At 36.5% G+C, this 60,948-nt stretch overlaps 2 protein-coding genes and 1 pseudogene across 2 annotated transcripts; 2 read left to right on the top strand and 1 right to left on the bottom strand.

Moving 5' to 3' along the window:
* Positions 1-16,812: 16,812 nt before the first annotated feature.
* LOC125471081 (glucan endo-1,3-beta-glucosidase 8-like) lies at positions 16,813-18,607 on the top strand. Its single transcript, XM_048570964.1, has 2 exons — positions 16,813-17,252; positions 17,363-18,607. Exons 1-2 carry the CDS (start codon positions 16,924-16,926, stop codon positions 18,465-18,467), a joined length of 1,434 nt encoding a protein of 477 aa, XP_048426921.1. The 5' UTR covers positions 16,813-16,923; the 3' UTR covers positions 18,468-18,607.
* A 454-nt stretch (positions 18,608-19,061) lies between these two features.
* On the top strand, positions 19,062-20,859 carry LOC125471065 (annotated as a pseudogene).
* A 31,038-nt stretch (positions 20,860-51,897) lies between these two features.
* On the bottom strand, positions 51,898-56,782 carry LOC125471077 (probable ATP synthase 24 kDa subunit, mitochondrial). Its single transcript, XM_048570952.1, has 7 exons — positions 56,623-56,782; positions 56,220-56,313; positions 55,819-55,963; positions 54,637-54,747; positions 53,065-53,211; positions 52,430-52,552; positions 51,898-52,120 (listed from the first exon to the last, which is right to left on the bottom strand). Exons 1-7 carry the CDS (start codon positions 56,659-56,661, stop codon positions 52,057-52,059), a joined length of 723 nt encoding a protein of 240 aa, XP_048426909.1. The 5' UTR covers positions 56,662-56,782; the 3' UTR covers positions 51,898-52,056.
* Between the last annotated feature and the right edge of the window lie 4,166 nt (positions 56,783-60,948).

A 60,948-nucleotide genomic window follows, 5' to 3' on the forward strand; every position in this document is an offset into this window, starting at 1 on the left:
CTTATATAAAATATTAAAATGGGAAATGGGTTTTCTTTCTTTCTTTTTTTTTTTTGGATGAGGGAATTGGATTTTATTCTTGAAAGAGAGTCACGCGGCTTTTTTTTTATAGATGGTCATGCGTTCATTTTAATTATATTGGGCTCAAATGGACTGTTTTGGCTGATTCACTTTAACAAGAAAACAACCTTCTTCTTCCTTTTCCATCTACAATCTGCACATAGAGTCGCTGCTATATATCTCCTCTCTGCCACAACTCCAGGCCTTCGGGTAGTCCTAGAAGGTCCTCGTAGCTACTTTCCAAACTTCTAGAGGGTCCTGGGACCACCCCGGTCCTTGAATGGATCCACCTCTAATCGTTTGCAAATCTTTACCGAACTAGCACCTGACCTTTCATTTCAACGAGAGCAGAGGGGCTAAACTAGGGCTCCTAGGTATGTTTTCCGGCGAAGGGAGGGGCAGCCGCCACTCCTCGCACTCATGTAGCTTCACCACTGACAGTTAGTTACTTCAACAATGTAAGAACATCCTGGTGAGTGTTTATATAGGGTTCAAAAAGTAGTTGGATATAGTTCATTCAGAGCTCTCAAGAATCTTTGGACTTTCTAAGAGAATATCTCCCAATGAGAAACTATTTCTTTTAGGCTACATATAAGGCTATATATATATGGAAAAACATTTAAAATGTCATATAAACTTATATACAATTTTCAATTTGTCACATAAACTAAAATAAAAGGGAAGTAAAATGTTAGAATGATCAAATAACCCTAAACACAAATCATGTACGAAGCACATGTCACTGATGTTCTAAAAAGCGGCCAAAACGGCCTCCTAGGCGCTTGAGGGCGGTCTGCCGCTGTGATTATCCTAGGCACTTTAGGGGCAATTTTGTAAAATGCGAAAAGTGGACAGATTATAATTAATCAGTTCATTTTGGGTATGATTTATGTTTAGTACTTTGCTAAAGTCAACGTGACTTGGTATAGGTATAAGCCTTTTTGGATCGTCAAACGATAAGGCTCATTAAGGGCGAGCACGCTATGGTTACGTGAGTGGGTCTTTTGTTTTTATGTGTGTGTATATATATATATATATATATGTATGTATGTATGTATGTATATGTGATTTTCCCAATAACTATTTTTATATATTATGATGTGACATGCCATGTTTAGCTTTACAAATAGACTTTTCGTACACTTTCTATTTTTAATATTATTTGTGAGCATAAACTGTGGCATGGCATCCTTGCTCTTTACCTGCTCATTATTACATGTTTGCACAGTATCTCTTAGTTATTTGTATTGTCCTGGGCCAAGGACTAGCTTCACGTGAAGTTCACATGCATCGTTTACATTTGCTTTGGATCCTGAGTTAGATGCCAACCTGCCCTTTTGTGTGATGTTTTGGACTCGTATGTGATGCGACTAGCATAGCTCACATGATGTAGTACTAGAATGTAATACCTACACCCAGCCTGTTCCATTGTTTGAATACCTCTGCAATGGACTTGTGTGCCTACATAAATTAATGAGCATTGAATTCTTATGATAACGGTTTGAGATTTAATGATGTGATACTTTGTTGTCATACCCTACATCTTGACTCACTTATGTTGCGGGGTACCTACTACATACAATTATTGTAATATTTTTGGGAAACCATATACTTGTTTTACAGCGAGGGGTTACACTTTTCGAAAAGGTTTCTACAAAACTTTATTTTTAGGCCCACTCACCCTTGTTTTTCGCCCCTCCAAGATTTTAGTGGCAGAAGTTTCATAACGACGAGGATTGTTGGTAAAGTTGTTACGTAGGAGACTTCTCCTTTCGGTATAAATATCATTACTCTTCTTTTACTGCTATTTATTTATTCTCTGACATCACTTGTGTGATATGGGTTCAATCCCCGCTCACATGCGCACTCTAATTTAGTCACTTTTAGATTTTAATTTATTCACATTTTCCACATCACTACACTTTATGGCTTCGTCACCTTTCGGGTGTCGATCAGCACATTGTGATTCGGGTATCCAGGTGGATATTTCGGGTTGAGGTGTGTCAAACAAAATGTAGGAGGATTTTTGGAACAAAAATATGTAAGAAAAAAGAATTAAAAAATGAATAAAAGGAGAGTATAAGTGTATTCGCAAACGAAGGGAGAGTTAGAATTTGGCTCACATGGGTTGCTACTTTTCTCGTGGGACCCATTGTTTTTTTGGGTTAGATGTAGCCCAATTTTATGATACCCAAGAAAGAAAGTTGCTAACCCAAGTGGTGGATCTAGCCTCATTTCCGACTCATTGGAGATGAAATTTTTTACTAAGGCTTTAAATATAGTAGCCAGCCTCATGAAGAATAAAGCCCCCATTGGGGATGCTCTAAGAGTGTCCCAAAGAGAGGTAGCCTGGAAAAATGGTGGATATAGTCAAGGGTGGAGCCAAGAAATTTTTTATGGGTGGATTTGCCAAAAAAATAAAAAAATAAAAAAAATCACTAAAATCAAATGATATTATTTTGCTACATATATTTTGTACTTGTATACTTTAAAATTTGTTTGGCATGAACTCAATAAGCTTCGCAATTGTAAACTGTAAAAATTACAATAAATCATTCAGTTTCGCATGTAAACATAGATAGAAGATAGAAAACTTGATACATGGACTATCTCAATTACATCCACACAACTAGCACAAAACAAAACAAGGAAAGTAGAAGTAAAGGCAATCTTAAAAAAAAAATTGATTGAAAATAATACAAAGCTTACTAAATCAAAGAAGAATAATCTTGGACAAATGACATAACAATTTTCATGGTAATTTTTATATTTTTTATTGTGCTACATAGTCACTGGGCTAGTTTCATTAAAAAAAAATAATTTTTCTTGCACTTTTTTTCTATCAATTATATTAGGTTGTACACTGAATTACATACATATTGCCACAAACCTTCCCTAGGCTACAACCACTGTAGTCTTTGGTGTGGCTCCACCAGTGGATATAGCCTAATTTAGAGCTTTAAGGAATCTTTAAGGCTCTAAAAAAGAATCTCTCTCAATGAAAGGTTCTAAAAAAGAAACTACCCCAATTTATAAATGGCATTGCACTAATTTCATAATACATGAGCTTCCGATCCATTTACTCTCAAAAACCTCTCAACCACCAAATTGTAATGGATCAACCATGAAATGATAACTCTTCATCTGATGGGGATAATGCTACTTTTCTAATGGCAGGGGCTATGTATTAGCACTTCCAAAGATGTTTAGAGGTTGAGCAAGTGCAAAATGAGCAGAAACACGGCAGTACCTCGTCACGCCGACAAAGACTTAATTGAGATTTGGAAGAGAGCCATGTTTGACTTATCATGATTACTTCTCTAACCCTCCATTGTTTCCACCATGTTTGTTTCGAGTCAGGTTCCTCATGAGGCATGAGTTGTTTGACAGGATCATGGAAGGAGTCGTCAATTTCAACAATTATTTCACTCAAATGCGTGACAAAGCAAGAAAGCTTTGATTCTTACCATATGTCAAGATAACAGCAGTATTCTGGATGCTTACATATAGAGCAATGGCCAATTCTGTTGACAAATATATTAAGGTATCAGAGACAACAACTTTAGAGTCTTGCAAAAAGTTCTATCGTGCCATCAACATTGTCTACAGATATTTAAAATTAGGGCAATGCTAGGGAGATCAAATTTCTAAACCAAATTTTATAAACCAACAGATGTAGATCTTGATGATTGATTACCATTTAAGTGTTGATTAACGTGTTTTTTTTCTTATTGGTGACACATTATTTGGTTTGCCAATTCGTTTTAAATTTGTTCTCTCCCTACCATTATCCTTATGATTAAAGTATATTTGTCGTCATATCTGGCTCTAAGAGTAGCCATAGTAGGCGGCCGCCTAGGGCCCCTATTCCAAGAGGCCAATTTCTTTTTTATTTTATGTAATATATATATATATATATATATTGCAAACTTTGTGTCTATTCAAATAAGAAGTTTATAGCCACTTAGTACTATGGTTTAGTTGACACATCCCGACCCGGAATGTCCACTAGGACTCTGAATCGAGTTGTGCTGGCCGACACCTAGAAGGTGACGAAGCCGTAAAGTATAGTGATGTGGAAAATGTAAATAAATTTAAACCTAAAAGTACCCAAAGACAAGAGTGCGCTGTGAGCGAGAATGAACTCATTTCACACGCAACGTTAAAGCATAAGTAAAGTACAATAGTGTGGATAAGGATCATACCCTTAGAGTGAAGGAAGATTTGTGAAAAACATGTTCATTTAAGCAACATCAATAGCATGCAATTAACAATTAAAGACGGAATCATGCTTGTATGCACTTAAAACAAAACATTTACCCATGAAATTCAAAGCCTAGTAGATAGGTGAACCAAGACTCAACTCAAAACAAAGTGAGTTGAGAAATCAATACCTTTGTAGATTCCTCTTTGCATAAGCAAAGGCTAATCACCCAAAGAGAGGGCCTTCATTCCTTGCATCTTAGATCCATGGATTTGGATGGATGAAAAGGTTTCTCCAAGTTCCCAAAATTGACAACCTCTAATGATTCATCACCAAGGCATAATGAAGAAGAAATGAGTGACCTTGGAGGAGTTTGATTGCTAGATGATCCCTCCAAGGTGGCCTAAATTTTAGAGAGAAAGGAGAGCTTGTGTTCTCATCCTTTCCCCAAAAATTACCATATGTAAATTTTAGGCTATAAAGTCCTTTATATAGTCCCTTCAAATAAGTGACCTAATGGACCAAAAGCCCTATTCTTCTAACATGGCAAGCCTATAGGGTTTATTGGGCTTTCAAGCCCTTTGTTTATTCAAGTTGTCATACAACTTGAGTTAATGGGCTTGACATTCAAATCCCATTGGGCCTTGCGGCCCAAAACTAACCCGAGGTCTTTAACGAACTTATTCGTTTGATTAATTAACATATTAATTAATCCTAGCCTTAGATAAACAATTAAACCATTTAATTATTCTTACTCATCTCCATTGTTTCTTCAAACTCTACCTTACTCGGTGAACGATCCATTAGGTTCCTTTTAGCGAGGCAGTGGGCGATTAAAACTCTTTCTAATCGATTATGGATTGAAACTTACTTTCAATTCTCCCGTTAGTGATAATACACTTTTAGGGCTTCCACAAACCATGGTTGACGCCTAGCAGCATGTCATGGTTACCCAAGCTAATCAGAAGAGGTGGAGAACCTATTCAGTTTTAGGATTACAAATGCAATACGGTCTTTCTCTAATACAATACTCTTGACCACATTGTTTGGTTTGATAGTTTATTCATGTCTACTATCCAATGTGAGTCTTGTGCTTATATGATTACCTTGAATGTGATTTGGAACACATTCCTAAATCTCATTCATACTTTGGCCAAAGATTCTTAATCATATCATAGAGTATTCTCCCTCAAACAGTTTGAAGGTTAGAGATCCCTTGTTGCGCATTCACTTGCCTCCATGGCTAAGTGGCTTAACCCCAACGATGCCATGGACACCCTCCTGATGGAGTGACTTTGACATAATCAAAGATTAAGGACCTAACCACAAGACAACTGTGATGCCTCAGGTCAAAAGACTAATTTGCATTATCCCAACCATGAGTTCTCATGTGACATGAATATGAGAACTCTTCGTTGATCGTGTTCAGTGAACTCATTCTTTATTGAGCACCTACGTACTTGTCTTGATGTCACACACACCAATGACTCGAGACTAGTCACTCTTCCTGAGAGAAGACATAGCACGTACTGATCTTAACGGACTGTCAATGCCCAATTGACAATCCTATGATCAGAAACGTTTAGGATGTGTCAACGAAAGAATGGTCTCATGAATCTAACTTCTTTAGATCGCATTCTTCCAATCACATATTCCTTGGACTTATCGTTTAAGCATATAACATTTATATGAGACGGCTCAAACAATAATGTTTGCCCTTAATATTAAACTAGATTAGTTTAACATGTGAAATGTCCATAAAGTATCATCATATGATTGGTTTTAGGGCACATTTCCAACAATCTCCCACTTGCACTAGAGCCAATCAGCTTAGTCATCAGTGATGATACCTCTTCTGTAGTCATTTCATAAATGGCTGAGTAGTAGGCCTAGACAATGGATATCTATATGTTATCCATAGAAGCAACCTTGAGAATAACGACGTCACCATTATACATGATTCTCAATCATGTGGTTCAGTCTCTCATTTGAGTTCAGACCTTGATGAGACCTTGATTCCCTGGCTTGAGCTATCGCCCCATTAGTGTCATACACTTTCTGGTTGGAACCGAATGGAGAGTTCATGAATGAACTTTCCCATCCAAACAACAATGTTGTAAGCTTCTATATGGCAATATATTTTGCATACATGATGGAACACATTAAAGTCATTACTTTTAATGTTTCCACCCAAATATCTCTTTAGTCATAATAAAGAGATATCTCATTATCACTTCATTCATAATGAAGAGATATTCTATGATGGATTAGATTCATAATCTAATACATTTACGCTTCCATTACGTTACTCTAATTCTTCCTCATTCTTGAGGAATCCATCCTTAGTATTTCTTAAATACCTAAGGATTCACTTGACAGTTGCCATGGTTCTGATCCTGGGCTTGCACTGATATCATCTTGTACCGTTCTAGGTACAACTTATATCAATGTTTTCATACAATATGAAATACATAAATCACCTTTCTGCGTATGCATAAAGGATTCTATTTACGCATTATTTCTTTGGGAGTCAAAGGGTACATTCCCTTTGAGAAGAACAACTTCCTAGTCTCACTAGAATTGTCATTCTAATTGAAGTTTATCATCATATGAGAAACTTCCTAGCATCTCATTGTCTATTTTAGGGATTGATATAATCCAATTATATCTTGAAATCTATCATTATAGATTTCCATCCCATGTATATAGACTATGTCTCCCATATACATTCTATCATTATAGAATGTTTAAAGTCATAACTTTAACGATGAAGAATTCCTTTCATTTTCAAAATTAATATATATCATGTATATATATTCAAATTTAGGAATATGATCAACTCCCACTAATCTTTTGTAAACCTAGTAAACAAAAGATTCATTTACATCTTTATGAGAAATCAAACAATTGATCTTTTCTCATAAGACGCTTATAGCTCCCACTAGCTTGCTAAGATCCATGATGGATGGATCTGTACAACTAACCTGTCTTGTGATTTATTGTTTTAGACATATATTATCAAGACTATCTTAATAATGGTTTCGGAAACCCATATTATGTCCAAACCATTCAACTGAGACGGTTTATAAACCTTGGAGCTTGTGGTATAGGAACTAGGTTGTCTTAGAAGTATATATCATATATATATGGGTAATTGATAATGTCCAACGAACTAAATCTTATTCATGTTCATTCTTCTCCTAATGGAGAAATTCATTATCTTACGATGCTACTTTCATTGATATTTTTCAAGGAAATTAATCTAAAGTGTTACTTTTACCTTGGATCAAATCTAAGGAGGTAAATACTTTAGACGTCTTACTCATCTACTTACATTTCTTGAATTCTTTGAAACCTTTTGCAAAGTATTCGGACTTGTGTTTATTCAAAATAAACTATAGTCCAACCGAGAGTGATCTTCAGTGAATGTCATACAACATGAGTAGTATTATGTTGTGGATAAGTGCCACTAACATCTAAGTGAATTAACCTCAACAACTTTGTGATTCTTTCTTCTTTCCAAAAGAATAAAGATTCGAACATTTCGCCTCTATACAATTTTAACAAGAAGGTATTGGATCCGGATCTAACGATCCAAAGCATCCATCTATGACCAACTCATAACTTATGTTTTAGAGGTGTCACAACTCAGTTGGGATTAGTCACTCCCTTGCAACCTTTTGGGTTTTAAGCATCATCGTATTCTAAACAGTTAAACTACCACATCATCTCTACTATAGAGACAACCAATTAAATTACAATAATCTAATTATTGATTAATAAAGAACAATGTTTTGTCAAACAAAACATTCATCCATCTCTACTATAGTGACGGATTTAAGTTCCTTAAAATTGGAATGTAAAGACAATCTTTAGTATTTTCCAATTTCTTTGGTAGTTCATATGAGGAAGTAAGTACAATCCGCTTTCGCAGAGATCTATTTTCGATTCACGTTTGGAATGTGAAGTACTTTCTCTTCTCTCATTAATCTTCTACTTCTTACTAGCACACTTTTACAACAATTGTAAAACATAGTTACTAATACAGAATCATGCATTCAAGTAGAAGAACCAACTGTTATGAACTTTTCAAGAACATTTTACAACACCTTCAAAAGGTGTGTTCTTGACACTTGCAAGACATTTCTTGCAAATACCCCTTCCAATGTCCATCATTTCATAAAGAAAGTTTGTTCCCTTGGAGTTATTTTTGCTTTCTTCATTTGACTTCCCTTTTGATTACAATAGTCATGGTCCCTAAACTCCCACTATCTCTCTTGAAACTCATTTCAAATGTGTTATACACATCAAACGATTTGGAGAGCGTGCGGTTATTGTTCACTATATAGTTTACAATAAACTTAGTGAACCATTAGGATAGGGACACAAAGGTGAAGTCCTTGCCTAGTTTCCGTCTCGTTAAGTGGTTTAACACTTCAACACTCAATGATTCAAAATCATCATAAGTCCATATAAATGGACTATTTTTGTCAACCAACCATTATGTTCTAAACATAATAACAAACTTTCAAGAGTTGTTCAAGGCAACTCTCATTTCTTCATACAACAATTTGTAAGTGAAGAATCATGGCACATAAAGTGTCCATGCCCTTGTGCTTACTTCTCAAGTTCCTTGTTCGTGTAACAAAGAGACAAGCACTAAAGTTTGTGTTGATTAAGGGTTGTTCAAAGCAACTCTTATTTCTTCATACAACAATTTGTATTTGAAGAATTATGACATTTAAAAGTGTTGTCCTTCTCATGTTAGACTTATCTAACATATTCTTCCAATGATACATTATCAATAGGAAGATTGTGAGGATGAGACTACTTAGTTACATCTACAAGCCATTAAAGACAATCTATGGGATTGTAGAACTAAGTCTGGAAATTAAAGCATTCGGCTTTTCTTTGTCAAGTTTTGGATAGCGTTTGCAAATATATTGGTAAACAAATACATAACGAATATAAATTGATTGATTTTAAGCCATTTGATTCGGGTCTTTAAATCAAATAGCACCACCCACTATTTTTGGCAAATTCAATATCCCTCATCGGAATTTGAGAGTTTTATTGAACTCTTAGCGGGGTATGGGAGACTCACCATTACCAAGCCCACCTCAGAATTATATCATTTTGGTTAGCAAAAATAATGATGAGAGAATAACACTTTAGTCATTTACAACTCTTGTAATTACCCATCTAGTTTGGCCTCTAGAGAATGAATGCCTCAGAATTATATCTTGTTGGCACCATTGCACTTAGTTAAGTTATTCCCACCATGCTTAGTTTATGTAGAGGTTCAAGCACAACCTCAGAATTATATCATGTTGGTCATACTCGTTGTCTACACTCACCTCATCATATGCATATAGACTCCTCCTGAATGTAAGCATGCACTTTGTACTCCCCCATTATAGGGTGAAGCCGGTGTACAAGTCACAAACGATTGGAGCCCACCACGGTGGAAGGCCACGAAGAGATATTCAAAGCATCTCTCGCTTATCAACTTAATAATGGTTTGTTGAGGGTTTTAGGTCTCATCACATATAAACATACATTTTAATCCAATTAAAACATTTTGGTCCTATTACAACTATTGGTCCATTTGATTGATTTAGTTGTATATAATACTCCCACTAAGCTTTTAAAACGGTTTTTAAAGCAAGAGTATATGATACTACTAACATAAGGTTTGCATTCATTGATGGACTATATAGTTGCCTTAGGGCCTTAGGATGACTATGAACCTTTGATTCGATTCAACACGAGCCTAGTGTTGAATCTCGGTCTAGGGATGGAGATTGATTTTAGTTACGCGTTTAATCACATTAAGGCGTGTTGTCTTATTGGGCGTTGGACCCAACTACTCCAATTTCATGCATATCAAATAAAACAAGAAAGGAGTACTTCAAAGTAAATAAGAGCTTATGCTCTTTTACAACAATTGATCAAATCAAATTACTTTAAAGTAAAGAAGAGCTTATGCTCTTTTACAACAATTGATCATATCAAATTACAACCAAAATTTAATCTATACATTCCCATGGTTCAAACAAATTTGAAACGGCCTTTCACATAGCTCAATTATCGTAGGCTAAGGTTCATAATCACCCTTTCTTTAATTAATTAACGCTTTAACTAATTAAACTTGAATGCAACATTTTCATTTGGTTTTTGTATCCATAGAATTGATTTAAATGGAGCTAAATGAAATGAAAATCCAATTCTCATTTAAAGAGACAAAACAATTTTTGTTCTCTACCTAATTTGGGCCAAAATGCTATGACCTCAACTTGTTTGGGCCATAGTGCAATTAACCTCAACTTTTGGGCTATTTTGCAAAAACTTAAACTTTTGGGGTCACTTTGTAAAAACACAAAAGTCCACTACTTCATGTAATTACAACTAGAACCCAAAAATTTCCACAAAAAATAAAACTTCATTAAAGGAGCAAAACAATTTGTCCTTTTAGTGATTTTGGACCTTTACTTAAAAACGTAAACTTTTGGGTCAAAATGCAAATACACAAAAGTATCAAAACTTTATATAATTGCACAAAAGCCCCACAAGGACCCTAATTGAGTAGGGTGGCTGATTTTGAAGCAAAGTAATAAAAAAAATTTCAAAGTTTTTGTAAGTGGGGTGTGTGTAATGGAATAAATCATTACACACCAACCCACTAAAATTTCTTTAATTTTTTCAAAATAAATATCTAATATATTTAAACATAAGAAATATTTCAAAACAAAAACTTTATGAAATAAATCAAAACTTTGAATCAAAACACCAAACCTTTTGTTCTTGGCAAGAACATATGAAGAACAATGAAGAACATCCATGAAAACCCATAAGAGCTCCATGAACATTCTTCACCCAAAAACATACCAAAACCACTCAAACTTAAGGGAAATAACATACAACCATACTAGGGTACATAGGGGTTCCAAAAGTCACTTTAAAACACTTTTAACAAGTCAAACAAGAACCCACAATTCCACCCTTTGGATTTGGCCGAATTTCCCAAAAACATGGCACCAAATTTTAGCTCCAAAATTCATGCTCATATGAACTACATCTACAACATTTGAGATGGCAAATTTTCTAACAAAGTTTACATTCAAAAAAGCAAGAATAAAGCTTGTAACAATTACAACATTCAAATCACAAACTATGAACTACAAAACCCAAAAGGATTCACCAACTACTAGACTTAGGCTCTTGATACCACTTGAAGGAAGATTTGTGAAAAACATGTTCATTTAAGCAACATCAATAGCATGCAATTAACAATTAAAGGCGGAATCATGCTTGTATGCACTTAAAACAAAACATTTACCCATGAAATTCAAAGCCTAGTAGATAGGTGAACCAAGACTCAACTCAAAACAAAGTGAGTTGAGAAATCAATACCTTTGTAGATTCCTCTTTGCATAAGCAAAGGCTAATCACCCAAAGAGAGGGCCTTCATTCCTTGCATCTTAGATCCATGGATTTGGATGGATGAAAAGGTTTCTCCAAGTTCCCAAAATTGACAACCTCTAATGATTCATCACCAAGGCATAATGAAGAAGAAATGAGTGACCTTGGAGGAGTTTGATTGCTAGATGATCCCTCCAAGGTGGCCTAAATTTTAGAGAGAAAGGAGAGCTTGTGTTCTCATCCTTTCCCCAAAAATTACCATATGTAAATTTTAGGCTATAAAGTCCTTTATATAGTCCCTTCAAATAAGTGACCTAATGGACCAAAAGCCCTATTCTTCTAACATGGCAAGCCTATAGGGTTTATTGGGCTTTCAAGCCCTTTGTTTATTCAAGTTGTCATACAACTTGAGTTAATGGGCTTGACATTCAAATCCCATTGGGCCTTGCGGCCCAAAACTAACCCGAGGTCTTTAACGAACTTATTCGTTTGATTAATTAACATATTAATTAATCCTAGCCTTAGATAAACAATTAAACCATTTAATTATTCTTACTCATCTCCGTTGTTTCTTCAAACTCTACCTTACTCGGTGAACGATCCATTAGGTTCCTTTTAGCGAGGCAGTGGGCGATTAAAACTCTTTCTAATCGATTGTGAATTGAAACTTACTTTCAATTCTCCCGTTAGTGATAATACACTTTTAGGGCTTCCACAAACCATGGTTGACGCCTAGCAGCATGTCATGGTTACCCAAGCTAATCAGAAGAGGTGGAGAACCTATTCAGTTTTAGGATTACAAATGCAATACGGTCTTTCTCTAATACAATACTCTTGACCACATTGTTTGGTTTGATAGTTTATTCATGTCTACTATCCAATGTGAGTCTTGTGCTTATATGATTACCTTGAATGTGATTTGGAACACATTCCTAAATCTCATTCATACTTTGGCCAAAGATTCGTAATCATATCATAGAGTATTCTCCCTCAAACAGTTTGAAGGTTAGAGATCCCTTGTTGCGCATTCACTTGCCTCCATGGCTAAGTGGCTTAACCCCAACGATGCCATGGACACCCTCCTGATGGAGTGACTTTGACATAATCAAAGATTAAGGACCTAACCACAAGACAACTGTGATGCCTCAGGTCAAAAGACTAATTTGCATTATCCCAACCATGAGTTCTCATGTGACATGAATATGAGAACTCTTCGTTGATCGTGTTCAGTGAACTCATTCTCTATTGAGCACCTATGTACTTGTCTTGATGTCACACACACCAATGACTCGAGACTAGTCACTCTTCCTGAGAGAAGACATAGCACGTACTGATCTTAACGGACTGTCAATGCCCAATTGACAATCCTATGATTAGAAACGTTTAGGATGTGTCAACGAAAGAATGGTCTCATGAATCTAACTTCTTTAGATCGCATTCTTCCAATCACATATTCTTTGGACTTATCGTTTAAGCATATAACATTTATATGAGACGGCTCAAACAATAATGTTTGCCCTTAATATTAAACTAGATTAGTTTAACATGTGAAATGTCCATAAAGTATCATCATATGATTGGTTTTAGGGCACATTTCCAACATAGAGGTAGCCACCTATACTGAGATTCGCCACAAATCCTCGTCGATACGGACTTTCAGCAACTAAAATCTGGAAGGGCGCAAAAACAAGCGTGAGTGGGCCTGAAAATAAAGTTTTTAATAAAAACCTTTTGAAAATGTTATAACCCCTCGCCGTAAAACCCATATGATTTCCCGGAAAATAATAATACATACGTATATAGAAATCTTGCTTGAGAGTAATGAAAACCAAGTACATGCCATGTCAAGTCTCTCAGCAATAAAATAAGTAAGCCAGGTGAAATAAATCAATGTAAAATGATATGCCAGCTGGAGTCACCTAACGTGACCTGTACGGCTGAACCTATAGCTCATTAATCAATTCTTGCACACGAGTCGGAACCACCTAATGTGGTATGTACGACAGGCTGTGTGTAAATAAGTACACTCAAGTGCTACGATCACGTGAAGGCTGTGTGAAGTATCGCAAGTCACCTACGAGTTAGAACCACCTAATGTGGTCTGTACGATAGGCTAGCACCTACCTTGGATCCAAGGTGAGCATGTGGTGCTGGAGGTGATCGATCGCATGAAAGCTAGGCCTTGACCTTGGGCGGAGCACTAACACCGGGGTGCAAGATAATGAGTACCAAATGCATCCAGGCATAACCATATACATCACAACCACTAACATCATAATGTACTCACCTGTAGCTTACATGGGCTCCGCAGCATCATGCAACATTATGCAAAGCTATACTAATGCATAGGCTAAAATGTAAAGCAACCATGACATGGCATTTTAAACGAAATTCCACTTAAAACCATTTCTGGGAAAAATGGAAAAACTTATATACATATATATAGAAAACCAAAAAGCTCACTCACCTGGAGTCCGTGCTACAACTCCTTAGCATAAATATCAAGGCGTCATGAACGATTGCCGCCTAAAACAATTATCAAATCATGTCTTAGAATTCTTATCAATAGAACATATAACTTACATGTCCTAATTGGGAAGATCCGTACATCAGATTCCTGATCCATAAGTTTCTAATATCCTCAAATATTACGTGTTATAACGTATCAACGTTTGGTGACGATCCAACGGTCAGATCGTCGATTCATGCACCTTAATCAAACTAGATTCACAATACTCAAATCACATCATATGGATATCAAATCTGAGATCAGGATATCAATTTAGTGTAAAATAGCATCAGCGGCCCATTGGCTACGTGCCACCGCCGGTGGTGGTCGGTCGCCCTGTCTCGCCGGAAAATTTAACTATTTCTAAAAATTCTCAAACTTCATAGAAATGAAGATCTCAGTGAGTGGAGCAACTTTCATACCTGTGGCTAAGGCCAATTTGGCCGAGAAACACCTCAAATTCCCCTCGATTTGTCAGAAACCCTATAAAGGGTGACTCTTGATTCGTACTCAAATTGACTCCGATGCTCCAACCAATGATTGGACATTGTTTCTAGGCTCAAGGGAGTATATTGGTGGTGGCAATTGAGAGAAATCATTGCAGAAATTGCAGATTACCACTAAGAACACCACAGTGCCGCCGGTGCTCTTGCCATGAAGCCAAGACCAAATCTTGTCCAATTTGTGCAGAAAATCGAAGAGGAATGATTGATGAGAAGTTCCCAAGTATTGGGCCGGTGCAATTCGCCAAAATTTGACGAGAGAAAGCACTGGATTTCATACATTTCCACCGGGTTGGGTACGGGTCAAGGTGAACCCAGCGGTTCTCCTCCTCCTGTTCTCTCTTTTCTCTCGTTTCTCTCTTCACTGATTGGTCACCCTCACATCTCTCCTCTTCTAATTTGCCTCACCTCTCCCTCCTTTTTCTCCTTTATCCTCCATCTCCATCTCCACCGCCCAACTTTCTTCCTTTTAATTTGGGCCACACCTGTGGCCTTCCTGAATTGGCTCCAGAAATCTAGAGCATTCTAGAAAATAATCAATTTACTAAAATGCCCCAGGCTTTAAAGATTAATATCTCCTTCATTATAACTCCAAATTGCATTCTGTTTGTGCCCACACATCCGTAGTGACGAGTACTATGAGGATACGCCTAGAAAATGAACCTTACGTGACACGACATGGCAGTCAACAAAAGTCAACGCTTTGTCTCGAAGGACATCTTTGTAAATTCACTTTTTAAAATTATAAAAATCATAATAATTGGGGACGGGTCGTTACACTAATTGTATTCCTCTTCACTTGTAAGCGAGAGGTCTTAGTTTCGATTCTCGCCAAAGGCGAATTTGAACCACATTATTGCTAGCCCACCCCCTCTCATTTGTGTAGATAATATCGTTTATTCAAAAAAAAAAATATATATATATATATATATAATTTAAAAACTATGAATCTTTGTTTAAGTACAATAGCGTTTAAGTACAATAGCCAATTAGGCTAAGCAGCTAAACCCAATACTTGTAAGATTTATTTGTTTTATTATAATTAATTGAATAAAAACAGCAAACTTGTTTTGTATGTGAAAGTTGAAACGTCAAGCAACTCAAGCATGTTCTTATTTACTTGAAAAACCAACCTATTTAATTTTTTTTTTTTGACACTCCCCAAATTGGTAGCCACTAAACGCTAAACAGCTAAACCCCTTCGGCCTTTGTCGCATTCCCCAAACAAACATCAAATCCTAAACACACTTGTTTACTGTAATCGGTTCCCTTCTCAAATAGACAAAACTCTCAAATTCTCAATCTTAGACTCCTGACTACAAATTTATGCGATTCAATTCAGTTTTTCGATTTGGCAATTTTTTATGCCCACCCCTACTTCTAACAGTGTAGTTGTTGGTGGTCACAATGTTTTCAAGGGATAAAATGTGTGTCAGATAAATAATGTCACTTTGAAAAGTAATGACAATATTATAGGAATTGAAAATATTTATTAAAAGCTCAACTCTGATTTTTATGAAAGAAACTTTTAAAAGCAACCTATAGGCCGCTTTTAAAAGTTGCAGGATATTTTATTTTAATCAAGTACTTTTATTTTTTTAATTTTAAAGTGAAGTTGCTTTTGGTGTAAAAAGACAAATACCAAACGGATCTTAGACTAATACCTAGTTAACCACGACTGTTTTTTACTGTCGATTGCTTATATTTTTGTACTAGTCGCCTAATGATTAAAGAAAGTTTGTTGTAATATGTATGATACAATAATAGTGAAGTATAAAAGAAATAAAACAAATTCTTCCTGTGTTTGCAACTTTCTAAGAAAAACAGCTAAATTTAAGAGCTAGTTTTACGGCAGATCTTATTACATGTAGAGCTGTGAATTGTAGAAAATGTAAAAACCCTAAATTAGAAAAAGAAAATAGTTTGAGAAGAGTTGACACCTTGTATGGCTCTTGTATACCATCCAACTAAAATTGGACTTTTCTATTCGCTTCCATTGGTTGTTTTACAAAAGAGAGGCACAGCCTTTGCCAAAACCCATGTCATGCACGTATGTACCTAACTCTATTGCGGCCATCCGTATATTTAAACTCTTCCTTCAGCCCCAAGAAACTTCCCCGTCCCCCAATTAATAAACCTAGGCCCTGTAGCCTAGATAACACAATAACCCCCTCATTGGCTGGCTATCTTCACAATAGTCCAACATATTGGAGCGTGTGCAAGCCATGGCACGAGCCGTGTTTCTCGTATGGGTCTTGTCGGTAATTTTGGCCACAACCAACCTTGCACAAGGTTTAGGTGTCAACTGGGGTGCAATGGCGTCGCACCAGTTGCCTCCTAAAAATGTTGTTCAGATGCTCAAAGATAATGGGATCAAGAAAGTGAAGCTTTTCGATGCGGAACCTTCGACCTTGAACGCATTGGCCGGGTCAGGTATTCAGGTCATGGTTGGAATCCCCAATGAGAAATTGGAAAAGCTTGCTGATAGTTACTCAGAGGCACAACAATGGGTGAAAGAGAACGTTACCAAATGGCTTGGCAGCGTTAGTATCAGGTTTGGATTAATTTTCTTTTCCTTAATTTGTATATAATTAGGTTGTAATACATTGATATGGTCGGAAGTTTAATTTACATATTTTTGTTGTGTTTAACTTTAATTTGCAGTTATGTGGCTGTTGGTAATGAGCCATACTTGACGAGTTACAACGGTACCTACGTTAAGACTACTTACCCTGCATTGAAAAACATTCAAAAGGCCATACGTGAATCAGGAGCTGGGGACAAAATCAAAGCCACAGTGCCCTTCAATGCTGATGTTTACGAATCGTCATCAAGCAAACCATCAGACGGGCGTTTTCGAAAGGATATTAAGAACAATATGGTCGAGATACTTCGCCACCTTCGCGACAATAAGTCCCCTTTTGTCGTAAACATCTACCCCTTCCTCAGTCTCTACCAGAGCTCCGATTTCCCCAAAGAATTTGCTTTCTTTGAAGGTGGTAGCAAGCCAGTGAGCGACAACAACATTGAGTACAAAAACGTGTTTGATGCAAATTGTGATACGCTGATTAATGCACTGAAGAAAGAAGGTTTTGGTAACATGGAAATCATAATTGGGGAAGCCGGATGGCCTACCGATGGTGACAAGAATGCCAATATAAAAAATGCCAAGAAATTTTATGATGGCCTTCTCAAGAAACTTGGCAAGGAGGAGGGCACCCCTCTTAGGAAGGAAAAACTAGAAGTCTACTTGTTTGGCCTTTTCGACGAAAACCAAAAAAGTATTGCTCCTGGAGACTTCGAACGTCACTGGGGTATTTTCCGATATGATGGGCAGCCAAAGTTCCCTATGGACCTCAGCGGAAAAGGAAACGGAAATCAAATGCTGAAAGCCGTAAAAGGAGTTGAATACTTGGAGAAGCAGTGGTGCGTGTTGAACAGCGACGTTAAGAACATGAGCCAAACCGATGCGGAACTCAACTACGCATGCGCTGGGGCTGATTGCACAAGCTTGGGGACTGGAAGGTCTTGCGATTTGGATCAACATGGCAAAGTCTCTTATGCTTTCAACTCCTACTTCCAAAACAGAGACCAAGATGTTCGAACATGTAACTTTAATGGGATGGCAACCATCACGAAAAACAATCCCTCAGTAGGAGATTGCCTCTTTCCAGTTCAGATTGTCAACACCGGAGCGCCGAGGCATGGTGCAGTTGGTGTGGCTTATGCATTCAGCATCTTTGTAGGACTGTTGTGGATGATGATATGAGCTTCTTCACATTAATATTGATGTAAGCTAGTTAGACATACATGCAATGACTAATACATACATATAAAGGAATTAATTAGCCAGCCAATATAATACAATTAAGATATGAAAATTATTTCTGCAATACAACATTAATATTTTACTAATTACATAAAATTAATAATTAACTGTATATGCATTGTGATTAATCAAGTTTAACTATCCTTGTATGATACTTGTATTAGATAATTATGGTATTCTAGCTAAATTTTGAACTTACCCTAGCTAGTAGCTAGTTTCAAGGCTCGTTTCTCTACAGCCTTGAACACTGGAAATATGTCCGTAGGATGTAGAATGATTTAGACAACGAAAAAAATGATATGAGGAAAGTAGACACTACTAGAAAAGAGCCAGCTAAATTTAGAAATCAGTTGGTTAATTAGCCTGGTAACAAACCTTTTGAGCGCTTCCACTGGTTTAATTAAACTTTTCTTCTTAAACTCCATTAATTCCAGAATTAAAGAGTGCTCACAATTCAAAAGAAGCGTGGCCATCTCGATTGGTAGCTAGCTAGATAAGAGCTAAATGTTTCTTGTGTGGTTGTTGTGTTCCGTAATGCTGGTAATCTGGGTAGACCTGGACCTTGTACAAGGTTTACGTGTGAACTGGGGACATATGTCGTCGCACCCCTTGCCTCCCAACAACATTGTTAAAGATGCTTAAGGACAACGGGATCAAGAAACTGAAGCTTTTCGATGTGGATCCTAAGACCATGAAAGCCTTGTCCAGCACTGGTATTGATGTCATGGTCGGAATTCCCAAGGAAAAATTGAACAAACTTGCTCATGATTACGCAACTGCCCGAAAATGGGTCAAACAGAATGTCACTGCATATCTTCATAATGGGCGAGTCACCATCCGGTATGCATGTGTGTGTTTATGTCCAAAATGTTTGTCTTCCGATTCAATATTAGTGAAGCTGACTGACTGAATCCATCTTTTGTTTAAAAAAAAAAATTCACAGCTATGTGGCTGTCGGGAACAAGCCATTCTTAACAAGTTACAACGGTACTTATGTTAAAATGTATACCCGTAAGTGAAAAACGTCCAAAAGGCCCTAGCTGAAGCTGGCGTCGGAGGAAACATCAAATGCGTGGTGCCCTTCATTGCTGATGTATACGAATCTCCACTCAACAAACCATCAGACGGGCGTTTCCGAAAGGACATTCCAAAACAAATGTCGAAAATACTAGAGTTTCTTCGTACGCATAGCGTGCCATTTGTTGTCAACATTTATCCCTTCCTTAGCCTCTCCGGAAGCTCTGGCTTCCCAAAAGAATTTGCTTTCTTTGATGGTGGTGGCAAGACGGTTAGAGACAACGGTGCCCTGTACAACAATGTGTTTGATGCAAATTATGATACACTTCTTTGGGCGCTTAAGAAGGCAGGCGTCCCGAACGTGGATATTGTAATTGGGGAAGTAGGATGGCCTACGGATGGCCACGACTACGGGAGTAAGAAATTGGCCAAGAAGTTTTACGATGGCCTCCTAAAAAATTGGCAAGTCAAGTGGGAACCCCTCTTAGGAAAGGCTACTTGGAAGTGTACCTATTTGGGCTCTTTGACGAGGATCAGAAAAGTGTTGCTCCGGGGGACTTTGAACGCCATTGGGGAGTATTTAGCTACGATGGCAAGCCTAAATTTCCCATGGACCTCTCCGGCCAAGAGAACGGACATCAGATGCTAAAAGGCGTAGGGATTGAAATACTTGCAGAAGCAGTGGTGTGTGTTGCATAGCGATGTTAGGAACTTGAGCCGTGCACTAGCGGGATTCAATTACGCATGCTCTTGGGCAGATTGCACAAGCTTGGGAGGGAAGAGGTCGTGTGACTTGGAAATGCATGATAGAATCTCTTATGCTTTCAATGAGTTCTACCAAAACGGAGACCAAGATGTACGGAAATGTGATTTCAGCAGCACGGGAAAGAAGGTAACACGCGATCCCTCTCAAGGAGATTGTCTATTCCGTATACAGATTGATTTATTATGTGTTGCCGGACGGAGGCACGCCTTAGGTTATTCATCTACATCACTGTTTTTCATCATTGCCTTCTTCACATTATTCTAACTTTCTTTTATTTATTCGTTTATACAAGCAACAATGAGGAAGAAAGGAATTTTTGTTTTCCTTTTGAAATTTAATCCTTTTGCACAACCTATCCTCAATCAGAGGGCCGGCCAGCAGCACCAAATGCGACGGCCATTTATAGGCTTCGAATCAAGCTGTTAGAGAGGCGTTGAGAGTGCGATTTTCAGAGGGTTACAATTTTCCAAATACTTTTTACAGCAAATTGTGCTTTTTTTGGTTTTTGTCAATGTTTTTGTATTGTTTTCATTACAGTTTCATCCATGAATAAAACTCTTCTCCAACTAGTTCTCATCACATTATATTCAAACTACAAAAAATAGCTATGAACTGTCGAGAAATACATCTCTTGAGCTTAAAAATGTTTGGTGTAACTTCACTGACAAGTGACAACTAATAAATAGGAAGCAATAAAACCATCTCCGTATGTTGGCAACCTTCAACAGTGCAACAGTAACATGCACGCTCGCAATTTCAATTCACTGACACTAGTACAAATAACATTTTGCATGACGTAGGTCCTTCGTCGCGCAAAGTCAAAAAAACGTCGCGTAAAAATTTGCCGGAAGAACCTTCGTTGTGCGCCAAGCGTGCACCAAGCCTCTAAAAGCAGGGTTTGCGCGACGAAGAAATAACCTACGTCACGCAAAGTGGGTTTGAGTGACGTAGGGTTGTGCGTCACGCAAAGACACTTTGAGTGACTCACGTCCCTATGTCATGCAAACCCACTTTGCGTAACGCACGCCCCTACGTCACAACAAGTGTCTTTGCATGACGCACAACCCTACGTCATGCAAACCCACTTTGTGTGACGTAGGTTATTTCTTCGTCGCGCAAACCCTACTTTCACAAGCTTGGTGCAACGCATTTCCCTATGTCACGCAAAGACAGACCTATGGAACTTCTTCGTCGTGCAAACTCTTTTATTTATTTTTTTTTTTTTTTGACAAAAATATTTTTTGATTTAATTTTTATAAATATTGTAATTCAATTCTAAACAATAAATAATGAACCAAGAAAAAGTATTTAATTATAAACTATCCAAACAAAAAAAGAAAAAACTACAATAGGTAGTCTTCTAGGTTTGATACATCAAACTATTGGGTATCAGCTGGGCAAAGTGGCTGGGAGGTCGAAGGTGGAGCAAGATCAGCGGCTGGTAGCTAGATTTGGAGGCCGGACATTGCTAAGGCCCGTACAATCATACTCATGTGGTCGCCCTGGCCCTCATCTCGACCCTCATCTACTAGTTCTTGGCCTTTATCTGCTTGCTCTGGGCCCTTATTTGCTCTCTCTGGGCCTTTATCTACTCGTCCTGGGCTGCAAGCTGACTTTTTAGGGTTGTCACTTCCTCCTTCAGGGCATTGACCTCTCCTGTGGTCGATCTGGAAAAGAGGCACCCGTCTCACGAACCCTCGCCTTTCCCATACCCCGAACAACCTTGCCATGACAATGACCGTACTTCTGATCCAGGACCTCAATCATGATCTGAAAACCTACATCCTCAGGTACAATGACGTCCTCGATCGAGATCTCCAGAGAAGCTGCGATGTTGCCTCTTGGAGAACAACAGCGCCCTGTAATAATAAAGAAAAAACATATAATGTTTAATAACAAAATATAAATAATATTTGAACGATTCATAAATATAAGAATTTACATATACTTACATGAAGCTGCTCAGTGGTCTCATTGCCAGGTCAAACGTAAACGTCCTTGAACAGGTCGATCTATGGGAACTTAGAACCCTCCTGAAGAAAAAAAAAACATTAAGAAAATTTTACTAATCAATAATAAAAAATAAATTGTATAAAATTTCAAAATTAATATACTTTTACCTGACGTCGTGCCTCAAGCCTATACAAAAAGGGCTTCGAACTGGAATGGTGGAGAAGTGACTTAGACTCCCGAGCTCTCTTGCCAGCAATAGATTTCTTCTGTTAAACACACACTATACGTGTTAGTGCGACTATTTGAAAGAAATTATTTTAAAAAGCTTAAAAAAATAAGTAAAACAGTAATGAATTATTATTAAAATATTATGTACATACCACAAATTTTGGGTCCATAAAATGGTTGCAGAGCCATTCCCAATCCTCGGCCTATCCTCCAACTCGAATGGGCAACCCTCTAGGCGAGCAGTCTATGGATCACCAAATTTCTTAAAATACGAATGAAGATCGCTCTTCCAATTTTTGTACCGGTTTGTGAAGGTCTCGTCTAAGTAGGTGATGACCTCAGGGGATATGTCCTTAAAATCAAAATTGACCTACAAATAAAACAACAAAATAATAGTAAGAAATTTAATAATATTAAGATAATATACTTTAGTTTATAATATTTGTAAAAATAATTAAAAAATGATAAAAGGCTAAAAATTAATATACTAGCCGACAACTTGTCTCGCACCAATATCTTCGTCTCCTGGGGAATTTTTGCCCAAGTCTCCCACTGCATAGGACAACAATCCTGAATAACACAACCACAACTAGTAGCGATGATGCTATGCTGCTGTGAGGTAACCGTCCCACGATGTCGCGAGTCATATGCATTCTTGATCAAGGAGGCGGACAGACGTACATTTTGTGCCGTCTTCAGCATTCACTTAGGCCCCCTGGTGTTTTTTTTAGCTGCCTAAAAAAACTTAAATGGTGAAAACCCTAAGCTTAAATTTCTACAGAAAATTCTACAAAGCCTCCCATAATAGTACATCATTTCCCAAAACCTTAAAAAAAAAGTAAAATAACAGTAATTCACAACCCGTAACACATTTTCACAATCCAGCAAATTTTCACGATCATAAAAATAATAGTTTTAAAATGAAAAAAAAATGCAACGTAGTGAGAATTAGAAAAAACTACCTGGCTGGGAACCCCCACCCTCGACTCTAGATAACGAGGAAGTGTGAACAGAAGGCTCCGAATCACGGCGGCGCCGGTGATGCCGCTGTGCATTGAGCGACTGAACCAACACTGATGACGTCAATGATACAGGCACCTGGGACGCCGTAGCAGTAGCCTCAGTAAGGGGTGTAGGCTCCCCAATCAATGGAGCACTCACGGCTGGAGCAGTAGATGCTGATAATGCGGGAGGCGCATTAGTCACACTCCTACGACGAGTGATCAACTGCAACATCTATACACTTTTTGAACCATAAAAATATAACATTAGAAACTAATCCTTTCTTGCATTTGAAACTAGAAGAAAAAAGAAAAGAAAACTGAACAAATAAACCATGTGTGAAAAAAGCAAAAAAACTGAACAAACATTAACAGAAGATTAAAAAGTGTAATGAATCCAAGGCAGCACGATTGATTAAAAAGAGTCAGACCTAAACCAAGAGACCTATCCTAATCTGTCAAACCTCCAACCCAACTTTCTATTTGTTAGTCTATATGTACATTTTGTGTATATGCATGTGTATGTGTGTGTTTGAGAGACAGAGGAGAGAGATGGTGGTGTTGCTTCCTGCAATTTAAAAATACAATATACACCAAAAAAGCTAGATATGTTTTAATAGGTTAAAATTTCTAAATGAAACTAACATATGTATTCTCCTCTCGGTAGGAATACGGGATTGAACAATCAAAGTTGCCACTTAGAAAAAACATATAGCACACTATAGATAAAGTAGAACCCACACGCAATGGCCTCGGAAGTGCACATAAAATCTTCGTTTAATGATAATTTCCCAATCTACATATCTAGAAACTATCATAAACTTGACCTTTTCTGTCGGCTCCTGCTAAAGCATTGCTTATTTGTTAATATATATGATATAATATACCATATAGGGAATGCTCATCTAAGCCATATACCATGTGACCTTAGACATGGATGCTCTTATACAATTTTACCTTTGAATTAGAGATTTGTCTGTTGTATGCTTGTCTAATATTGAATTTGCATAAAATTAGCCTTTCAACGTATCTGCAAAAACAAAACACAAACAAAAAGCAAAGCGTAACTTGTTCTTAGAGATTCTGACAAAACAAACTATAAAACAAAAGAATATAAAGTGATACTAGGCTTTCTAGATTTCAGCTTCTCTTTTCCATGACTCCATCCAAAACTGTACATAATACATGGCGGCTAAGAAGAAGATAAATTGATGTTTTCTGGTGGCTTAAGAGAAATCAAAATATTCAAGTTCCTTCTTCACCTCTTCAGGGAGATTGGCTAATCTAATAAATGAAACCAAGACTCTCATGACCACTGCTATATCAAACTATCTTCCTAAATTATATGAATTGCAGTTAAAATGAACGTAAAAATCCTCTTTAGGAGGTTATTGGAATTTCAAAAATGCAACATGTTATGTATGAATCAGTTAACATAAAACCCAAACATGATAACAACAATAGTAACACAAATACAATGATTTAAATTCCTCAAAATCATATGTATCTGCCTTTGGTTGTGTCTTTATTCATTGAAACTACCAAATTGCACAATGCAGTTATCATAAACGGACATTTGGAAACTGGAAATATAACATGACTCGAGATAAATTAGAACAAAACACAGCTCCTTTTATTTACTCATAATGTATGTATTGAGTACTTCCTCTACACAGATCGAGAAAGCGAATGCTGGTTATATGAAACATCCTAGATGCTTAAATAAAATGATATTTCATAAACTAAGAACCACATAATCTGATCAGCGAGTACTGAAAACTGAACATTTAGGTAATCCCTAAAATTTGGCAGAAGAAACAGAAAAATTCTTAAATTCTTGAAGCAAGAGCCCACTTTAATTGGTCCCAAACCCAGTGAAGCTCAAGAACTAAAACCTAATCCAATTTGATACCCCAAACTAAACAAAACCCATCTCATAAAATCAGAGATATTGATAAATTAATCAATAACCAGACCAACATTTGCGTCAGGTGAACTAAATTCAATAAATTAATTAAATTATTAGACGATATGGGGTGACTGATGCTACACATGACTTATGTAGCACTAGTGGGGTGACTTATGCAACATCAGTCATATGCAGCATCAGTGGGATGACTTATGCAACATAAGTCACCCCATATCGTCTAATATAAATCAATTCATCCTTAACATAATGATTGATCACACAAATAACAATAAACATTTGAGCACAAAATTCGATTCAAAATAATAAAGAAAACAATCCCAGACACAAATTCGAATCAAAAGGGAAGGAGACTGAATGGGGGTGTGCGGGTGGTGGTAAATAGGGACAAGTCGTTCCCCCTTTAATTAAATTTTCTTTTCAATCACAAAATGAAACAACTCTAGGCTCTCTGGTTTTCAAAGTACTTAGAAATCAACATGCAATTTGATCCTAAACCCTAAATAACAAAACCCATCGAAAATCAGAAACCCTTACCTTGATTTTGGGACTTGATTGGCGTCGGCTTTAAGATTTGCATGACTACCCGTCGTTTAAAACACTAGGGAAGAGAGAGATCTATGGGAAAGAGAGAGGGAAGACAGGTCTGGGTTCAAGATTTGGGGATCAAGGTTGCGAAGAGGAGAGAGAGGTCTACAGGAAAGAGAAAGGGAGAGATAAGTGAGAGGGCAGAGAGAGGTCTATGGGAAAGATAGAGGAGATGCAAGACAATGGAAAGAGAGAGGTGTACAGGAAAGAAAGAGGAGATGCAGGTCTATGGGAAAAAAAGAGCGAGAGGGAAAAGAGAGGTCTACAGGGTTCAAGGCTACGAAACTTGGAAAATTGAAAAAAAGGCCTATTTTTCACTATTGCACCGACAAAATTATCAGCTGGCGCAACGTAAGGATACAATTTGATGTCGCGCAAAGAGGTTTTGTGCGACGAGTACATCAAAGTGTGGCGCGAGGTAATTTTTTTAAAAAAAAATTATTAAAAAAATTACTAAAAATGTGACTTCACCCTTTCAAGTTCAATTTTTTTTTTTTTTTTTTTTTACATAAACCCCACAATAATATATTTTTTTAACAAAAACCCATAATAATTGTTTTTACATATACATCATTCATTTTCTTAAGTATTATAAGTACAAACTAAATAAATTAAAATCTACTTAGTAAATATATATACCTTTGAACTTGATGGGAAACGCATTGTACGAAAGTAGTTTCAATGATCCAACAGTCAGACTTGTTTGTATATGCTTCAAGATCGTATATATCAAAAATCGCAAAAAACAAACATGCAAAGACCAAGTAAAGAGACAAAAAATTTCGACAGTTATAAACGAAAAATCATGATTAACGGTAGTTTTAACTTCGATTTTGATGATTTTTTACAGCTACACTCCTGGAACCTATATTAATACAATGAACTAATTCGATCGTCAATTTAAAGTATTTACACAAGTGGATACCCTTAATGAAAGTATAAATAAATTCTAAGTGTTAGTAAATCTATCGTTTTGATGGGAAACGCATTGACGAAACTAGTTTCAATGATCCAATCATCAAACTTGTTTTTGTATGCCTAGAGATTGCATACACCAAAAATCGAAAAGAAAAAAAAAAACATGCAAAGATCAAGTAACGGGACAAAACTTTCCGACGGTTGTAAACAAAAAATCATGATTTAACGGTTATTTTAACTCTGATTTTGATGATTTTTGACAGATACACTCCTTGACCATATATGAATATAATGAATGAATTCGATCTTCAATATAAAATATTTACACTAGTGGATACGATAAAATCTTATGTTATACTTAATGAAAGTATAAATAAACTCAAAGTGTTAGTGAATATATCGATTTGATGGGAAACACATTGTGCAAAACTAATTTCAACGATCTAACTGTCAAACTTGTTTGTATATGCTTCGAGATTGCATACACCAAAAATCTCAAAAACCAAACATTCACAGATCAAGTAAAGGGGCAAAACTTTTCGACGGTTATAAACAAAAAAAACACGATTTAAAGGTTATTTTAACTCCGATTTTGATGATTTTTTATAGATACACTCCCTTGACCCTATATGAATACAATGAATGAATTTGATCTTCTATTTAAAATATTTACACTAGTGGATGCCACAAAATCTTATGTTATACTTGATTAAAGTAATAAAAACACTTTGCATGGTGCACGTGACGTCGTGCAAAGACACTTTGCGTGACACACATCCCAACAGCATGCAAAGACACTTTACGTGACGCACGTACCTACGTCATGCAAACTGGGATTGCGCAACGCACATCCCTACGTCACACAAACTCGCTTTACGTGACGCACGTACCTATGTCACGAAAAGTGTCTTTGCACGACGCACTTACCTACGTCACGCAAAGACACTTTGTGTAACCTATGGAACTATTTCGTCGTGCAAACTCTTTTCTAAACAATAAATAATAAACCAAGAAAAAGTATTTAATTACAAACTATATGAAAATGTACATACAAGATGTTTGAACAAAAAAAGAAAAAACTCAAACAGCCTTTGCATGACGCATTGGCCCACTCTGGCGTCGCACAAAGTTATATTTTAAAACTCAAAAGGTTGAACCAAAACTCAAAAGAAAAAGATAGCCAAGTTGAATTGATCAACAACAAATCACTCCTACTACAATTACTTCGTAACTTAATAAGAAAATAGAAAGTAATTGAATCCTCAAATCCATAAAATCTCCAAAATCCACTAAAAAAATAACGAGAAAAAATCAAGAATATAATATCTAACTGATTCACACTTTGTTCAAAGTTCAACTACTTCATATCATATATTAATAAACATGATCATACACTTCAAAGTTAAACATGATTGTAATATCTCCTAAAATAGGACCCACAGGGGACACACAGATGTGCCACAGTGGACACCTTCCTCACTCATGCACAAGAACTCCTTCGCTATAAATAGTAGCTCCTCACCAACATTATCCAAAACCCAGTTGAAGCCTTCAAGCAGCGGATTCTGCAAATCCAAAAAAAGAAAACAAAGACCAATATCTAAATTCACAGAAGATTTTCAAAGTGTCATGGAACTAGTAAACCAGTTTGCAGACCAATTCAATATTCCAAGTGTCATGGAATATCCAAGCTTGAATATTCCAAGACAAGATCTTGATAACCTCTGAATATTCCGTCATTTTAACAAAAGATAGTACAGAGAGTTGAACAAAGATGAGACAAAGGGGAAGTAGTTATCCCCATAAACTGGTTGAGGTACTCGTCGACTGTGGTGTATTTGACATCATGGTAAAGAGTTGTGCCTTTTCTGCACCACAACAAAAGTAGCTGGTGGTAGATATCCTCTTGAAGCGATTGACAAGCCTGAAAAAGTAATGACACATATTAGATAAAGTATTTGCTTACCTTAAAAAAATAGTTCACTAACTACTCGATGAAATTAAATAATTAAGTAGTGACTAGTGATTAATGTCAAGTTATCTAAACAATAACAAAATAATTCTAGAATTGTAGTAGTCAACATACCTTTCTTATAACATCCATTTCATACAGCAAACTTGACTAAATTGCCTTTCACTAAGTCTGTATCTGTTAAGCAAACATCAAAAGAAATATTAGCATTGTTGTGTCATTTTCCTTGACCACATCAAAAGCAATTATTACCTGAAGAAGATAATTCTCTCTGGTTTAAGGCCAGTTGCTTGTAGAAATGCTCTGAAATGCTCCCTAACATAATGAAAATAAACATGGTAAGAAAATACACTCAACAACTATTATTTAAAAAAAAAAACAAAAAAAACAAAAAAAAAAACAGAAACAATAACAAAAAAGGTGCATGTTGACCCAATGACCTGATCATTCCTCCAGTAATCGGACCTCTGTTAGCGTCCTGCTCAACACTATAAAGATCTTGGATTAGTTCTTCATGGTGAGCCTGTGCAAAAACAATTCCTCGGTACTTAGTGACTTTGGCCAATCCATGGACGCCACCACTTGATGGAATAAATTAACAGCATAACACATTAAGCATTTTTAATTAAAATGAAATCATAATAGAAGACTGAAACTTATTGCTGCAATTGACAGAATTCTATCTTCCCCAGGTTGTGGATAGGTAACACCCACACCAAAGATGATTGTGGGAATGTCACTAACCAGAGGAATCCTTCTTTGAATGGCGTCTGTTAGAACAATGTTCCTTCCACCAACCTACAACAGTTTTAAATGTTGTCTCAATATTTCAATGCTAATAGAAGACAATAAAGTAATGTGAGAGACTGTGGAATTTTAAGTTTGTTTGAATGTATTTTTCATAGATTGATTGAATGTACAAGGGGGGATATATAATGAGGTAGAAGGTTACAACCAACCCTACCTTGGCAAATCCTACTAACTTGGTAAACTCTAAAGCTGTCACTCCTTAAATTAAGTGAGTTCAGCAAGTAGCTAGCACACAACTATCAACAAGTCATCTAGATGTCAATCTTCCTCAAATTCAGGGATTAGACTTAATAGAGAATTCCATGGAAAGAGGGAACATAAAATATGGCAGCATCAGTCACCCCATATCATCTAACATCCATATGCAGCATCAGTCATCCCATATCGTCTAATAGAGACAATGGAGTTCAATAGTGTTCCTTCCACCAACCTACACATGTATGCAATGGAGTTCAACATACAGACATAATACAGATCCATCTAAACAAATTAAAACCCAATACCTTGTTAATCATATTCCATTGCCCCATTCGTGGATTTTCAGACTTCTCACGACCAGTGTCATGGTATTCCAGATGTTGTCATCAATTCAAACACCAACAAAGAAAACAAGATAAATAAAAAAGCACTTGCACTATTCAAACAAGTTTGGAAAAAAATATTTACCGAAGGTGGCGGTAGAACACGAGCATTAACTAAAGCCATATCTTCTCTTGTATTCATTCCAAATTCCCGCTGGATAAGCTCATCCTTATTGTAACCATTGTGTTTAACCATCTGCACAGATGTAGAAACAAGAGGAAAACCATCTAGATTAGGAAAATAGTTCCATTGATTGAAAAGATGAAATCACGTCCAGACCTCAACTATACTACGTTGCCTCTCTCCAAGGCGATGACAAGTTGCTCTCATAAAAGCCATTACTTGTCTCACATTTAGCTTCCCAATGTACCTCTACCCAGCAACAATGGAACAAAGCTGCAAAAAGGTAAATAAGTAAACTAAGGTAAATAGGTAAATTATCTCCACTAGACTACTACCATACTTAGAAAAGAAACATGCTATGAAATAAAATGGTGAAGAAGTCAAGAAAGTAACCTTCATAGGCAAATAAATAGATTTTAAATCGCTCCCAGATTGAAGCGCATGCATTGCCACATCCCTCAGCACAATATTGTACCTCTCGCGCTAATAATGTACTACTGAAGTTCTACTTTGATTTTCTAGAGTGAACCTAAAATGCAAACATGGATGATAAGTTATGAACATTCTATTGCCATGGAACACCGTCATAAGCCAATTTGATTTTCTCTTCATATTTACTCTTTATGATGTATGATATTGCAAATTTAATCAAAATAGTTTAAACGAAAGTAGATAATGAGCGTGAAAATTCCAGTTCTACATTTCAAGTAAATCAAGTGCCATAACAACTTATATACATATAAGACAAGATATAAGCATAAATGTAATGTAAAGATTATAAGACTCGCGTCAACTTGCCCAGGGGTTCCATCGAGACCCCTGTGATTCTATAAGACCTATCCTCAGGATGAGAAAGTGCTACCTTGACCCCTTTAAGGCCTTTTTAACCTGTAAGTAACCGAATGCCAATCAGTTTCCAGGACAAATATTTTTAAAAGTAACCATTTGTAAACAAACATAAGTAAATACATAGAACTCTGAATAATTTAGTCTATGTGGACATCTACACCTGATCCAAATGAAGTGAATCCAAAATGAACAGGTCAATTCATAATAAAAGCAAATGATTACATGCTAAAACAAAATGCAACTTCAAAACCGAATAAGCATAAATACTAGCATATATGCATAAATATAATCTATAACAAGTATAAATAACTTGTACTTTGTTGTTTAGACTGGTAAAAAATAATTACAAACTATCAACACTGTATTTTATTTATATAGCTTAACTTTTAGATAAGTTGCCTATCAAAACTACATGAAACAAATCGAAGTAAAAATGGAGAATACCTTCAAACGATCACGATCAAATTCTTCCCATGCCTTTTTTAGTTTGACTTTGCCTTTTCTCAGCCTCCTGGTTTTTCCTTTACAAGTTTATATTAATCCTCATCCGAACTACAATAATAACTCTCGCTATACTTGCTATTATCATTTTTGGATTTCCATTCATCCTTATCTTCGTTTGCCTCTTCCGGTGCATTGTATTGTGGCAGATCACCAAGGTCAATTGCAATTGACTCTATTGGTATTTCGAATTCAGGAACTCCAGCTACTTTAAATGGTTCTTGGACAACATTAGTATCTCGAAGTGTTTCTTCATCAATTTCATCAAAGATAATAACTGTTGGTCGGCGACGTTGTTGTTGTTGTCATCATGATCTAGTTCCGAAATATCATCTACGATCAATCTTCTGAACAACTTTCCAACCATTGCCAGCTTTAGGGTTGTCTATAAAGAATATTTGTTTCAGCATAGTTGCCAAAATGTATGGGTCTTCATCATACCAACATCTGGTAGTGTGTACTGATAGTGAACCATGGTCTCGCTTAACACTCGTTCGGTTATGTGGGTTTGTATCAAACCAAAGACACTTAAATAGTGTCACTTGACACCTGTCTTTGTAAAGCAATTATACTACACTAGTTAGTTTGCCATAAAAATCAATGTCTTCAATGTCGCCTACACCCAGGACGTGGACACCACTATTTTGAGTAGACGACTTGTCATCACGTGTTGCCCCAAGAACTTGATCCCGTTGACATGACAACCTGAGAACAATTCAACGTCAAGCGGTCCTCTTGCCAAGTTATATAATTCTTCATTGTAAGCGGGTGAATTCAGTTCCTTCAATTTGTTCATCTAATAACATATACAAAAAGTTAACCTGTTAGTGTAACCAAATTTAAAGACGGGCATGAACAAGTTGGAAAATATGCTCAATTCAAAACATATACAACTTACATGTTCATGAAACCACAAAGGAAACAATTCACGGTGCTTCTTGGCATATAAATGTGAAGGATATTCCCGCTTCATCAATTGTTCATGCTCTTCAAGGTATGGCAAAGCCTCATCACAATTGTTGAATATGAACCAATGTGCTACCTCCATATCTTTTTTGGTAAACAATTCGCCTTTTACATGATCACTGAATGGTCGCGTAATTTGGGCAAAAACAGACAGTTTCTCTTTTCTAACACCACTGTCATTATTGCATTGAGGACGATTGAAAGTTGTCTCAACATCTTGAAGATACATTGCACAAAAAGTAAGTGACTCATATGCGACCCATGCCTCCACAAGTGATTCGTACAAATAAAAGGTATGATACAAATTATTTCGAACACACTTTTTCAACTCACCAAGATATCTGCACAAATAAAAGGTATGATATAAATTATTCAAAGCATTCGTTAACCATGAATCTGTTATACATATAGACGCTTAATTAAGTACCTTTCTATTGAATACATCCATCGGCAATTGACTGGTCCGGCAAACGATGCCTCATCTGGCAAGTGAATCATACTTGTAAAGAAAGATGGAGGAAATATCTGTACTAACTTGCATAAAACATTCACAATGTCGTCCTGTAATTGTTTAACATCTGACTTCCGCAAACACCTTGCAGTCAACTACGAAAAAAATCTCGACAACAACACAATTGGTTTCACCACATCAGGAGGCAATAAGTGTCGAATACCAACCAATAGAAAAGGTTGGAGTATCACATGACAGTCATGACTCTTCATGTTTGAAAATTTACACCCCTCACGTTCCCGCAAAGCGAGATATTGATACCCATCTGGAAACTTTACAAAAGAAATAAAGTTGAAAAACTCTTTCTTTCCATTCGGATTAACTGTAAAAAAAGATGGCCTTTCTTCAATGTACCACCAACTTTCTTCATCCACAAGGATAACCTAATGCCCATTCGTTCCAAATCGAGGCGAGCTTCGGTCGTGTCTTTCGTTTTTGGTTCAATGTCTAGAATTGTCTCGACCAAAGTATCAAACATATTTTTCTCAATATGCATAACATCGAGATTGTGTCTTAATTTTAACTTTGACCAGTATAGGAGCTCAAATAACATACTATTGTGCGTCCAGTTCAGATGTGTAGTTAGTCTGTGCTTACTGACCCCATTGCCGAAATGACCAAATTCGAAACGATTTAAGATCCAAAATCTTATCTCTGGACCATTCTTTTGGTCTTAGCTGAGTCTCTTTTGTGCCATGGAAGGCTTTATCGTTCTGACGCCACTCGTTGTCCAAAGGGAGCCATCTATGATGACTAAGATAACAAACTTTTCTCACATGCCAAGATGATGTAACGTTCTCCTTGCATATTAGACATGCCAAATAACCCTTAGTCATCCACCCAGAAACCATTGCATATGCGGGAAAATCGTTTACTGTCCACATCACTGCTACTTGCATGGTGAACATTTGCCCAATATACTTATCATATGTACAAACACCGTTTTCCCATAAATCTTTTAGCTCATCTACCAACGGCCGCAAATAAACATCAATGGACTTTCCTGGATCTTTGGTAATTAATAAAGTCAACATCATGTATTCTATTTTCACGCACTTCCAAGGCAGGTAGATTATAAGGAAACACGACGACCAGCCAAGTGTTGTGGATTTGGTTTAGATCTTAAACGGATTAAATCCATCGGTGGCAAGTCCCAATCTGATGTTTTCAGCGAGTTAGCTGCAAAATCAGGGTACATCCGATCGAATTCTTTTCATGCCTCTCCGTCTACAAGATGCCTCATAACATCATCATTTACTCGTCCTTCTTTATGCCATCTCATATCGGTTGCGGTATGCATCAACATGTACAATCGCTGCAACCTAGGCTTCAATGAAAGATAACGCATTACTTTTTATGGAATCTTGGTCTTTCTATTTTCTGATGTCATTTTAAACCTTGGCTCATTGCATACAGGGCATTTATCCAACTATATGTTCTCCTTATAGAACAAAATACAATTATTTACACATGCATAAATTTTTTCATACTCCAATCCGAGACCCTTCAACATTTTTTGGGCACTTTTATGATCTTCAAGTAAACAATTGTCCTTTGGAAGCATCCTCTTGATAACTCCCAAAAATTAATCAAAACACTCGTTTGACAAATGAAACTTGATCTTGCCATAAATCAACTCCACAATTACCATGAGCACCGAAAAGTTTTCGCAAATTGGATATAATTCTTGCTTGGCATTTTTCAATAGTTTTTTATAGTTTTTGAATGCCTCAATGTCCATGGATGGACAACCGTCATCTCCCCCTTCCTGATTGGTGTTGGTCAGGGCATATGGATAAACATCATCTAGAATATCCATAACTTGTTCATTAGGATCCACATTAGATTCAACAGTCTCCACTCGTGTCACGTATGAAGAAAAAGCTTGGTCTAATCGTTCTCCATGATGATACCAAGTAGTATAGGTCTCCATCATCCCATTTCTTACTAAATGAAATTGAACATTTTTCGAATGTCTCCCTCATTGAGTTGTTACACCTCCTACACGGACATCGGATATAAGTTGAACCTAGGTTGTGTCTAGTTGCGAATTCAATGAACTCATCTATTCCATCCAAGTACTCAATAGCACAACTATTATGATTTTGTATCCACTATTTGTCTATTTTGTCTGCAATCCCAATAAAAGTACAAGAATTACAACAACTTCAACTATTGTCGTGTTACCTTATTCCTCCGGTAAAGGCCTATCCCATTCAGGAATGCACAGTTATGTGATGTAATTTATGATTCCAATGGATTAAATTTTGACATGGGCAAATTTCGGTAGGATCTCCTTACAGTTCTTCAAGTGCACGCCATAAATACATAATATCCACTGTGTACTCAAAGAACATCAGGAAATGTTACCAAAATTTCCACTATCCGTGAACCGCAAACTACAACACATAACTATGCATTCCCAAACTATCCAAACAATGGGACAATTCAAGAATTAATTGGACCACAGTCATGCTTTTGCATTCATGCACGAAATCCAACTAATTCTCAAACGGGAAACTAAGCTTTTCTTGAAGAAAGTGTACGAAGTTAAGTAGTATTAACATCATACAACACAAAACAATTTTGTAATTGATGTACAAAAATATGTGCATACAAATAAATTAAATCACAATAATTAGTGAAACTAAATAAAATAGATACAAAATATTAATACTTCTAAACTATAATGTTGTTGGCCTTAGTTTTTATTTGTTTATACTAATTATATAATAGAATATACATATTCTAGTTAGTTACACTTGAGTAATTTTGGTGGTGAGATAAATGTACTGTTAGAATATGAACACATGTGTATGCGTATTTTGGCTAGATATTGGTTTTAAAAAATCTTATTGAAAGATGTTTTGGTTGTCTTCAAGTATACAAATGATTGAGACTAAAAATGAATCCTGAATTACTTACTTGTATTAAAATTGGAAGACGATATTGATTTTTTACAAGGATTTAATAGGAGAATCGTAGCCATTGTTTATCTACATAAGTATGGCATATGCTCACAAAAATCAACCCACTCAATGAATTAAAACCTATTGTCTTAGCATTGATGATTTAATAGTGATGATAAGATTAGCATTGAAGATCATGGCTTTTGTAGGTTTTCTATGTAATTCTTAATTACCTGTGGTACGTTGGATTTACCCTCAATTCAACCATATATCACAAATTAAGGAAATTTCAAGGGGAAACCAACATTTCTTACAATTTCTTTTGTGTAAATATATAAGTTAACCTCGATAAAGTATTCAAATGCTAATTCCAAATGAAGCCCAAACAAGTCTTCAACAATATATCTATAGTCTCACTCCTTAATAGGTAAAATTAATAAAGATTACTTCAAAATTCAATCTCACAAAACTCAACCATTACCAAAAAAGGGCATAACAAGTAGGCAAAGGTACATATACAAAAATCCCATATGCAATATGAAGAAATTACCTTCAAATTTGTTCTTCAATGATAATCGTATACAAAAATCCTGTACAAAACAATTTAGTAGTTTTAGTTTGAATTCTCAATTCAAAGTTACATATACAAAATCAAATTGCTTACCGGATAGAAATAGATTGAGAAGGGAGAGAATCGGAGAAGGTTTTGAAGATAGATGGGAAGGGAGGTAGCTGCTGCAACTAGTTTGCAGTTTCTACCTTCCAAACTGATTAAGTGATGAAAAAAAAAGTCGTCGACTTTGAATGACACCACCTGCGTCGCCCAAAGTCAACGAAAAAAGAGGTAAAACATTCTTGGTTTGGCACCAAAATCTTGCAAGACGTACAAAACGTCGTGCGAACAGCCTTTGTGCCACGAAGACTAGCATTGCACAAAGGCCGTTTGCACGACGTTTTGTGTTTAGCATCACGCAAACATACTTTACGCGACGAATTGGTTACGTCGCGCAAACATATTTTTGTACTATTGTGAATTCAATTTATCATCAAAATGTTATAAAGGAATTGGAAAGAAAGAACATTGCATCTAAAAGTAAAGTTTAAAAGTGAGATTCAACAAAATTGTACATCAAGTATCACACGTTAAATGCATCCTTTAATTCCATGTGTAACTACAAGATGCATAGGAAGAAACCAAATTTTCTGATAATAGAAACAATTAAAGCTTGTCGAATTTCCAAAAGCATTACAAGTGCAATTTCAAAGAATTTTAGGCCGACTATAGTTGGTCCATAAGGGGACGTTTGATACATAAGATTGGCTTGTGTAGGCTTCAACTAATTGTAAGATTGGCTTGGATTAATTTGGCGTAAACTTAGTCTTGTCCCAGTTTTGGTGCTACATGGGATTAGGAGGAGGATAGTTGCAACCCAAGCGATGAGGTATCAGTAGAAGGGAAAGTCAATGGAGTCTCTAAGACTAACAATCTCAAATCTAACCAAACCCAGCGAACCATATAGTTTGAACTTTTATCCGCGTGAACTGCATGTTATATCAACCATAATTGCTACTTTTTTAGACTCTTTAGTTTAGATTCTTGTTATGTTTTTGAGTGAGTTTAGTTTGCTTTCACTTAGTAATTATTTGCAAGTATGTCCAACTCTCTATCTCATGTTTGAGCTCTCTAATCTCTTGTCTAAGATTTGTCACCCCAGCCACTAATGATTGAGCTTAGCAAGTTCGAGCAAGTAGACGTTAGCCCATGTTGGATACAGAACTTGCACACTGAACACTGAAAGCTAAAGAGTCTTGAACAACCAATTCATCTGACCATTTGAAAAGTATTCTTTTACACTTGGGAGTGAGAAGGTTCCTAGCTACCAGTGTAGCAGTTAGATCATTCTTTATCACAGATTTCCAATCATAGGAGGACTGACAAGAAGGATGGGTACAAGATATATATTATCTTGAAGAGGCACTTTCCACAGCGTGGGTAACTTTCCGAGCGTGCTGTTGTTGGATACAATGGATACCTCTATAAAACAAGAGGCAACATGGCCACTTGTTCAAAAATCGAAGAGACATGGCTCTTTGAATTTCAAAAGCCAAATTTTCCTGAATAAAGTGCATAGGCACTTCGCAGACGCAATCTCAACTTTCTGGATATCAAGGACAACTCTGTCAAAATATCTCTAACAAAGTTGATATGCGTAAATTTTACTATTCCACCTACACCACTGTTGTTGACAAGCGGTGAATGAGATTGTCCTAACAGCACCACTACCTACTATTGGAAAATTCCTATATATGTCGACCTCCGTCTTCCATGGTAAGGCAGACCTCCAAAAATGTCTAATTCTTCATTACTAAGAATGCATCTTCAACCAAGCCTCTCAAAATACTCAGTCATCCTCCTTTCTGAGAATATCTCTTCAACCAAGTCCCTCAAAATACCCAACTCATTCCTTCAGCAAGAAAATATTTTTGATAAAGAAATTTTATATCAACATCAAACTCTTCTACTATTTTTCTTCAAGAGAAAAAGTTATCTCTTATCATCAGGGCTGAGAACAAAAGCATCACATATCATGCTTTTCTCTTGTGTTTTCCTTTGCCCTTATTCTTGCCTGCAAGAGAAGGAGAAAGAAAGCAATCGGTCGGAACCTGATATCAAACTTTTGGTCCAGAATCGATTTCCTGGAACGTTGCTTGATTACTTACCTTGCATTGCTATTGAGTAGTCATCTTCAACTGTTGTTAGACTCGAGTTTCAAATCACCAACACCGCAGAATAGTTGGAACAATGTTGGCTCTTTGCATTGAAGCTGCTAAGCATGGATGAGTCACCCGTTTGAAGGATCATCCAAAGGCTAAAGGTTGAGCACCACATCTGTTGTGCAGGTGATTGAAGCTTAAGGATTAATGATGAACCCATAGAAGTTCAAAGAGAGAAAATGAATGGCTAAGTAAATGGAAGACCAAAGTTCAATGATGGGAGCTCACAGCCATAGCAAACTCTACCTAAGTTTATGACGACCAAAGGGCAAGAACGCTTCCAACTATTATTTTGTCTCACCATTTTATATCATTCCAATGATATACGAAAGGTAATTCAACCTTCACGATTAATATTAAACTATCAAATGCTTTAATAAGTTACAAAGATGCCTTACGGATTGAAGTCTCCGTAAGACTATTCATGGATTTGGCACTACAAAACAGTTGCACACCCAAAGTGTGGCAGTCGCCGTATGGATTCAAGTCCCAAAAGGACAATCTATGGATATGGCAATTCTACTGTGTACTGTGTCTCATCCTTGAAGATGCATAGGATACATTGATTCAACTCCCTAGAAGTGGAGACTAAAAATCCAAGCTCTATAATGCTCTAGAGAAGGTTATGATCCAAATTCTTCAAACAAGTCATCAAATAAGAGATGATTGTCTTAAAAGAAACAATGTAAAGCCCCTAAAGAGGCAAGGATATCCAAAGTAATGAAATGCTTATAAAATATGCATGTGCATGCACATGAGAATTATGGGATAACGAATTGATGATAACCAATGTTAATTTTGGTTTTACAATAGCTACTATATTCATCAATGAGCTGTATTAATATTGAGAAATGTTCTTTTGTTCATTGACAAAACGAAAAATTATAGGCCAAAAATGGAAAGAGGCAATTCCATTACAATTTGTAAAAATGTGGAAAAATGAACCTGTAGTATAAATCGCCAAATAATGTTGAACCCAGAAGGTTACATATGAGCATTTGTAATACAGTAAATACTCTCAAATGATATGATACGAGGTTCCTAGTTGAAACCTGAAATTGAAATATACACCTATAAACATGATTTCCCATTATGAAACTTGTTCATTTGAATGGAGAACTTTATGTATTATACGAAGCATGTATCTCCATAAGTTAATCCCTCAATTATACATAGAAGCAAATTGCTCTATATAAATTCCAAAGGGTGAAGCACAAATTATGTACTTGATACCAATGGATGATATCAATTGCCTTAGCGAGTACTTTCATTATGATATTGTTGCAATATACTAAATCTCTTGCAAGAGTTGATATTAGAATGAGACTCTTGAAGAGTATAGAAAAATTATAAAGTGTTGAATATTGTCTCAAGTTGCCATCGAACAATATACCAACACGATTCTTATCCATCAAAATGTTTATGGTATTAAAGAACCATATGGATTGAAGATTATGAATTGAACACTCAAATAATTAACCAACATTTAGACACTAAGAAAGGTCATTCATTCTTGTGAGGGAAATGATATTTTGGTTCATAAGTATCATATCTTAGTGAAGTATGTACCTTATTGTATTTAACACAATACACTAAATCATATGTTACATTTCCTGTGAAGCACAATACCAACAGATGGGTATTAGAATGAAGTGAACCTTATCTATGGATATCTCCAAGAAACTATAGACATGTGCTTATTTTATTCCAAAGATCCAAATAACTCATTAATAGCCATGGTCGTATTGGGCAAGCAAAATCTGAATATCTCTCTAGTTTACATACAAATCGCTTAGAGAAAGGATTTGTATTTTCATATTAAAATAGATTAATCCTCCAATGCTCAACGAAGCAAATATTTGTTGTTATATCTTCATATCTCATAGAAATACATATCTTCAAAGTTTCCAGTACACATGAGCTTCAGAAGACTAAAGTTATTGAAGTTAGGCAAATTCATTCCAACGATAATTTGGCAGACATCTTCACCAAATCTGTACCAAAGTGTACATTCCAGAAGTTTATGCATAATATAAGATTACATCAATTTAGTAATCAGTTAGATTGATGATTGCGGAATCAGGAAGAGATACTAACCAGCGGTAGCATCCAAGACGCATGTGTGTTTTACTCTTTTTCTTCCAACTACGATTTTTCCCACTAAGTTTTTCTTAGCAAGGTTTTAATGTGGCAATTGATATTGACGTATGAGCATCCAAGGGGGAGTGTTGTAAAAGTAATGTGAATGACCTCTATAAAAGCAGTACCCACTTGAAACCTTTGGTAGGTTCATCACCTAACTTTTGTATTTAATATTATTGAGTAATGAAAATGTGAGGTAAAATGAAGAAAACATGGTTGGCCATCTGCCTATAAAACCAAGAGGAGAAAAAGTAGCAGAGAACATAGAAGAGAAATATATCAGTAAGCTATAAGGCTAGAGAGAAGAAAGAAAAATAGTGAGAGATATCTTTGTACTCCTATTATTTCAAATAATGAAAGAAGACACTACTGTCCCGAGGACGTAGGCACACTTGCCAAACCTCGTAGATATTGTGTCTTATTTACTTTATATTCTACTGCACACATATTCTCCATTTTACAACAAATAAAAGTCATATACTATGTCTGTATGTGCTTAAATATATAGAAATATAAAAATTAAACATTAAAAAAATTGAAAATAAAAACAAGTTTTTCTCTCTTGTTTGAATTAAAAATAGAGTTTTAATCGAATAGAAATTAAAATAACTAATAAATAAATAAATAAATGAAAAACTAGGAGGTGAGAGAGATAAAGTGAAGGAGTAAAATTATGATTAGATGTCAATGAGGAAAAGAAAAAGAAAGCAAACTTTTAAGTATGCATTAAAGGGTATAATAATATTTTTTTTGTTTGACAGATAACGTTTTGTTAATAGGTAGTGTAGATACAAATATGCATAATGATTTTTATTACAAATGGTTCCTAAATTGAGAATCGATCAATGTAGTTCCTGCAAAGCAATATGGTCATTCCATCATAATTTTGTAAAAAAATATGCTGATATAGGTTTAATAATTTAATAATTAATTACAAAAAGTTGTCAAAATAACTTTTTGCATAATAGGATTATCTCAAGGCAGAGCTCGTCGTTCTCCACGTCACCAAGATCACTGGAAAAGCGCTCAACAAGCTCTCCAAGATTGTTGTGAGGATGTTGATCATCCAAAAGTTAACGATGATGTCATAGAAGTCGTCACCAATCCAAGCTATCATTAAAGGGGTCTTGATCTTGGTCCAATTTAGTGAAGGTTGTTGAAAGTGTAAAAGATGGGTGTCTTGAGAAATTTTTTTAAAGTACAAAAAACTACCTCAACTATTGATGTCACGACACTTTCATACCTCATCTTTTAAAATTGACAATGTCATACCTCATCTTTAGAATTTGGTCCAATGTTATACCTTCCGTTACTTGGCCGTTTACTTTTTAGTTAAATGTTGACATAGCTTGATTCGGAACCCACTTTCTATATTAAAAAATTAATAAAATATTATTAAAAACTAAAAAAAATTTATTTAATTTTTTTTTAAATAATAAAGAAAAGTAAAAAAAAAAATCCTTTGTTCATCCATTGTGACATCCCGTCCCAAAATCTCGAAAACTCTCGTGTGAAATTACTATTTTGCCCCTAGTTCGTTCTTTTACGTTTATTGGTTGTTTTTGGTGTTGTGCTGGCATGTCCTTGGGCCACACACTCACACCCATACCTGCACCACCTTCTGTCACTCTTTCTCTCTCTCCCGTGCTCCCATTTCTTCTTCTTCTTCTTTCGAACGTACGGACACCACACCAAACCCACTAAACCTTAGCAGATCGAGGGAGCTAAGGCTATAATCGTGCTCGTGAGGTCGAGGGGAGCACAATAGTACCATTTTCAGGTAAGAACTCCGACGTTTTCACGTCGATTTCACAAGGTCCGATTTGAGCACTATTCATGCGAACGTAAATTCTTACGTTTTTGAGTTTTTGAAGCTCATAGGTGTCTTAGTGAGGTCCCAAGGAGCCTCGGAGTGCTTCGTTGGACGAATTTGGACGTCGGGATCACCGTGGTCGGAGTTGGCCGGGTTTGGTTAGTTTGCACAGGTAATTTCTGGTGGTTTTTGACCCTTAAAACTTGTATATCGTTATTCTCCTAGTCATAGGCGTCATTTTGGTTCAAGAATCGTGAAAAATGGTTGAGAAATGAGTGAGAAAACAAAGTTTGAAATTTTTTCCAGTTTCCGGCGCCAGCGATGTCGCCGGAGTCTCGCTGGAGAAGGTGACGGAATATTCCATCAATTCTGACGGAATATTCCTGACGCCGTTAACGGAATCTGTCAAAACTGACGGAATATTCCTAACGGCGTCAGACGGCAATCTGTCAAAACTGACGGAATATTCCTAACGGCGTCAGTTGACGCCGTCCGTGTGCACTGCACGTGCTTGCGCGTGGCCGACGCGTGCGGCGGTGGAAAATTTTTCTAAAAATATGGTTGTGATCCTGAGGTTGTGTAGAGCACGTTGGTATATTCAATTGTCCATTTTGAGCAATGTATGAGAAGTTATTTCGAAAGGAAGGTTATGTGCTTTAAAATTTACGTTTTTATAGTATTTTCGCATATAGGTGAAACGTATCCCGAGGACGAGCGTGGTCACTCGAGGCAGGGGGGCTACGACCCTTCCACATACCAGTGAGTGGGCTTTTGTTTTCCGTATGTACCTATATACTTATAATTCCCAGAAATTTATGTATATGTTTATTAATTTATGCCATTCCTTTATTATTATTGGTTATTATGCATGGTTAGTTGCATATATGGTTATTATATATATTCATTTATACGTTTATATATATATATTGGTGCTGTGGAGGCACAGGTAAGTGCCAGTTAAGCGTTATTTAATATTCGCATTAAATAGTGGTTAAAGGTGCTTAGAGAGCTCATAACCTGCACCCCCGGTGTTAGTGCTCCCGCCCTGAGTAGGGCACAGTCCTTCATGTGTCGTTCACCTCCCGCACCACACGCTCAGCTTGGATCCAAGTTAGGTGCACAGTCCTGTCGTACAGACCACTTTAGGTGGTTCCGACTTGTAGGTGACCCGCGATTATTCGCACAGCCTTCACGTGATCGTAGCACTAGAGCGTTTATATGTATTACACCCAGGCCTGTCGTACAAACCACTATAGGTGGTTCCGACTCGTGGGCAGGTTTAGTTATTGAGATTGAGATTTGAGCTCTAGATTCAGCCGTACAGGCCACTTTAGGTGACTCCAGCTGCCAGTGCTATGTTATTGACACGATTTATACCTGAGCACTTGCACTTAAGCATGAAATTTGGTATGGCATATCCTTGAGCATGATTGGCATATTTATTGTATACGTACATATGTTTATTTTCTGGGAAGTATACAGGTTTTACGGCGAGGGGTTAGAATGTGTTTTACTAAATGGTTTTCAAAGAGCTTTGTTTTTGCCCACTCACGCTTTTGTTTTGCGCCCCTCCAGGTTCTAGTTGCTTAGCAGGTTCGGTGGTTTCCCCGGAGGGCATCCAGGCATTTCTGACAGACACTCACCAATGTAGGGTCACCTTCGGGTGCACTGTTGTCGTATCATTTTAATTTGGACTGCTGTAGACTTATTGCTCTGAACTTAGCATCTTACTCGCACTAGCACACTTACTTTGACCTTATGTATGCTAGTTTTTAATTATTTGTACTTTTATATTACTATTCTTTTAGCTTCCGCACTGTGCATATGGCTACGTCACTCCCACGTGACGGCCAGCACGCCCTGATCTCGGTCGGGGTGTGTCATCCATTCCCCCCCCCCCTCTCTCTCTCTCCCCCCATCTTCATCTTCTTCCCTTCTTAATCTTCAACCAAAAAAAATAATAAAAAATAAAAAATTTGAAAACCCATCAACCCCCCTGCGGAAGAAGAAGAAGAAGGAGAAGGAGAAGGAGGAAGAAGAGGAAAAAAAGGAGGAAGAAAAAAAAAAAAAATTTGAAAACCCATCAACCCCCCCTGCGGAAGAAGGAGAAGGAGAAGGAGGAAGAAGAAGAAGAGGAAGAAACGGAGAATTTTTTTTTTTGAAAACCCATCAACACCCCCCCTGCGGAAGGAGAGGGAGAAGGAGAGGAAGAAGAAGGAGAAGGAAGAAGAAGAAGAGGAAAAAAAGGAGGAAGAAGAATTGGAATTTTTTTTTTTTTTTTTTGGGGTTTGCAGGTGCGAGAAGAAGATGAAGATGGGGAGAAGAGAGAGGAGGGGGGAAGGGGAGGGACGAACTGAGGTTTTTTTTTTTTTTTTTTTTTTTTAACTTTTTATTATTATTTTAATATTTAAAAAATATTAAATAATTTTTTTATTTTTAATAATATTTTAATAATTTTTTAATAAAAAGTAGGCCCTAAATCAAGTCACGTCAACATTTAACTGAAAACTAAACGACCAAGTAACGGAAGGTATAACATTGGACCAAATTCTAAAGATGAGGTATGACATGGTCGATTTTAAAAGATAAGGTATGAAAGTGTCGTGACACCAATAGTTGAGGTAGTTTTTTGTACTTTACCCAATTTTTTTTTCAAAGAAGAGTTGGCTAGGACTTATTAACCGAGTATTTGTGCATGGGTATTTTAGTCATAGGCTTGTATAAGTTAGCCAGGTGGTTAAGATGTTTAGCTAACTTAGTTATTAAGTTTTGACAGCTGTTAGTTTTGTTTGGTTAGCTATATATACTGAAATATGTAAGCAATTGTATTCAGTTAGATAATACAACAACATTTGCGAGATATTACTTTCTCTCTGCTATAATATTCATTGTTCCTTGTTCTTGCTCTTCGATGGAGATTCATGGCGCAATCTGCCATAGTTATCATGGTATCAAGAGCTGAGGTTCAGTAAACTGGTGAAGAGGATCCTGGTTAGCTCGTCAGGCTTACGGTTTTTCTGCGGCTGAATCTTGATCTGCTCAGATTGGGGCTCAGATTGGGATCTTTGATCGTTGTTGCGAAATCAGGTTTTTCTGTGTGGTTTTGATCTTCAAAAATTGAGATGTTTCTTCGTATAATTGTGGATGTGTGGCTTGATGTGATGATTTCTCGAGCACGAAGCTCCTTGTTCTTTCTTGATTGTTGTTGATTTCTAGGGCACGAAGCCTATTGTTGCTGATTTTTTAGGGCACGAAGCCTATAATTGGTTGATTACTGGTGATTGATTTGAGCACGAAGCTCCTTGGTGTTTCTTCTTGATTGTTGCTGATTTCTAGGGCACGAAGCCTCTAATTGTCTGATTTTATCAAATTGCACAGTATTGGTTGTTTCTTGAGCACGAAGCTCCTTGATTACTGGTGATTGGTTTGAGCACGAAGCTCTTTGCTGCTTCTTGATTGTTGCGGTTGATTTTGTAGTTGAAATTACTGTGTTCTTCTCATTCTTTTTTTGTTGGAGTAATGGCGATGAATATGGTGAAGGTTGAAAGTCTACTTGGAATGTTAACCATTAGACTTCAGGAGGATAATTTTGTGAAGTGGTCTTTTCAGTTTCGATCTGTTCTTGAAGGAAATGATTTGTTTGATCATTTTGATGGTACCTCTGTATGTCCACCAAAGTTTGTCTTTACTGAAGACGGTGGTATTACTACTGAAGTTACAGCAGCTTATAAGGAGTGGATTAAAAGAGATAGGGCTCTTGTGAGTCTATTGCTTGCTACTTTGGGAGATGAAGCAGTTGAATATGTTGTTGGTAGTCGAACTGCACATGAAGCTTGGATGAATTTGCAAGATCGGTTTGTTACTGTTTCGAGGGCAAGAGTGAATCATCTCAAGACTGAGTTACTGACAATTAAGAAAGGTTCGGATAGTGTTGAGAAATACATGTTGCGAATCAAAGTTCTTAAGGATCAACTTCTTGCTGCTGGAGAAGTGGTCTCTGAAAATGATCTTATTGTTGCTGCTTTGGCTGGATTGCCAGCAGAATTTAACATGATCCGTACTGTAATTGTGGCTCGTGAAACTCCTATTTCTCTCAAAGAGTTTCGAGCTCAATTATTGGCTGCAGAGAGGACTGCTGAAGATTCCCAATCCACAATGACTTTTCCTATGTCGGGCATGTACTGCCATGGTGAATCTTCAAATGCTAATTCTTCACAGAGTCAAAGCTCAGCTCAACAATTTTCTGGTGGTTATGGTTTTGTCAGTGGTGCCAATGCTCCTTCTCAGAATCATACTCAAAGGTCAACTGGGGAATTTGTCTCTCAGGCTTATCTTCCTCAGTTTCATCAACACAATAATGCAAATTCTCAGAATAATAGGGGCTATCAGAATTATGGAGGAAATAATGGAAGGGGTAACCACAGGCCTAGGTATAATGGGACCAATAATGGCAGGTTTTCAGGGAATAATAATGGAAGCTCTAATTTTGGATCTAAAGGTGGTTCAACTTGGCAGCAGTGGAATGGCAATAATGGTTCCAAACCAACACTGATTCCTGAATGTCAGATTTGTCATAAACGAGGCCATACTGCTCCTAATTGTTACTCACGGTATGATGCAAGTTCCAGTTCTGCTCCTCCAGTTATGGCATGTCAAATTTGTGGAAAGAAAGGCCATACTGCTCTCAACTGTTATCACAGAGGCAATTATGCATACCAAGGTGATCAACCAGCTTCTTCTCTGACTGCACTTACTGCCCAAGCTCAGCAGAATTTTGTGTCTTCTTCACAGCCAAATTGGGTGTTAGATACAGGAGCTACTCACCATATGACTGCTGACCTTGATAATTTGACACTTGTGACACCTTTTGAGGGCAATGACAGGATTACAGTTGGCAATGGAGAAGGCCTTCATGTTGCTAACACTGGTTTGGGTTCTCTTTTAACCTCTTCTAAATCTTTAACTCTTCAAATGGTGTTGCATGTTCCACAGTTAGCAGCTAGTTTATTGTCAGTTTATAGACTATGCAAGGATAATCATTGCTATGTTATACTTGATGAATTTGGTTTTTGGGTGCAGGACAAGGCAACCAAGAAAATCCTCATGAAAGGAAGGAGTAGTAGTAGTGGCTTGTATTACATTCCTCAGCAGCAGTTCTACAAATATTCTCAGCTAATAAATAATACACCTCAAGCTTTGTTGGGGCAACTTGTGAAGACATCTATCTGGCATCATAGACTTGGGCATCCCACCAATGAGGTTCAAGTCAAAATGCTTCAAGACTCTCAGATTTCTGTTTCTTTCGATAAATGTTCTCAGTTGTGCTCAGCTTGTATTAGGGGTAAGATGTCTAGACAACCCTTTCCTTCCAAGTGTAATAAGTCCAGTATTCCTTTCGAAAAAGTGCATACTGATGTCTGGGGACCTTCACCTACTGTTTCTGTGGAAGGTTACCGATATTATGTAAGTTTCGTTGATGAATGCACAAGGTTTACTTGGATTTTTCCCCTTGTTAATAAGTCTGATGTGTACACTGTGTTTGTGAAATTTCATGCTTTTGTTGTGAATCATTTCAAAGCAAGTATTAAGACTTTACAATCTGACGGAGGAGGAGAGTACATGAGTAAAGTGTTTAAGACCTTCTTGGATACCAATGGTATTTTGCATCTTGTTTCTTGTCCATATACACCTCAGCAGAATGGTCTTGCTGAGAGAAAAAATAGACATATTGTTGAAACTACTGTGACATTACTGAGTGCAGCTTCTTTACCTCAACAGTTCTGGTTTCATGCGTGTAGTCATGCAGTATTCTTGATAAATAGAATGCCTAGTCAGACTTTAGACATGATATCCCCATATATGAAGTTGTTTGGACAATCCCCTTCTTTAGGGTCTTTAAAGGTCTTTGGTTCTGCAGTCTTTCCTTCTTTGAGACCCTATAATGTTAATAAGCTCCAAGCATGAAGTGATGAATGTGTATTTTTGGGATATTCAGTTGGTTACAAAGGAGTATTGTGTTTTCATATACCTACCAAAAGGTTATTGTTGTCTAGGCATGTCATTCATAATGAACATGTATTTCCTTTTAAGACGTCCCAATCCATACATAGTCCTCAATCTGTGTCTACTTCACCAACACAAAGAGAGTTACCCAGAGTTGTTTCGGTTGTATTGTCTCATGAATCTGAGCAACATGGGGTGAATGATGTTGTCAATAATCCAGACATGGAACTGCATTCTGTTTCTTCTCAGTCTTCTGGTACAGCATCAGGTTCAGGATTGTTACCATTACAAGCTACTACTCTACTTCCAACTCCTTCCTCTTCAAGGTTGCCTGTCCATAACCCTTCCCAAATTCAGGTATCTTCTAACTCTGCAGATCATTCTCCAAATGCTTGTTCTACATCTGCCAATATGGTTGATATTTCATCTGTTTCTCCCAATGTTATGGCTGGTACTTCTTCAGTTTTTGTTCATGATGTAAATGATTCTGAGATTCATAATGATGTACCTGATGTGTCTTCTAAGCATAATATGGTTACAAGGTTAAAAAGTGGAGCTTTACAAAGGAAAGATTATTCTGGTTATTGTGCTTCTGTATCCATAACTCCAGGTTCTTCTTTATCATCTGGTGATGATATTATGTTTAGTGGTTTTACTGCTATACTGGATATTCCTGAGTCGTCAGAACCCACTCATTACAAGCAAGCTGTTGCTTCTGTGCACTGGCGTAATGCAATGCAGGAGGAATTTGAAGCTTTGCAGAAACAAGGTACTTGGGAATTAGTACCAGTTCCACAAAACAGAAATGTTATAGGCAGCAAGTGGGTGTACAAGCTTAAGAAGGATCAAGATGGAAAGGTGTCCCGATACAAGGCAAGGCTTGTAGCTCAAGGTTTTAGCCAAGAACATGGTCTGGACTATGAAGAAACATTTAGTCCAGTGGTCAGACACACAACAGTACGACTAGTCTTGTCACTTGCAGCAATGAACAAATGGGATTTAAGGCAATTAGATGTGAAGAATGCCTTTCTTCATGGAGAATTACAAGAAGAGGTGTTTATGAAACAACCTCAAGGGTTTCAAGACTCCCTACATCCTACTCATGTCTGCAAGTTACTTAAGTCTCTTTATGGCCTTAAACAGGCTCCCAGAGCATGGAATGCTAAGTTTACGAGCTATTTACCTACTCTGGGGTTTCAATCTTCTCATTCTGATCCTAGTCTGTTTGTGAAGATCAGTGGGTCTAATGTAGTGATCTTGCTATTGTATGTTGATGATATTATCATCACAGGGTCTTCTTCCAAGCTCATCCAGCAAGTCATTGATGATTTAGCTAGTGTGTTTGATATGAAGGACATGGGGAGGCTAACCTATTTTTTGGGTTTACAGATTGCCTACAGAGAAAATGGAGACATTTTCATTAATCAGTCTAAATATGTTACTGATCTTCTCAATAAGGCGGGTATGATGCATTGTAGACCCTGTTCAACTCCGAGCAAGCCACACACTCAGTTATTGAAGGATGAAGGACAACCAATGGCTGATCCAACAGTGTACAGAAGTATGGTTGGTGCATTGCAGTATCTGACCTTCACTAGGCCTGATATTGCCTATGCAGTCAATTATGCATGCCAATTTATGACAACTCCAACTGAAGAACATTTTTGTTTGATTAAAAGGATTCTTCGATATCTTAAAGGGACATTGCAGTGTGGATTGACTTATTCTGCTCAGGGCAAAATGGAACTACTTGCTTATAGTGATGCCGACTGGGCTGCTGATATAAATACCAGAAGGTCCACCACAGGCTACATTGTCTTTATGGGTTCAAATCCTGTATCCTGGCAGTCCAAGAAACAAGGAAGTGTGTCTCGCAGTTCTACTGAGGCAGAGTATAAGGCATTAGCTAATGCTGCTGCTGATGTAGCTTGGGTTAGATCCGTTCTCAGAGATCTGCATGTTTTTCTTCCATCTGCACCATTGTTACATTGTGATAATCTTTCAACGTTAGCCTTATGTTCTAATCCAGTTTTTCATACTCGGATTAAACACTTGGATACTGACTTCCATTTTGTTCGTGAAAGGGTCCAAAGGGGAGATCTAGAGGTGCAATATATTCCTACAGAAGCTCAGGTTGCAGATATCTTGACCAAAGGTTTACACAGTCCTGTGTTTATTCATCATTGTACCAATCTCAGACTGGGATATCCCAGTTGAGATTGAGGGGGAGTATTAACCGAGTATTTGTGCATGGGTATTTTAGTCATAGGCTTGTATAAGTTAGCCAGGTGGTTAAGATGTTTAGCTAACTTAGTTATTAAGTTTTGACAGCTGTTAGTTTTGTTTGGTTAGCTATATATACTGAAATATGTAAGCAATTGTATTCAGTTAGATAATACAACAACATTTGCGAGATATTACTTTCTCTCTGCTATAATATTCATTGTTCCTTGTTCTTGCTCTTCGATGGAGATTCATGGCGCAATCTGCCATAGTTATCAGGACTTACCATAGATGGAGGTAGAAGAGTGTGGGTTGGGATGGAAGGTGATTGCGAGACTAAATTTCTGGGTTTTGACATTTTTTTAAATTAATTAGTAAACCTATTTCTAATTTATTTTTAATTCAATTAGACTTGTTGGACTCATTTATGTGTTAAATCAACACATAATAGAATCTTCGACAGAATTGTAATGAAATGATCACATTAATTTGCAAGATCTATTTTCAAAAACTATAATAATCGATTTTCAATTTTATAGACCATCTTGATGATGTAGATCAATCTTAGGGCCATTTGCGATTAAGAAAAAGCTTATGGAGCCTGTGTATGTACCACATCAACATAGAACTTAATTTTGACAACACCTATTTTAAGCGACTATTTCAATCAATTTTCAATTTTAAAGACCATTTTAATGATGTAGGTCAATTGGAGACCAGTTCGGAAGATGTAAACAGTAATGAAAGGCGGCAACGCAAGTAATAAATCAGAAAAATTACAAAAGAGCGCATAAATCTTGAATCATCTGATAGATTTGGGAATAATTGCACTCCGAAGTCCAAACCAATCGGGGCCTTATTAAAACAGGAGGGAAAATTCATCAGTTTCCAGATTCGACCAAAATATTTGGTTCATCTCAAAACAAGCCACTTTCAAAGCAATCCCAGATCCTTAGATGAAGTTTCGGATGTCTAACGACTTCACATCAACCATTGCCTCATCCTTGAATTCCTCCCTGTCAACATATTAAAAACAAAAAGTACATATCAGTCCTGTAAAGGGAAGTTACAATGCGTAATTTTCACATATGCCAATCGAACGATAACAAGGACTCGCATATACTGTTAAGACACCGCAAGCAAAGGGTACAAATCACCGACTCTGAACAAAATTTTACCAATCACCAACTATGCTCAATAAAGGAAGCAAATTAAATAGCATGGTGCATATTTGAATCCATAATGACGACCCTCAATGGTTCAGAGCTACAAAGAAACATACATGACAAAAGAGGAGGTAGTAGGCAAAGACATGGATAAATTACCGTTTCTTCTGAGTTTCCATTGCCTCAAGAGCATCCTTCTTAAGTTCCTCCAGCTGTGCTTTGGCTTTCTTGAGTTCTAGCTGTTCTTCGTACTTTGGTAGGTCGTCCTTACGAATTCCAAGCCTAAAAGGACAAGGTTAGACTAGATCGGAATTTTCTATCTCACATCAGCTATGGAAGCATACTAAAAGCCTGAGACACGAAGGGTTTACTATCCCCAGGTTACAATTGTGACCATTACAATTAAGATTAACTTCACCCTCCTAAATATAATATCTTTTTTTTTTTTTTTTTTGAAAAAAAAAAATGAAAATTAGTTTCAGTGGTTGGTCGTGGAGTGAAAAGAAGGAAATAGTACAACCAAAATCAGATTGATATTGTACAGCGTTTGAAAATCCAGCATGTCAACAATGGGATCAGACGAGGCAATACAACTTTAATTTAAAAGGAAAAAAAAAAAAATCAGTGTTTTACCAGAAACTACTTATCGTATGAGAGTTCACAATTAACTACATAAAAAGCTATAACCCAAAAACTTGGACCATGCAAGCACAGTAAAGCTATAAATAAAAGTTAATCGAGATAACAACTTGCTCTGTATTCAACATAAAAATAAAAATCAAACTGTCACATACTTTTGGTTTATTTTCTCAAATTCTGCCATGAGAACAGCCATCCCTTTTTTATCGTTCCTCAAAAGAGGTTTCTTCAGTTCCTTTTCGACTTTCTCCAATGCATCCATCATCATAGCCTCTGCACCAAGTTCATCAGTAAGACCTCTCCTGTAAAAGGAAGGAAATAAATTAATTGGTAAATATAATTGAATATTTAAAAAAGCGTTTGAAGTATGGATGTTTGCAAGGCAGACGTACGTGTAAACAGAAAAACCCTAAATGACAATTTAACATTAGAAATATCCATATATGATTTTTTTTTTTTTTTTTTTTTAATATTACAAAACTTAATGGGTACTCTCAAACAAGGAAAGCTGATCCTACCTAAATAATGAAACTATCTTATTACACATAATCCTATCAAAACAATACCACCACATAGAACCAGATTTTAGCATTACACTGCAGGCAATCAGATGATGCTGAAGATATTGAAGCCCAAAGCTAAGTCCAAAATATAATACTCCTCAATTTCCTCATATAAGCCCCTCCACAATCTTCAAAATCCTCTTGCTTCTTTCCCACCAAACTATTTAAAAGAACTGCCAGTATGCCGCATACCTTCAACACTTCAGCTGTCTTCCCTACCCCAAACAACTTCTGCCACTCCCTTAACCATGCCTAACATCTTGCTAGGATCAACCAGCTACATTGTGAAAAGACAACTTTCACCTCCACACATAACACACCAAGATGATGATAACCGATGTTTTTGGTCAACCAGGCCAAAATCTGTACCTTCACAGGTACCTTTGCTTTCCAAATGGAGGACTAACAATAGAAGGCATTATCACCAGCATTGTCACACAAGCTTCAAAAGGTACAACAGAATAATTCCACATTTGATCCAGTAGCAACCTTCTAGAAACAGCTCTATTGCCACAAAAATTTTAAAATTCTCAAAATAAGGCAAGAAATCAGCCATCAACCGTTCCTCCTAACCATTTAAGTTGTTCATAAGAATCATAGTCCCAGCTCCAAGAAAAATTAGATCTAACTGACCTTCCTCACGAATACTTGATTTCTTGAGGATAATACTTGGGTACTCACTTTTTCGCATGAAATTTTGAACACATATTTTATTGTTTTAGTAAATAATAGACATGTTAATTAATGTTTCTTGGACTTGGAAAAAACAAGGAACCCGTGGCATCTTTTTATTGCGCCAAATCAGAAAGTGAGTACCTAAGTATTATCCTTCTCTTGAATCCCATTCATGCTTCTTACACCACAAGGCTGCACAACCATTTAATGATTTGTATCTTAACAAAAACTTCACTACACATAAACCACCCTTCTTCATTGTTAAAGACACTACCTCCCTTCTAATGGTCAAAAGACTAAGATAATTATTTCTGCTCTGAGATCACTAAATTGATAATCACACTAAGCTTGGTAGAAATTATTTTTTTAAATAAGACCTTATGAGTAATAACAGAAACAACATGGAGTATAAGCACATAGATTAAAAACCATATTAATCCCATTATAACAATGGACATCCAACAATTTGATGGACAGAGTAGCACGTACTTGATCCTAATTTCTTTCAATGTCAACAGATATGTTCTAGCATCTGGGATATCTTGTGTTCGGCTTTGAATGGTGTGTTTGATGCGCTGGGATTCTGAAAACAAATCTGCCCTGCAAGACACACAATGCATTGCTGACCACTTCAAAAAAGTTAAAACAATGAAAGGTGGCATCTAAAAGAAGAAAACACAAAACAACACACAAGCTCCCTCCTGTAATGTGATAGTAATTGTATCCACATTTCTTAGTCCTTTAATACCAGTAGAAGTTAATGGAAATACAAGGGCTAACAATATAAAAGGAGATCTACAGTAACGTTATAAAATTTTCAAAGCTAAAATTAAATTATGCACTTACGAATTACAGAGTTATGTTATTTAATAATGGTAGCTAGCCTGGAACTAGTCAAGTGTCAATCTCACATAATGGTTGATGATTTACTCCCACCAATGACAAAAGCTTCATCAGAAACAAATTAGTGCAAGTTCATCCATGTAAAGGCAAAGGAAACCTTCAATGCAATCGGATGATCCAAACTGTTCAGTTTTTAGGACTTCATTCAATATCATGCTTACAAAAAAATCACCGAAATCCGAAATTCAACAAACCATAGCACAAATAATATACGAACACAATATTTCTCCAAATATAACTAAATGTTCATGATGATAATCAATTGGTCAAATGAATTTGGATTTCAATAACTTTTTGTACAGATGATTCTAAGATGGAGATCTGTAAACTAGATAGTTTGGATTACTAAACCTTATTGAAGAGTGCCTTGAACAATGAATCCCTCTCAATGAAAGGGATTACTCTTATGAAGGGATTCATATCTATTATATATGCTATGGTTCAGGTTCCTTCACTGTTGATCACAAATATTGATTGTCAATACCCTTTACTCCCTTCCCATCCCTCCCTGTCAATTTCCTTATTTGCATTACCTACTACTCCTTTCCTCGGTAAACTGTAGCAGTATATTATGTACAAACTACACAAAAATATTACTAATATAATGTACATTCTTGAAACATAACACTGCCATCCCTTGTGTTTATATGTTTGTCACGAAATGTGAATTTATACTACATGTGATAACAAATTGGCACATCTGCATAAAACAACAAAGCAATCATATTACTCCATGAAATATACTAGTGAGGGGTTAAAGAAACTGACTTCTCTCTTATGGTTTTCATGACCTTGGCGTACTGAGAAACAGCAGCTGGATCCTCTGGGTCAATGGTGATCTTCTCTTTGCGGAGTATTCCAAGGGCTGTGTCAAATTTCTTTTTAACATCTAAGAAGATGTTCTTCAGCATCTCTTTACCCCTCAAACGCAAGAAATTTTTAGTAAGGTGTCATCAATAATGACGAAGGAAAGACATAAATAAAATCAACAATGGATAACCAGTCACCCATAAACACATCCCATCTAAAAGGCACTAAAATGCCAGAGATAAAGTTTGGAACTTAGCATTGTATAGCACTGATATTAAAACCCATATAAATTTGTGAAAAACGTAGAGCAACCCATTGTTCTCAATGTTGTTATTTTAGGGCCAAGCATTTCGACTCACCATCACCCTTTAGCACGGGGCGACTTGCTTCCTTAGCGAAGTAACGGACAGGAATAACGCGCTCCTGTTGAAGAATGAATCCATTGCCACACAGCTGAAACATTACAAAGAAAATTAATACAAAAATCCATGAGTCCCTGGCTTTCATTCATCCAGAGTTAAAAGCCCCCGAAACTTTCCACATATTCATCATCTATCGGATCTTGAAAAAGTAATATTAATAAAAATGCTCAATCGTGTTATAGCATATCACAAAGTACGCCATCTGATCTGATAAACAATAAATTTAAGAAAATTAAAAAATGAAATTCCTAACCTGAAATGCCCTAATTTTCTCAAACATTTTCTCAAAAGCCAAACAACTAAAGAAAGAAATTTGAGAAATGAGGATCGAGTGACTAACCTGTCTGGATTTGGATAAGAGGCGGGAAGAGAAGGCCATGATCGGAGCTCAGTCTTCGTCTTCTTCCTGTTCGGATTTCAATTTAGGGTTTGTATTTGATTGCTCTGAGGCCTCTATCAGAGCGAGCACTATAGAGAATGGGAGAGGCAGCGAGTTCCTTTCCCTTATATCTGGACCGTTGGATGCTCACCTGGAGACGTACTTGCTGGTATTTTACCACAATGCCACTATGCTTTACCACTTTTTTTTTTTTTTTTTTTTTTTTTTTTTGTTGGAAACTGTTTTTAGCAATTCAAAAATTTAATTCTACACTCCTTACAAGTGTATTTTTCTTTCTAATTATAGAAAGTTTGGAGTGCCGAATGAGATTTTAGGAGCGCTAATAACAATTCCCTTCTTATTTTTTTAAATAATAAGAATAAGACTATAAATCAAATTGACTTTAATCAAGAATCAAACTTGTTATTAAAAATAGTATAACGGATGGCGCTATTTATATACCTATTTTTATTTCTCACACATCGAATGGATTGCAGAATATCAATTAACAAAAATCAACACAGGTGTGTAAGAGGTATAAAAACATGTGTGAATAATACCACCCAGTATAATTTGTGATCTCAAACTTATAATTATTACTGGACCAAAGTACTAATGATAATTTTCTATTACCTTATATTTGTTTATAGATTTACTATTAAAAAAATTGTACAGGTGTACGTACAATGTTTCATTTTCCTCTTTGTTTTTCTGCAATATGATGCACTATCTAAGGTCATTTGTAACATACTTTGCACAAAAGTGTGAGACTTCTAGTATTTTGGTTTTTCTGAAATTTTTCCTGTACGTGATAGCCAAGTTCTTAAGGACTTTTTAAACAACAATCTAACATTCAAGTTTGGCTATAATGGTACATATTACTCATTTATACAGGTTTATACAGGATTGAACTGGTGAAAACATTCATTAGATTTCTATAAACAAGATTCAACCATTGACTATCAGACCACTTAGCGGTACGTACTATGAAAGAAAAATTGGTAACATTCATCATATTTCTTTAACAACCAAAAGCACTTGACAACTTTCGAGATGGCAGCACAACCCTTAGCATGTTGTAATTCATAGCCGGTTAACGTGGATAGCCACTCATACTACTACAACTCATCCCACTACCACTCATCACACAACAACTCATCCCTCTAAACTTGGTCTAACACTCAAACAAAGAAGCACATGATGAAGACACCAAAGCATGAGTGTGGTAGGTTTTGATTTGTCATCTTACCTATTCATTTGCCTATATAAGAAAGACCAAAGTGTATGAAGATAACACATCAACAAGAGAGAAAAGTGAGGAAGAAGAGATGAGAGAATAGAGAGAGTTATCTTTGTACTCCAATCACACTGACTGTAGAGGAACCTCGTAAATATTGAGTCTTGTTTCATTTATTTCACTACACATACTGCCGATTTTACAACATGTTATCAGCACGATAAGCTCTCGTGTCAGTGGAAAGCACAACGCCACAAATCTGGTGAAGCACTACCTTCCTCGCACCTCTATCAGCTGGAATCTCATAGATAAGAAATTATTTTCATTTGATCTTCAAATCTTTGTACTACTGATTTTCTTGAAGCAACTATATATCTTGTTATATGACTATATATCATCCTTTGCAGAAGCAAAAGGGTACAAACTCAAAATTCGTAGAAAATCTGACAGCCATGTAAATAGCCTCTGAACTCCAACTTGCTGACCTCGAATTGAAATACTTTTTAATAAATTTGTTCATTAGCCCAGTATCTACAACATATCAAATGTTTAGAAAATTTTAACGGTGCGACCATTGTAGATGTCTGAAACACCAACAAGTTTCCAATTCCACAAAAAACTAGACAACCATCTTATGAGTATCCAAAACTCCATCTTCGCTAGCTCAGATCAAAATTGTTTCTTCACAAAAGTTTTTCGGTATCCTCTTATCGATATCATATTAAAATTTGAGCTAAATGTAACGGTTTGATATTCTCATAAGTTGCAGGCACTATTCTTGACTCCAAAACTTACGGGAATCATTTCGATTCTTTCGAAACTTACCTGAGGAGGAACACAAATTGAGACTTATTATTACTATCACTTCTTAGGTAACTACAAGGACTTAAGAGTTTTAAAAATAAAATAAAATAAAAGGGATGAAACCAAAGGAAGTGGCATACAAAGAAAAAGAAAAGAAAACAAAAATGGAGACTTAATCATCACCCTTTTCTATTATTGCTTTTATTTACCATGTCTGGAATTACTACCTATTGCTTTTATTTACTATGGCTGGAATTACCGCCTCTTGCTTTAAGTTTTGATTTATTTATGTGAATGGTGCTGAATTAAAGCCCTTGCCACAAGCTTTATTTACTTAAAAGCAATTTATTTACTATGGCTGAAATTACCGCTTAATGATTTGATTTATTTATTATACTTATTTTTATTATGATGACTATATACAGGACCCGAAGTTCCTTGATAAGATCAAACCTGCAGTTTCTTGATCATCATCATATAAAATGATTGGACCCAAAGTTCCATCATGTAAAGGGATCGGTCATGAAGTCCCTTGATCCTCAAGATCGGACATGAAGTTCCTTGATGAGTACCATAAGTTTGAAGTGCCGCAATACCACAACTTAATTGTAATTAAAGCCATAAGAGTCTCAGTCCACAGATTATTAAAGAAGGACTAGAAATACCTTTATTCATGTAAATGATGATATAATCCATGTATATTTGCTGGAGAGTTTACATCTCAAAGTTTTGATGATTATTGCATGTCATTGGGCATTGATGTTGAACATCATGTTCCTCATATTCATACTCAAAATGGTTTAGCAGAAGCATTTACTAAGCGTATGAAATTGATTACAGACGCTTTGCTCATGAAAACGAAATTGCTAGTTTCTACATAGGGACATGCCATTTTACATGATGCATTATTAAGTTTGGTTGAGACTTGTTGCCAACCATCAATACTTCTTAGTACAACTCGTGTTTGGGCACCAGCCAATCATTACACATTTATGAGTTTTTGGTTGTGTTATTTAAGTGCCTATTGCACTGCCACAACATACTAAAATGAGGCATCAATGCAAACTGGGAATTTATGTTGGATTTGATTCACCATCTATCATTCAATATTTGGAACCCTTAACTGAGGATATGTTTAATGCGTAGTTTGCGGATTGTCATTTTGATAAGACAATTTTCCCACCATTGGGTGGAGAAAAGACCGTTCCAGAAGAACAACGAGGATAAAAGACTATCATAGAAGAATGACTAGAATTGTCGTGGGATGTACCCATTTTGTCTTATTTTGATTCATGAAGCAATCAATGTAAAAATGAAGTGAGGATAATTAAATGATGCAACAATATGCTAATCAAATGCCAAATGCATTTAGTGATGTAACGAAAGTGATAAAATCATATATATATTAGCTGCAAGTGTGCCTACAAGAGTTGATGTCCCAGTTGGAACAAATAATGTGGTAGCAAATGATTTATCTGTTGCACACTTGAAGCGTGGCAGACCTTTAGACTCAAAAGATTCAGTCCTTCAAAAGAAGAAGAATATGGTACTACTAAACCATTGCATTCCCGAAGCATAATTGTTGCATGCCGAAAGCATGATAGTCGCCGCATGGATACACGTCCCAGAAAGGACAATCCGCGGACATGGGAATATTGATGTTTCATGCATCAAGCATGATAGGAGTATAGGTTTTAATGACTCAACTCCCGGAAATGGAGATCAAAATCTAAGCTCTATAATGCTCAAGATGAGGTTATGATTCACATTCTCTAAATTATGACTGTTCTGGAAGAGATAGTGTAATACCCTTGAAGAGGTAATGGATACCCAAAGAAATGAAAAGCTTTTATGCATGCGCATGCACACGAGAATATAGGATCACAAATTGACGATAACCAATGGTAATTTTAGTTTTTACATGTAGCTACTAAATTCATCAATGAGCTGTGTTGATATTGAGTCCCGTTCTTTTTTCTATTTTTTTTTGTCGACAAAAGGAAAAATTATTGGCCAAAATGGAGAAAGCACAATTTTGTAAGAACGTGGGAAAAATGGACCCATATATATGTATATAATACAAATAGCCAAAAGATGTTGAACCAAAGAGGTTACATATGAGCATTTATAATATAGTGAAATACACTCACATAATATGACACATAAGGTTACTAATTGAAACCTAAAATTATTATCCTGTAAATGAGTTCATATGAATGGGGAATTATATACGAAGGGTTGTGAGT

The sequence above is a fragment of a genome, unplaced genomic scaffold (assembly GCF_019419815.1).
Source record: "Pyrus x bretschneideri cultivar Hongxiangsu unplaced genomic scaffold, Pyrus_bretschneideri_v1 Contig56, whole genome shotgun sequence".
In the NCBI taxonomy this organism is placed as follows: domain Eukaryota; kingdom Viridiplantae; phylum Streptophyta; class Magnoliopsida; order Rosales; family Rosaceae; genus Pyrus; species Pyrus x bretschneideri.

Bases quoted from the DNA above. Each gene is read 5' to 3' on its own strand.
- LOC125471081 (XM_048570964.1), top strand. From the start codon at position 16,924: ATGGCACGAGCCGTGTTTCTCGTATGGGTCTTGTCGGTAATTTTGGCC. The intron at 17,253-17,362 runs GTTTGGATTAAT...TTTAATTTGCAG, and splicing joins CTTGGCAGCGTTAGTATCAG to TTATGTGGCTGTTGGTAATG.
- LOC125471077 (XM_048570952.1), bottom strand. From the start codon at position 56,661: ATGGCCTTCTCTTCCCGCCTCTTATCCAAATCCAGACAG. The intron at 55,964-56,219 runs GTGAGTCGAAAT...TGAGGGGTAAAG, and splicing joins CCCCGTGCTAAAGGGTGATG to AGATGCTGAAGAACATCTTC. The intron at 54,748-55,818 runs GTCAGTTTCTTT...TGTGTCTTGCAG, and splicing joins ATGAAAACCATAAGAGAGAA to GGCAGATTTGTTTTCAGAAT.